This window comes from Macrotis lagotis, chromosome 1 (assembly GCF_037893015.1).
Source record: "Macrotis lagotis isolate mMagLag1 chromosome 1, bilby.v1.9.chrom.fasta, whole genome shotgun sequence".
NCBI classification, from domain to species: Eukaryota; Metazoa; Chordata; class Mammalia; order Peramelemorphia; family Peramelidae; genus Macrotis; species Macrotis lagotis.
This window is the reverse complement of record NC_133658.1, coordinates 389,769,480-389,841,568: the sequence shown is the minus strand read 5'-3', so window position 1 is coordinate 389,841,568 and position 72,089 is coordinate 389,769,480. Positions and strand designations below refer to the sequence as shown.

Below are 72,089 nucleotides of genomic sequence, written 5' to 3'. Positions count from 1 at the left end.
TAAATAGCAGAACATTAAAGGATTGCTATAGATTTCCTTATCTCAATCTAAGGTGTTGAATGATCTTCTTTCCTAATAGATAAGGCCTTTTATGAAAGCTCATCTAAATAGAGATAAAGATAAGGAACTTTTAAAGTTAACTCAATACCTCAAGGAAATAGCAAAATTAGATGATTTTTTGGAACTGAATCACAAACACTGGGAAAGGTAAGTACTCAGTTTCCATTTTTTCTCTTTAAAACCAACATGTTTACAGAATTAATTAGGAGACTCCTCATATGCTTGACAATTTAACTTCATATTTGTTTGAAATGGGTCAGTCTTTTAAGTTTTTTACAATTTAGAAACAAAAGAGAATGTTTTTTCCCTGACAAAACCTCACCTTTTTTTCAGAAACTCTTCTAATTATTTTGATGCACTAGCAGTATATGCTTTAAAAAACCTATAGAATTTGGAAATAGCTTGTCCTAAACTTCCTCTCTGAGGAATTTTTATTATTATGATTATGATCATCTTTATTTTTCCCATGAAGAAAATTAAATCTCAGAGAGATTAACTGAGTTTATTTAGTCAGTGGCAGAGCAAGAACTACAAACTGGCTTTTCTGGTTCCCAGGCTAGACTTCTTTCTACTCACCATAATATGCCATTTATAGTGGAAAATGTAAAAAAAGATTTGGAACTTTATACAGTAGTTTAATGTAATTTCATTATAACAGTAAAAAGCCTTGCCTCTTATTATCTGAGCATCTTTTTCCCTTTCACATTCATGATTATTTTCATTCTTTTTTTTTTTATTAAGGACAAAAAACTTTAATGTTTTACTGTGGCTAGCAGAAGCTAAGGGAGGAGAGAATAAGGGATTAGCAGCAGCAACAGCAGTAGGAGGAACAGGAGTCCACCATCAGGATATAGGCAATAAGGAGAGGTATAGGGACAAGAGAGTTTATTTGGGGGGAATCATGCTCCCCAAGAGTGGGATGACTTCCCAAAGGAAGACCACACCTCAACTGAGGAGAGGGTGAGCTTTTAAAAGGGCAGGAAGATCAGGTAATTCAGTATACCTTGATGGGGCTGTAATTTAGAGATCAGAGATAAGTAGATGAGGGGTTGAGATAATTAAGGACATGTGAATGAGGAGCCTTGGCATTCAGGCCAGGGCAGGAATGACCTTTTGACTCATTTGCTACAATGATTGTCAGCCACAATAAGGTTTTTAAAAGCATTTTGAAGTGTATGTATATATCATAGAAGATCAGGGGTTCTTAAGTCAGATAATTGTGAACTCATTCTAAAAAATATTTAGATAATTGAATTTTAATATAATTGGTTTCCTTGGAAATCATGTATACATATACATATATACATACATATATATATATATATATATATATATATAATATTTTATATATTTAAGAGATTTATTCTGAAAAGGAGTCCATCAAGTACCCTTGTAGTAGAGCTACATATTTATTTCTACTTAAGATGCAAATCCTTATTAATTTAAAGCAGGGCTAGGGAACCTTTTTTCCGCCAAGAGCTATTTGGATACTTAAAATGTCATTTACCTGCTATGTTTGGTCATGTAATGAATTCATCCCTAAAAAACTCCTAGATTTATTGAATTTTGAGTCCTGCATGTGGTTTGCCATGGCAGTGCCAAACCAAATGATCTGCAGTCTGGATGTTCCTTGCCCCTGGAGCAATACTTTAAGGTCATACTTTTTCTTAAATTTTTTTTTTAAAGGAAAGAAGTGTCAATTTTTTAGGAATTATATTTGAATTGTTTTGATAATCTTGGTGTGAGCTAACTTTTAAATCTTGATAATTTTATTTTTTGCAGGTATCTCTCAAAGAAGCAAGGACAATAGTTCTAAAATGCATTGGCATTTAACTGAAGATAATTGAGATCTATGGACCTTTCCTTGCTTTTATGCTAGATATTATGATCATAGTGCTGGACACTGAAGCAAATACCAGACTGACTGATTGCTTATACTTGGTCTTCCAGTTTTTATTTTATTTTATTTTGTATTTTTTTTGAAGATCACAGCAATAAGCTAAAAAGAAAAAAAATCCAGTTTCTTTTTGTTATATACACTTCAACATTACTATTTAAAAGTAATACCTATTTTTGCATTGCTATTAAGGTATTATTTGTAAATGTTATCTTCCCTACAACCCCTTCCCTCCCCCCCCTCAAAATTGAGGAAAGTATATTTACTAATTTTCCTGATGATGTCATTCAGTAACTTTGAAAACAACTTCAGACTTCAGCTTTTTGTTTTACTAAATCTCCAAAGACCACAACCCATCTTGAAACTGGAAAGTAAGATATTTTATATTTTAAGACCAAAAAATTCATGTAGGGAGCCAGTTTTGGTATTCTTTTAAATTACTAAGGTTCTCCATCCTTCTGTCTTAGACACAGTTTTCCTTCCCTGTTCCAATATTTAGGTTTCTAAATACAAACTATCTCAGTTTGGTTTGTATTTGTGTGTCAGTGTTTCTTTGTGTAAAATTGGAAAGCACCAGTCCTAAGGCAAATGTGCCATATTGGGAAGAGGTGGATTCCTGGAAAACTAATTACTGACAAACTAAATTTGAAGGGAAAAAAAAGTCCAGCTGTATTTGATGGCTAAGTAGAAACATTTCTGCCTAAAAACCATTGTCATAAGCTATTTTAAAGCACTAAATTTCAAATAGGACATGTCACAGATTCATCCCTAATAAAGCATGAACAAAAAGCCCTTGTTCTGTTCTAGTTAAAATCTTGTCCAAGTGCAAACACCTTGTCTCAATTGAAATACTTAGCCATACATTTTTCAAAAAGTCATTTACTTGCAATGCTTAAGCCTGCACTATAGAAGTGTGATGTGACTGCTGTTTTGCGTTATTGACAGTGTTACATTATACAGTTCTTGTATTTGAAAGAAGTCCGAGCCTTTCAAATAAACATGGTATATATTGTTCTTAAAGGGACTATAGCAGTGGTGTAAATAATAAATACCTTTTCTTAAAACATCGGATATCTGTTTTATGTGGTCATATGTGTTAATAATTAAATTTTTATGATTTGAAAAATGCATCAGTATCTTTTTATGTGTAGAGTAATGCAGAACAGGTTTTAGAAGCTAAAGGAAATACATTAAAGCCTTTCATTTTTATAAATGGATTAAAACCTTTTATTGTAGAATTCATTTTCATTTTGAATTTTTTAACCTGAGAAGTTACAGTGTTCAAGAACATGCTGTGCCTTCATTTTGAGATTAAAATATCATCAAAAGATAATGTAAATTCTTAAGCTACATTTAAACTGAAGATAAAAGTTTTTTCTTAATTGTTTTCCTCATCTTGGCATTTATATTTACTTGCAGACGATGTTATCACTATTCCAACCTTCGTTAGTGATTGATATGACTTGATAAAATTTAAAAACTGGTTATTTTACTGTTTTTTTCTTTTTGTTTTGCAAGGCAGTGGAGTTAAGTGACTTGCCCAAGGTCACACAGCTAAGTGTCTGAGGCTGGATTTGAACTCAGATCTTCCTGACTCCAGGGCCAATGCTGTATTCACTGTGCCACCTAGCTGTAAAACTGGTTATTTTAAAGAATTAAATTGCAACTATCTGGCATTTTATAAGTTGTTTCAAACGAAATAATGTCTAGTGAGAAATTGAAATTCATTAAAACAATTAAATTTTGTTTTCTGCCATTAGGTGGTGCCAAAACCCTAGTTAATCAAATAACAGAGGGGGAATTAGAATAACAAATTTAACTGTGTTAAGAGAATTTTCTGCTAAATACATTTGATGAAAATATATAGCTTATTGATATAAGGAAGTACAATTTCAAGATTTGAATCTTTTTTTCTCAAGAATTGACTGCCAAATAATAAAAACTCGGAGATCCAGAAAAATTTATTAAGGGAAAATGGTGGTCTAGTTAGTTGACTATAATAACAAATGAGTTATACTTTAAATTTTAAAGATACATGACTTTCCAATTTTCATCTAATTAAAATACAATTAAGTTTCTAACACTTAAGATTACTAGATACAATTAAAACTTTAATTTGGAAATAATTCAGGATTTTAATTACTAAGAGTCCTTATAAACATTAATTATACTGATTGAGTACCTAGGTGTCAATAAATTTTGGATAATTGAGTACCAGGAAAAATCTGTAACTCTAATGTGATTTTTAGATTTAGAACCTCTGATTTATGAATTTTTTTCATTCCATTTATTTCTTTAGGACGATTTTATTAATTTTGAGTTTTACAATTACCACCCCCATTCTTGCTTCCCTCCCCCATCCCCCACAGGAGGCATTCTGTTAGTCTTTACATTGTTTCCATGGTATACACTGATCTCAGTTGAATGTGATGACAGAGAAATCATAGCCTTAAGGAAGAAAAATAAAGTATAAGAGATAGCAAGATTACATAGTAAGATAGCAGTTATTTTCCCCCTAAATTAAAGGTAATAGTCCTTGGTCTTTGTTCAAACTCCACAATTCTTTCTCTGGATACAGAAGGTATTCTCCATTGCAGATAGCCCAAAATTGTACTCGGTTGTTGAACTGATGGAATGAGCAAGTCCATCAAGGTTGATCATCGCCCCCATGTTGTTTTCCTGGTTCTGCTCATCTCACTCAGCATCACTTCATGCAAATCTTTGCAGGCTTCCCTGAATTCCCATCCCTCCTGGTTTCTAATAGAACAATAGTGTTCTTTTACACACACACACACACACACACACACACACACAAACACACACACACATCACAGTTTGTTAAGCCATTCCCCAATTGAAGGACATTTAATTTCCAATTCTTTGCCACCACAAACAGGGCTGCTATGACTATTTTTGTATAAGTGATGTTTTTATTCTTTTTCATAATCTCTTCAGTAGTGGTATTGCTAGATCAAAGGGTATGTGCATTTCTGTTGCCCTTTGGGCATAGTTTCAGACTACTCTCCAGAAAGGTTGGATGAGTTCACAGCTTTACCAACAATGTATTAGTGTCACAGATTTCCCACATCCCTTCCAACATTGATCATTGTCCTTTATGGTCATATTGGCCAGTCTGAGAGATGTGAGGTGGTATCTCAGAGATACTTTAATTTGTATTTCTTTAATAAGTAATGATTTAGAGCAATTTTTCATATGACTATGGATCACTTTGATTTCCTCATCTGTAAATTGCCTTTGCATATCCTTTGACCATTTGTCAATTGGAGGATGGCTTATTGTTTTGAAAATTTGACTCAATTCTTTGTATATTTTAGAAATGAGTCCTTTGTCAGAAATACTAGTTGTAAAAATAGTTTCCCAATTTACTACATTTCTTTTGATCTTGGCTACAGTGGTTTTATCTGTGCAAAAGCTTTTTAATTTAATATAATCAAAATCATCTACTTTGTTTTTAATGATGTTCTCCATCTCTTCCTTGGTCATAAACTGCTTCCCTTTCCATAGATCTGACAGGTATACTACTCCTTGATCTTCAAGTTTGCTTATAATAATTTTTTTATGTCTAAATCCTATATCCATTTTGATCTTAATCATGGTATAGTGTGAGGTGTTGGGCTAATCTAAGTTTCTTCCATACTACCAATTTTTTGAACAGTTTTTATCAAAGAGTTTTTATCCCCAAAGCTGAATTCTCTGGGTTTATCAAACAGTAGATTACTATAATCATTTCCTGCTATTTCACTGATCCACCACTCTTTCTTAGCCAATACCAGAGTTTGATGACTGATGCTTTATAATATAATTTTAGCTCTGGTAAGGATAAGCCACCTTCTTTTGCACTTTCTTGACTTTTTATTGACTTGACTTTTTATTTCTCCATATGAATTTTCTTATAACTTGTTCTAATTCATTAAAGTAATTTTTTGAATTTTTATTGGTAGGGCACGAAACAGGTAATTTAGTTTTGGTAGAGTTGTCATTTTTATGAGCAGTTGCTGTTTGCCCAGTTATTTAAGTCTGATTTTATTTGTGTGAGAAGTGTTTTGTAATAGTTTTCAAAAAGTTTTTGAGTCTGCCTTGGAAGGTAGATTCCCAGGTATTTTATTTTGGCTGAGGTTACTTTGAATGGGATTTCTTTCTAGTTCTTTTTGCTGTATCTTGCTACTCACATATAGAAATGTCACAGATTTGTGAGGGTTTATGTTATATCCCATGACTTTTCTGTAGTTGCTAATTATGTCTAGTAGTTTTAAATGATTTTTTGGAATTCTCTAGGTATACCATCATGTCATCTGCAAAGAGTGAGAGTTTTGTCTCTTCCTTCCCAATTCTAATTCCTTTAATTTCTTTTTCTTCTCTTGTTGAGGTTAACATTTCTAATATGATATTGAATTGTAGTGGTAATAATGGGCAGCCTTAAACCCTGATCTTATTGGGAATGCTTCAAGCCTATCCCTACTGCATGTAATGCTTGATGGTTTCAGATAGATACTGCTTATTATTCTAAGGAATAAGCCATTTTTTCCTATACTCTATTGTTTTTAGTAGGAATGGATGCTGTATTTTGTCAAAAACTTTTTCAACATCTATTGATATATGATTTCTGATAGGTTTGTTATTGATATAGTCAATTATATTAAGTTTCCCTAATATTGAACCAACCCTGCATCCCTGGAATAAATCCTACTTGGTCATAAGTATTATCCTAGTGATAACTTGTAATTGATTTGCTAAGATTTTATTTAAGATTTTGGCATCTATATTCATTAGGGAGATAGGTCTCTAATTTTCTTTCTCTGTTTTAACTCTTCCTGGTTTAGGTATCAGCACCATATTGGCGTCATAGAAAGAGTTAGGCAGAGTTCCATCTTCACTTATTCTTCCAAAGAGTTTATATAGAATTGGAACCAATTGTTCCTTAAATGATAGAATTCACTTGTGAATCCATCTGGCCCTGGAGATTTTTTCTTAGGGAGTTCAATAGTGGCTTGTTGAATTTCTTTTTCTAAGATAGGTTTGTTTAGGATTTTAATTCTCTTCACTTAACCTGCACAACTTATATTTTTGTAAATATTTGCCCATTTCACTTAGATTGTCAAATTTATTGGCATAGAGTTGGGCGAAATAATTCCAAATTATTTCTTTAATTTCCTTCTCATTAGTAGTGAGTTCATCTTTTTCATTTATGATTCTAGTAATTTGGCTTTCTTCTTTTTTTAATCAAATTGACCAGAGGTTTATCAATTTTATTGGTTTTATTCATAAAACTAACTGTTGGTTTTATTTATTAATTAGCTCAATAGTTTTCTTGCTTTTGATTTTATTTTCTTTAATTTTTAGAATTTCTAATTTGGTATCTAATTGGGGTTTTTTAATTTGTTCTTTCTCTATTTTTTTTTAGTTACATGTTTAGTTCATTGATTTCCTCTTTCTCCAATTTATTCATGTAAGCATTTAAATCCCATAGGTTTTGGTATGTTGTTTCATTATTGCTATTATCTAGGATGAAATAATTCTTTCTATAATTTGTTGTTTGATCCACTCATTCTTTAAAATGAGGTTATTTAGTTTCCAGTTAGTTTGGGGTCTGTATCTCCCTGGTCCAGTATTGAATAATATTTTTAGATTTTTATTGTATTATGATCTGAGAAAGATGTATTTGCTAAAGATGTTTCTGCCTTTCTCCAGTTGATCATTAGGTTTTTATGCCCTAGTACATGGTCAGTTTTTGAGTAAGTGCCAAGTACTGCAGAATAAAAAGTATTTTCTCTTCTGTCCCTATTCAGTTTCCTCCATAAGTCTATCATATCTAGGTTTTCTAACAATTTATTTATCTCCTTAACTTCCTTCTTGTTTATTTTATGATTAGATTTGTCTAAATTTGAGAGTGGGAGGTTGATGTCTCCCACTAGTAGAGTTTTGCTGTCTATGTCTTCCTGTAGCTCTTTCAACTTCTCTAAGAATTTGGATGCTATCCCATTGGGTGCATACATATTCAGTATTGAAATTACTTTATTGTCTATGGTCCCTTTTGGAAGGATGTAGTTTCCTTCCTTATCTCTTTTAATGATATCTATTTTTGCAGCTGCTTTGTCTGAGATAAGGATTGCTACCCCCTTCTTTTTTCACTTCAGCTGAAGCAAAATATATTTTGCTCCAACCTTTTACCTTTACTCAAATGTGTCTCTGCTTCAAATTAGTTTCTTGTAAGCAGCATATTGTAGGATTCTAGTTTTTAATCCACACTGCTGTTTGCTTATGTTTTAAGGAAGAGTTCATCCCATTCACATTCAAAATTATAATCATTAACTCTTTATTGCCCTCCATGCTATCTTCCCTCCATTTGTATTATTCCCCTTTCCCCCCCTTTATCCATATTCCCCAGTATTTTGTTTTTGAATATTGCCCCTTTCGGTGTGTTTGCCCTCCTATATCAACCCCTCTTTCTTTCCCCTTTCCCTTTTCCCTTTCTTCCATCCCTTCCTTCTGTTCCCCTTTTTTCTCCCCTTCCCCATCCCCTCCCTCCCCTTTTCTCCTTTTAATACTTGAAAGGTAAGATAAGTTTCTTAACTGAGTGTTTGTGTAAGTTAACTTTAAACCTAGTCTACTGAGAGGAAGATTCAGGTGGTTCTCAGCTCCTCCCTTCTTCCCCTCTATTACAATAGATCTTTTGTGCCTGCTAATGTAATGAGATTTACCTTATTCAGTCTCCTCCATCCTCTTGTTTCCTTACTGTACCCCTTTTTAAGGAGGTAGTGTTTTTAAATCATTCTATCTGAGTCACAGAAAAGTTATGAATGTCCATCACTTCTGGCTAATAGAGTTACAATTCTCAAGAGTTATGAGAATCTTTCTCCCAGGAGAGGATATAGTCAATTTCATCTTACTGGATAGCAGGGTTTTTTTCCCCTTTATCTTTTCATGTGTCTCTTGAACCTCCTGTTTGATGTCCAAATTTTCTATTAAGCTCTGGTTTTTTCATCAGGAAATGTTGGAAGTCTTCCATTTTGTTAAATGTCCATCTTTTCCCCGGAAGAGAAGGCTCAGCTTTGCTGGGTGGCTTTTTATTTCTTTTTTTAATCTGATAGTTTATCTGATAGATTCTTTCTCTTTTATCTGATAGTTCTTGAATTTGACCACAATATTCCTTGGTGTTTTCATTTTAGGATTTCTTTCTGGAGGGGATAACTATATTCTTTCAATAACGAGTTTGCTCTTTGGTTTCATGATATCAGGGCAGTTTTCCATCACTAAATCCTGTAATATTAAATCCAGGCTTTTTTTTCTCTTCATTGTTTTCAGGAAGACCTATAATTCTCAGGTTGTCTCTTCTCATTCTATTTTCAAGGTCAGTGGTTTTGCTGATGAGGTATTTTATATTTTCTTCTATTTTTTTAATTTTGTTTAATGGACTATGAAGTCATTAGTTTCCACAGACTCCATTCTTTTTTTTTTTAGAGAATTCTCTTCATTTACCTTTTGCATCTCCTTTTTCAATTGGGCAATTCTGTTTTTAAAAGTTTTCCATTTGACCAATTGAGGTTTTGAATTACTTTCTTATTGCATTTGTCCAATTGTATTTTCCAATGATTTGTTTTCTTGTTTCAAGGTGTTGATTGTCTCTGCCAAATTTTCCAAATGATTTTTAAACTCCTTGATTTCTTCAAGGAAGTCTTTCTGTGCTGGAGATCAGATCATCTTCTCCTCAGAGGTTCTAGGTCTCTCTGAGTTAGGGTCTTTTCCTTCTAGGAATTTCTCTATGACCCCTGTTCTTTTTCCCTGACCTTTCTTCATCTTCCTAAGACCTTATGTTGGTGAAGGACTGGTTCACAGAGGTTTGGTGTTGAGAGTCCTAGAGGCATTACTCACTGGGTTTAGTAACTCCAAGTGGGCTGGCCAGTAGGCTGTGTTGGTTGCTTTCTCTGGAGTGTCTGTGACCTTAATTTGAGGCCCTCTCCCTTAGCCTGAAGGGAGTGGATGAAGCTGTTAAGTACTTTTCTTTCTCCAATGGTGGGTTTTACCCTAGGGCAAGGTATTGCTCTCCCTATTCAGAGCTGATGGAGGTCTGCTGCTCTTAGCTTGAGATAGAGGTGGGCTGTAATTGTGTTTGTTCTGGGAAGAGGTTTCAGCTGAAATGAAGGTATGGCTGCAGTTCTCCTGTACTGGAACTCACCCTCCAGCTCTGCAGGCAAGCTCCAGATTGTCATTGCCACAACCAATGCCTCTGCTCCCTAGTTGTCCCTGTGACCAATTAGGCTTGCCCTGCTTTTAGGCCTGCAGGATCTAGTCCACCCTACTGATTAGGCTAGTTGAGCTCTCAGGCTCTGACTCTGTCCTGTGCTCCCAGCAGAGTCCACCCTCTGCACCTGGACTCACCCATGATCCCAGAGGACAACTTGAGTAGATCTAGTTTCTCTTTCTGGGTTTTGTAGATCAAATTTCTGTTAAGAGGTTTGTTTCATATTACATAGAGGGAAGATTGGGAGAGAAGATCAGGAGACTAGCACTGTGCCTGTCTTCTCTCCACCATCTTGGCCAGAAGTCTGGAATTTTTATTCTTGAAACAACTATCCTTAAGCAAAAACATCTATTTTGTACAGTATTTTGGCAATATGTATGAGAGTGTGAGTCATGCAAAAGTAAATAGGAGGTCTAATATGGATCTGGTGGATAGGAAAACTGACCTTTATGATGTCACCAATAGGAATATATTCTTAATTCATATTTCACATTAGTGCAAAATTCCCCTTATTCTTAAAGCCTCATTTTGGGAAACTAGTAGAAAATAGGAAGTGGAAGGAAAAATAGGAATTAATGATTATTTGCATATTATTGAGTATTAACATTTATATAGTCCTCCTGCCAAGCATCATGCTAATCACTTTCAAGACATCTCATTCGATTCTCACAACAATCCTGGGAAATAGGGTTATTATCCCTATTTTACACTTGAAGAAACTCAGGCAAATAGGTTAAGTGAATTGCCCAGGTTCACACAGCTAAGATTGCATGTGAACTCAGATTTTCCTGACTCTAGCTGGGAGTCATAGATATTTTTACCTTCTGCCAGATGATAGTTGAACATCCTAGGCCAAGAATCATTTATGTTCACAATGTTATTTGGTATTTAAATCATGAAGTGATATATTAAAAAAGGACTAAAATATGAATATAGAATAAGGGCATTATGAATTTTTTTTATTTCAAATAATCAACACAGCTCTCTCCAGAGGCAGATTATTACAACTTCCTCTAAAGTGTTTACATACTTCATCTCATTAATCCAGGTTAACTTGAATATCAACCCAAGGGACCTTCTGAAAGGTATTAAACATTCATTAACACTGTATAGGGACTGGTCTTTTGGGGCTTGACTGGGGGAAGGTTATGTATTTGCCCTTAAAGTGCTAAGTGTGCAGAGCTGATTATAGGAGGTTAGTTTCTTAGCAAACAGAATTTCTGAAAAATGAGTATGAAATTTGAAAATTAGGCTGCAAATTCTAAGTCTAACATCTTGAAAATATATAAAGATTAATGGTTAGAAAAGCATTATTAAAAAAATATTTCACTGTAATAAGAAACTCTTTTGATTGATATATGTAAGATGGTGGTATCCATTACTATTTGCATAAGCTACTTAGAAATGATGAATAATATCAATGCCATTTTAAACTGCCTATAAGTATATAAAAATATTCATTACATTTTAATGTAGTAAACATAAGATTTATATATACATATTATTTTAAAATATTTTTTCTAATAGAAAATATTTGTTAAAATAGCTTTCAGAAAAACAATGTTTAATTTTTGCAGCTATAACCTGCAAAATTTTCTGAAAAAGGGAGAAACACAGAACTCAGAGACATAGATATTAAGATTTTTTTTTTAAATTTTCTAATCAGGGGCTGCTAGGTGGCATAGTGGATAAAGCACCGGCCTTGGAGTCAGGAGTACCTGGGTTCAAATCCGGTCTCAGATGCTTAATAATTACCTAGCTGTGTGGCCTTGGGCAAGTCACTTAACCCCATTTTCCTGGCAAAAACCTAAAAAAAAATTTCTAATCAGTGCTTCATTCACAAGATAGTGTTGGCATAATTTTAATGGAAATCAGTTTATAAAGAAATAAAAACTTAGATAATCAGGGAATAACTGCTAACAAAAATATTCACTATAGTATTCATTCTGATTTTTCATGGAAAAACTCCCTTCTTTCATTTAAAATAACATTTTTGGCAACTTGATTTATTTCATAAAGTGAGGCACACATATAAATTACAAAGCGCAAGCAATTCTTTAACTGTTAAAAGCATTTTACCTATAACATCTTGGGAAACTTCTGAGTGTATTATACAATTTATTTTTACTCATCTCAGCGAGTAAGGGAAACAACAGTTGTTTACTTCATAAAGTGGTATGAGGAGCAAAGCGTGTGGCAGGTGTTTTATGCATGTAACTTGGAGTTATGAATAACAATTACACTGTTGGAAAGGGAAATTGTGGCAATGAATATTATATATCTTTTGCAACTGCTAATATGATTTCTTAAGATCTAAACCCTGGTCCATAGCCTGCAAAGAGAAGAAACCACTCCAGGAATTAGTCACTTCCAGAATGAGTGCTGCTACTAGACCTGTCAAGGACTGTTTGGGACCCGGCACAAAGTAAGCCCTTCAAAAACCCTTGATGGCTGACTTACATCAAGAGACCTTGCTCATCCCAACTCATTTAGTCTTTAATTAAATTTTATTTCTTTCTATTATCAAATACATATATATATATATATATATTTTTTCTTTCTTTTGTTCCTCTCCCCCCACTGGAAGAAGGCAAACATACATGGTTAAGCAAAATCCATGTCTAAAAGTGTCCCATTCTGCACATATAAGTAGTATATCAATTGTCAGGAGGTGGCTAGCTTTCTTCATCAGTGATCCTCTGGAGTCAGTATGTTGATTGGAAGTCTTTCAAAATTTCATATTGACAATGTTGTTACTGTACAATTTGTTTTTCAGATTCTGCTCATTTCACTCTGCAAGTTTTCCCAGCTTTTTCTGAAACCTATTTCTTACAGCATAACAGTATCTATTACATTCATGGATGTCTAATTTGTTCAGCTCTTCCTTAACTGCTGACACCCCTTTAGTATGCAGGTTTTGGTCACTACATACAGAGCTGTTTTAAATATTTTTGCTTTATAAGACATTTTCTTCATTTTGCCCATCTTTTTGGAGGATTATAGGTCTAGTAGAGTATGTATTCAAGGTACACAAAGGTATACAAAACAGTTTAATGACTTTTTGGGAACAATACCAAATTGCTTTGCAGAATATGAAAACTGATTTACCACTCTACCAATAACATCAGTGTGCCTGTTTTCCTGCAGCCCTTCCAACATCTGTCATTTTTCATTTTTGTCATTTTTGCCAGTCTGCTGTATTTGAGGTGGAACTTTCACAGTTACTTTAATTGCAATTCTCTTATTAGTAATGTCTTGGAACATTTTTCCATATGTTACAAATTAGATTTCTTTCCTTAAGAAATGCGTATTTAAATCTTTTGGCTGTTTGTCATTTGGGGAATTGTTCTTTTTTATGAGAAAATATTTTAATCTATTGATACCTATTTAAAACAATTTATATTATGGTACTTACACAGCCTCCTTTTAAAATTGGCAATTACATTGTTTCTATTTGGATAGTAACCTCTCAGAGGTGAATAACTGAAGAATAATTAGAAAATTTACTCAGATATTAATTTTCTTTGAGAAAAATTCCTAAATTTGTAATTTTTTATTGCATCATTTAAAATAATGTATTCTATTTAACATTTTTAAGTAAACTTTATGGAAATTGTAATTTCTACCATGTACTTTTAGAATCTGCAAGTATTAAAAATATCATTTTTTAATACTTATTATTCCAAAGGAAAATTTAATTCTATTCACTTCAGTTTTTTCCTAATTCTCCTGCATGACTTTTTATTTTTTTTTCCTCCATTTTTCTTCTTCCTCTCCTCTTTGGTTTTTAAAATCCTTTTTGAACTCTTCTAAGAAGTCTTTTAGTTGAGACCAGTTCATCAACCCTTTAGAGGCTTCATATGTAGGCATTTTGTCATTGCTTTCCTTTTCTGAGATGGGTGTTTTATCATCCCTATCAGAATCAGAACAGTCAATGTGGTTATTGCTTTTTTGGGGGGTTTTGGTTATTTCATCAGTTGAACTTTGTTTCTGTGGTATAGGGTGTATAATCCCAAGCTTTTTTTCACCTGGGGCCCAGGGTTCTGTTTCCTAACTTTCTCTCTTGCCTATTCCTGGTTTGCTCCCTTTGCTAGAGTATCCCAAATGCCACACCAGCTTCCCAGGGCTCAAAATCTTGCTTTCTGAGCTGAGGTTGGAGACTCCACTGCTAATGGAGCTGCGCTTGGACTTTCGCTTGCACTGTGGCTAAAAGCTTCTCATTGATTTCCCAGCTCTCCTGCCTACTCTGGGCTATACTCCCTATTTAACCCAAACAACAGACCTTTTCCTAAAATTCCTCTAAGTTATCATTTTGAAAAATTGTTTTCATTGTTTTTGATAGGTTCTGGCACTTTAGGATCTGTTTAGAAGCTTTGTTCAAAATTGTTTCAGGGAAAAAAAGACTGATCGTTCCTGAAGTCCTTCCCAGATATCTTAATTTGGAAAATGCTCCATTCTTCCTTTGTCCATTTAGAGGCTTGATTAACATTGTTTCTGAGGGAAGCCTAGGAGAGCTTAGGTAAATTACTGGTTTCTCTCTACCATCTTGCCTCTACCTCTCAAATATAGTTGAAATGTATATTTTACTGAATAAATTTTTTTTGCTTTTTTTTCAACTAATGGAAACATGACACTTTTATTATTCATCAGAAACTTAATTTTTAGTGAGAAAATTGTTTTACTCTTACAAATTGGGATAATTTTTTTAGATACCTTGAAACTGAGACCCTTATTGGAGAAACTTGCTTCAAAGATTTTTTTCTGTTACCTGTTTTCCCTCTAATCTTAGTGGTATTAGATAATTTTATGAAAAACATTTTAATTTTGTGAAATCAAATTGTCTTTTATCTTCTTTAATCTTTTTGGGCCCTTGATTGGTCTTGGACTTTCCCCACATCCTTAGTGCAGAAAGATCATCTCTTGTTCCTGTAATTAGTTTATAATATGATCTTTTACAACTATATTATGTGTCCATTTGGAGTTTATCTAGGTGTGAAGTGTTGGGCTAACCCTAATTTCTGCCAAGCTGTTGTCCATTTTTTTCCCCAGGAATTTGTCACTAACCCAGTAACTGAGATTTTTTTATATATATATTTAAAATTAGGCTATTAGGTTCATTTTCTTCTATATATTGAGTACTTAATCTGTGCCAATGATCATCTCTCTTTTTAAAAAGTATCATGGGGGGGGTGGAGCCAAGATGGCGATAAGAAGGGCTCAAATCTTAGGCGCTCTCTGATAAAACGTGAAACTAAGGACTCTAACTAAACTTTCGAGAGACAGAACCCACAAAGGGACCCATTGAGGCAGTTCTCCTACTCAAGGTAACCTGGAAAAGAGCAGAAAGGCTCTGCTCCCCAGGGTCAGAGGGGCAACCTCCAGAGGGGTGGCCCGCCAGAGCGAAAGAACTTCAGCCTCCCAGAGGCAGCCCCAGGGAGCTGGGAGTCGCGGCTCACAGCAGGGGGGAGTCTCCTGAGCTGCACCCCGGGGAGCACTGAGCACATAGTGGGGGAACAGCGGGGGACCTCTGCCAGAGCAAGCACGTGGAACCCAGCCCTCAGGGCACACAGCTAGCAGCTTGGTCTTTCCCCAGCCCAGATCCAGAAACCGAAGCAGGCTGAGCCTGTAAGCAGGAGCCTCCAGGGCATGAGTCCATTGAGCTGAGGGAGGGGAGTGAAGAGAGAGACTGCAGAGCTCTTCTGTCCTCTGCCTCTGGAACAGGACTCTGGGGCTCTGACCACATTCAGATCCTGATAGCAGCCTAGGCCCCCCCATAGAACAGCAGGGCCGCCCCCCACCTCAGCCCCGTGGCAGAGGGGGGCACTTATGGTCATTCACAGACCAGGAGGGAGGACAGAGCCTCACACACTGAGACCCTTGTGGGAGTGTCCCAAAAGCTCAGGAAGCACCCCAAAACCAGGCTCAGGCTGGGAAAATGAGCAAGCAGAGAAATAAGAGGAAGACCATTGAGAAATATTTTGCTCATGAGCCCAAGAAGGATCAAAATACTCGGTCTGAAGATGAGGAGGTACAAGCTCCTGCATCTAAAGACTCCAAGCAAAACAGAAATTGGGTTCAGGCTATGACAGAGCTCAAAAAAGACTTTGAAAATCAAATGAAGGAGTTGGAAGAAAAACTGGGAAAAAAAAGGAGAGAGATGCAGGAAAAACATGAAAATGAAGTCAGCAGCTTAGTCAAGGAAATCCAAAAAAATGCTGAAGAAAATAGCATGCTAAAAACCAGCTTAGGTCAAATGGATAAAACAGTTCAAAAAGTTATTGAGGAGAAGAATGCCTTAAAAAGCAAAATTGGCCAGATGGAACAAGAGATAAGAAAACTCTCTGAGGAGAACAAATCCTTCAGACACAGAATAGAATTCAGGGAGATTGATGAATTTACCAGAAATCAGGAATCAATACTTCAAAACCAAAAAAACAAAAAATTAGAAGAAAATGTGAAATATCTCATTGAAAAAACAACTGATATGGAAAACAGACTTAGGAAAGATAATTTAAAAATTATTGGAATACCTGAAAGTCATGATCAGGAAAAGAGCCTTGACATCATTTTCAAAGAATTACTACAGGAAAATTGCCCTGATATTCTAGAAGCAGAGGGCAAAATAGAAATGGAGAGAATCCACCGATCCCCCCCGAGAAAGAGATCCCAAAAAACCAACCCCTAGGAATATTATAGCCAAGTTCCAGAACTCCGAAGTCAAAGAGAAAATATTGCAAGCAGCCAGAAGGACACAGTTCAAATATCATGGAGCTGCAGTCAGGATCACACAGGACTTAGCAGCAACCACATTGGAAGCTCGGAGGGCTTGGAATATAATATACTGGAAGGCAAAAGAGCTTAGAATGCAGCCAAGAATGAACTACCCAGCAAGGCTGAATGTCCTCTTCCAGAGAAAAAGATGGACTTTCAATGAACCAGGGGAATTTCAAATGTTCCTTTTGGAATGGCCAGAGCTGAGCAGAAGGTTTGATCTTCAGATACAGGACTCAGGTGAAGCATGGAGATTGGAGGAGAGGGGGAAAATATGAGGGACTTAATGAGGATGAACTGCATGTATTCCTGCATAGAAAAATGACACTGATAAAACTCATATGAACCTTCTCAGTTAATAGAGCAGGTAGAAGGAGCTTTTATAGTTGAAGCACAGGAGAAAGCTGAATTCGAAGATAAAATAAGGTGTAAAAATGGAGTCAATAGAAAAAAAGGGAAATGTAATGGGAGAAAGAAAAAGGAGAAGGGGAATAGGCCAAGATATTTCATATAATAAGATTTTTTTATTATTACAATGAGCTATTGCAATGATATGGAAGTGGGGAGGCAAGGGGGAATGAGGGAACCTTTGCTCTCATCAGAGATGGCTAGGAGAGGAAACAGCATATATACTCAAGGGGTATAGACATCTGGAGTAAGAAGGAGAGGGGGGGACAGGGGGAAGGGGTGGGGTTGTGAATAAAGGAGGAGAGGATGGACCATGGGGGGAGAGTGGTCAGATATAACACATTTTCTTTTTTACTTCTTGCAAGGGGCTGGGATTGGAAGGCTTGTCCAGGACCATAGGGCCAGGTGAATTCTTGGCCTAAGTGGTGGTATGGGGGCTCAGGGCCTCTTGGCCCCAGGACCAGGGATCTGTCTGCTGTGCCACTCAGTGACCCTACAGTAGAGTCACAGTGAAAGGAGAGAGAAAATATAGTACATGGTAGTGGAGAAATACGAAAGGAGGGAGTTGTGATCAGCAATGGCAACGTTGGAAAAATATGGAAGTAACTTTTGCAATGGACTTACCATAAAGAATGCGATCCACCCATGACAGAGTTGTTGGTGTTGGAACAAAGACTGAAGCACATTTTTTATTATTATTATTTTGGGGGAGGGTGCAGGGCAAATGGGGCTGGGTGGCCTGGCTGGGGCCACATAGCAGGGTGATCTTTGGGTATCTGAGGCCGGATTTGGAGCCGGGTGCTCCTGACTCAAAGGCCAATGCTCTGTCTGCCACCCAGCCACCCCTACTATTATTACTATTTTTTATTTTATTTTGGGTCTTTTTTTTTCTTCCTTTAGGTTTTTGCAGGGCAATTGGGATCAGGTGGCTTGCATGTCACACGGCTGGGTGATTGTTTGGTCTATGGGGCTGGATGTGGGCTTGAATGCTTGTGGCTCCAGGGCTGGTGCTTCGTCCATTGCTCCACCTGGCCATACCTACAATTATTACTATTATTCTTTTTTTTTAATTTTGATTTTTTTCTCCCCCCTTTACTTTATCGCCCAAGCAAGTCTATATTCATAGGGGGAGGGGTATTTTGTTTACTCTTAAACAAGAATATTTTATTAATGTAAAAAAAATTTGTACAAAATGAGAATTAAAAAATAAAATTTAAAAAAAGAATAAAAAAAGTATCATAGTTTTTTATGACTACTGCTTTGTAGTAGTCCTCCTACCTTTGTACCTGATTTTCCCCTTCATTATTTCCCTTGAGATTCTTGACTTTTTTCTTTTCTAGGTAAATGATTCTCTCCCCCATCCTCCCCTGACCTCCCCCCCCCCCAGTTCTATAAGTAATCTTTTGGTATTTTTATTGGAATGGTAGCAAATAAAAAATTCAGATAATTTCATTTTTTATTACGTTGATTCAATCTACCTATGAGCATTGCTATTTTTTTTAAAGATTTTCTTTGAGTTTTACAATTTTTCCCCCAATCTTACTTCCCTCCCCCCCCCCCCAGAAAGCAATCTGTCAGTCTTTACTTTGTTTCCATGTTGTACATTGATGCAAAGTGTGATGAGAGAGAAATCATATCCTTAAGGAAGAAACAAAAAGTCTAAGAGATAACAAGATCAGACAATAAGATATCTGGTTTTCTTTTCTAAATTAAAGGGAATAGTCCTTGAACTTTGTTCAAACTCCATGGCTCTTTATCTAGATACAGATGGTATTCTCCATTGCAAACAGCCCCAAATTGTCCCTGATTGTTGCACTGATGGAACGAGCAAGTTCATCAAGGTTAAACATCACTCCCATGTTGCTATTAGGGTGTACAGTGTTTTTCTGATTCTGCTCATCTCACTCAGCATCAATTCATACAAAATGCTCCAGGCTTCCCTGAATTCCCATTCCTCCTGGTTTCTAATAGAACAATAGTGTTCCATCACACACACACACACACACACACACACACACACATATATATATGTATATATATGTATATATATATACCACAGTTTGCTAAGCCATTCCCCAATTGAAGGACATTTACTTGATTTCCAATTCTTTGCCACTACAAACAGGGCTGCTGTGAATATTTTTGTACAAGTGATGTTTTTATCCTTTTTCATCATCTCTTCAGGGTGTAGACCCAGTAGTGGTATTGCTGGATCAAAGGGTAGAGCATTGATATTTCTCTAAATATTTAGATGTCTTTATTTGTATAAAGAGTATTTTGTAGTTACCTTATTATTCTTGTGTTTTGGCAGATAAATTCCCAAATGTAATATATATATATATATATATATATATATATACACATACATACATATATATGTAATGCTGACTTTTGGTTTAGATTACTATTTATCTTATGAAGGAAAGATTCATTTATACCTATGCTTTCTAGGGTTAAATTTTTTTATTGATATTTAATGTTTCTTCGATCATAGTTATCCTAAGTATTCCTCCCTCTCTTCTTCCCAGATAGCCATCCCCTATACAAATAGTACTACTTTGTTTCTAATTTGTAACTATCACAAAAAGTACTGCCACAAATATTTTCTACATATGAGTAATATGAGGATTTTCTTCATATCAGTCATTTCTTTGGTATATAAGCCCACGTGTTGGACAGTCTGGTTCAAAGGCTATGGACATTTTAGTTTCTTTATTTGACTAATTCCAAATTTAGTCACTTTATTAGCATAATTCCAAATTTCCAAAATGGTCATTCCATTTTACAACTCTACCACCAATGTGCTAGTATGCCTATCATTTTACAATTGCTCCAACATTGACTATTGCCATTTTTTGGCATTTTTGCCAATTGCAGAATATGGGGCAAAACTACAGAATTGTTTTGATTTGCTTTTTTCTCTTATTGTAATGATTCAGAGCATTCTTTCATGTGGTTTTGAATATTTTGTGATTTTTCTTGAGATCTGTTTATTCATCTCCTTTGATCATTTATCTATTATGTCTATTAGTTTTGTATCTATTTGCAGATAGATAGATAGCTCTCTCTATGTATATGTACATACACACATATATGTGTATATGATTGTTTTATATGTTTATATATATATATATGTATATATCTTGAGTACTAAATTCTTATTAGAGAAATTTGATACAAAGTTCTTATTTCTCATTTAGTCATTTTCCTTCTTATCCTAAGTGCATTAATTTTATCTGTATAGGAACTTTTCCATTTCAAGTAATCAAAAGTTGTCTATTTTATCTTTTGTAATTGCCTTTATTTCTTGTTTGGTTAAGAAATACATCTTCTGTCTGTAATTGTGAGAGGTATATGATCAGCTCTTTTTTTAAATGGCATGATCTTTAATATTAAGAACATATAGCCATTTAGAATATATTGTAGAATTTGGAATAATGTATTAGTCTAAGCCTATTTTCTGCCAGACTGCTTTTTAAAAAAATCAGATAAGGTGACTTTTTAAATAGGTAGTTTGTGTTTTCCACTTTATCAAATGCTGAATTACGTAATTCTATTGTTTCTGATTCTGGTTTGTCCATTCTATTCCAATAGTTTATCTCACTTATTTGTTAATTAATACAAAATAGTTTTGATGACTCCTGCTTTATAATATACTTTGAGGCCTGGAAACCTAGCATTTTTTTATTAATAAGAATATATATATAGTCATATATATATAGTCAAAAGCTTTTTCTGTGTCTAATAATATAAGGAAGATATTTTTCTTATTAATATAGTATATTATGTTGACTTTTTTCTCAAAATGAACAAACCCTGAATTCTTGTTATAATTCCAGCCTATAGTATATCATTTCTGTAATATGTTATGGAGTCTCTTTGTTGGTATTTTATTTAAGATTTTTGCATTGATATTCATTAGGGATATCAGTCTATAGTTTTTTGCCTTCATTTTGACTCTCCCTAGTTTAGGTATTAAAATGTTATGGGTGGTACAGTGGTCAGAGCACTGGCCCTGGAGTCAGGAGGATCTGAGTTCAAATTCAGTCTCAGACACAATATTTACCTAGCTATGTGACCTTGGGCAAGTCATTTAACCTCGTTGCCTTGCCAAAAAGGAAAAAGCTATTGGTATAGTTAGGATAAGAGATAATGAACCTGTGACCAAGGAAATGGAAAAAGTGTTATAGATGCAGATATATCATGCAGGAAAAAATGAAAAAGATGGCAAGAATATTAGTTATAAGTAAATTATATTTATATATAATATACATTACATATGTACATTTACATACATGTATTGAAAAGTGGAAATTTGAGGTTGACTCCAAGGTTCTATATATCTGGGTGATGGGGAGGATAGTGTAGCTCTCAATATAAAAAGTTAGCATGATATAGTAAAAACATGTTTGAAAACTGGCTCCAACATTTCCTATCTATGTAAAGTTGGTTGTCACTTTAGCTTATTTAGGTAATTTCCTCACCTGTAAAATGTGAATTGTATTCCTACCATTTTCATGATGATATTATGTCAACCTTGAAGTATTCTGAGTCATTACCATAAACCCTTTTTAAAGTGTAAGAATTTATACTTGTTCCAAATGACTTTTGTTGTCTTCAGAACTAAGGGAGAGCCTAATCTGCAAACAGGCAGAGGGTCAGACCTTGTGCAAGGAGCAGGAATATGTGTTAACTCTCAGCTCTGTTTATCATACCTGAAAGTAAGATATATAGTGTGCCCTGAGGTTCAACTATAGTTAGTAGAAGAAACAATATGAAAGTTTTTTAATTTAAATTATTTTTGCAAATGAAATAACACTGGAGGAAATAATTGAGAAAATAAAGAGGGATTTAAAAGGACTGAAAGGATTATAACCTCTGATGGGTTATGGGCCAAGGAAAGAAAATGAATAAGGGAGAAGAAAAAAATCAGACTATCAATAAATATTTATTCAAATCTTACTGTGTGTCAGATATACTAAAGCAGTGTCAATATAAAAAGAGGAAAGAACGTTCTTGCCCTCAAGGAGTTTACATTCTAATGAGGGAAAGAACATGCAAACATGTAGACAAAATAAGCTATATACAGATAAGTAGAAAATAAGTAGGAAGAAAGGCACTAGAAATAAGAGGGATGGGACAGTTTTCCAATAAAAGAAGAGATTTTAATTGGAGCTTCAAGGAAAACCAGGGGGATCAGTAGATGAAGAAGAGGAGATAGTACATTCCACACATGGGGGCAGAGAAAATTTCCAGAACCAAGAGGTGGAGAGTCTTGTTCATGGAACAGCTAGGAGGCCAGTGTCACTGGGTTAAGAGTACACATGTCAAGTGTAAAGTGTAAGAAAACTGGAAAGTAAGAAAGGGTTAGGGTATAAAGGGCTTTGACTCTGGAGGCCCTAGGAAACCACTAGAGCGTATTGGCTAAGAGGGTGCCTTGAATGGCTTGCAATTAAGGAAAATCCCTTTGGTGGCTGAAGGGAGGATGGATTGGAGTGGGAAGAATCCTGAGTCAGGCAGACTCGTCAGTGGTTATTGGCAATCCAGGTACGAGGTGATGAGGGCCTGAACTAAGTAAGAGTTATGTCAGTGTTAGAGGAGAGAAGGAGACGTGATGAAGAAATGTGAAGATGAAATCTGCAGGCCTTATCAAAATAGTGAGTGGTCTCCACACTACATAGTAAGTAGGGAGGAGTGAGAGACAGTATGGAGACAAGGATTACACCAAGTGTGCAAGCCTGAAGATCTGGGATGATGGGGATGTCCTCTGCTCTGTAGTATAGAATAAGTGTGCAGGGGCAGGGCAGGTTTAGGAGTAAGGGGAAAAGATATGCTTGATTTTGTACATAACCTTAAGATGTCTGCTGGACAGACAGCTTGAGATATCTAAAAAGCAGTTGGAGATAGAAAATTGTAAGTCAGAGAATGTGGGTCACAATAGGTAGATTTTGAAAATCATCAGCATAGAGATGGCAATTAAATCCATGGGAGCTTATGTGAGTGAAGTAGTATGGAGGTAGAAGAGAAGAGGGCTCAGGATAGAATCCTGAGGGGACATACATGATCTTGAAGAAGATCTGGCAAAGATGACAAAAAAATAGCAGTCAGGTAGTTAGGAGAAGAACCAGGAGAAAAGTGGTGTCCTGAAAACCAAGAAAGAATAAGAGTATCAAGAAAGAGAGTGGTCAACAATGTCAAAGGCTGTAGAGAGGTCAAGGAGAGCGAGAATAGAGAGAAGGCCCCTGGATTTGGTAACTCAAACACTGGTTCTGAATATGCTCCTTACTCACTAAGTATAGGAAAATAGGATTGGGGGGAAATAGGAAATAAATCATCATAATTGTCATTGTGAATGGTATAAGTTTACCTATAAAATGGAAAGGGATAGAATTGATTTGAAAGCAGAAATCATTAAATGTTTTTAAAATAAACACTTGAGCACAGATTCTACCAGAATTTAAAAATGGGGCTGGAGCAAAATCATTTATACTTTAGATAAAGTAAAAATGGGCTGGGGGTAGCAAACAAAAAGTCAGAAAAGGCAAGAGTAAAAATAGAATTTAATTAAGAGAAACAGAAACTATACTTTTAAAGGTACCACAGATGATATCAATATCAAACATTTATGCACAAAATGCACGAAAACATCTAAGTACTTAAAAGTTCATAGAAGCAACTAATAGTTTGACTAAGAATAATAATGAGACAACATAACAAAATTTGGGGGATGCAGCCAAAGAAGTATTTAAAATAGGTTAATAAATGAAACTAGGAACTTAAAAATTGATAAGCAATTATTAATGATTTTTTCAAAAAGAAGAAAGCCAAGTCATTTATGTATCAAAAATGAAAAATTTAATTCACAAATGAAGAAGAAATAAAACATACTATGATAAATTATTTTTCCCAATTACATGCCAATGACAATGATAATTTAAATAAAATGAATGAATCATTATAAAAATGCAAGTTAACAGAACAACTAATAGAAATCTTAAAGAACTCAATTTCAGAAATAATGGAAGTAAAAAATGAGCTCTAAAGAAAATAACTCTACAAATAAGAATAGCAAATTCTCTCCAACATTTAAAAATAATTAATTCCAATATTACATAAGTTGTTTGGGAAAAAAAGGAAAAGAAGGGGTTCTACTAGATTCCTTCTTTGTTTCAAATATGATCTTCTCCCTACTCTGAGTTTTTCTTCTCCATCCTCTTGGCAGCTACAAAATTGATATTTCCATAGCATAAGTGAAATCATGTTATTATCCTGCTCAAGAATATTTAATGGCTCCCTTTTGCTTAGAGGACAAAATTTTAAATATTATTTAAAGCTTTTTATAACCTGTTTGGAGTCATCTTTCTAAACCAAATTCTCATTATTTTCTTCCTACCAATCTATATTCCAATACATTGATCTACTTACTGATTTTCTGTATACAATATTCCACCAATCACCTCATGCTTTTGTATATACATTTTGACTAGAAGCCCCTCCTTTATTGTCTCTATCTCTTGCAATCCCTGGCTGTCATCAAGGCTTGATTCAGGTGCCATTTCATACGTGAGACTTTTCCTTTGAATTTATTTTTTAAAATCATCAATAACTTTTTTAATACTAATTTCAAAAAATATGAGTTCCAAATTCTCTTTTTTCTCCATACATTACAATATGATATCACACACACACACACACACACACACACATACATATATATATATATATGAAATCATGCAGCATATTCCATATTAACCATGTTGCAAAAAAAAGGTAGCAAGAAAAATAAAATGAAGAAGTTATACTTCAGTTTACACTCATTTCATCAATTCTTTCTCTGGAAGTGAATAGCATTTTCCATCATGAATCCTTTAGAATTGTCTTGGATTATTGTATTGATCAGAATCTCTAAGTACTTTACATTTGATCGTTGTTACTGTATTGATGTTTTGTGTGTAATGTTCTCCTGGTTCTGCTCACTTCACTTTGCACCAATTCATATAGAACTTCCCATGTTTTTCCAAAATCATCCTGCTTGTCATTTCTTACAACACAATAGTACTCCATTACATTCATATATCACAACTTGTTCTGTCATTCCCTAATTGATTGATATTCCCTCAACAGTTCTTTGACACCATAAAAAGCAGCTGCTTTTCCCTTTTTTTGTGATCTCCTCGGGATATAGCTCTAATAATTGTTATTGCTGGATCAAGGGGTATGCACAGTTTTATAGCCTTTTGTATAGATCCAAATTGTTCTGCAGAATAGTTGGATCAATGCACAACTCTGTCAATATTGCACGAGTGTCCCAATTTTCCCACATCTTCTCCAACCTTTATCATTTGCCTCTTCTGTCATGGTAGCCAATTCAGGGATATGCAGTGAGGGGAGACAGAGGAGGCAGAGTTATGCCTCACTTCAGATTGCACAATGTAACTGAACTAACTATTAGGCTCATACAGTACAAATGCTGATTGTGATACTGTTTGTGCTTCCTCGGTCATGAATCTCACCATATGTCACTGAATTTGATAGGTTTGAGGTGGCACCTCAGAGTTTTTTTTAACATGCATTTCTGTATCAATTATAATTTAGAACATTTTTTCACATGACTAAGTTTGGTTTCTTCATTTGAAAAATTCCTATTCATATCCTTTGATCATTTATCAATTGGGAAATTGCTCTTATTTTCATGACTGGCTCAGTTCCCCATATACTTCAGAAATGAGGACTTTATCAGAGAAACTTGCTAGTTTTCCCCAGTTTTCTGACTTCCTTCTAAATTTGACTGCTTTATTTTATCTGTGCAAAACTTTTTAGATGTCATGTATTAAAATTATCCATTATGCATCCTTTGGTCCTCTCTTTCTCTTGTTTGACCATAAAATTTCCCCTTATCCATAGATTTAAGTAAAATTTTTTATGTTCCCCTGATTTGCTTATGATATCATCCTTTATGGATAAATCATGTACCCATTTTGATTTTTTCTTGAATCAAGGTGTGAGGTGTTGGTTTCTGCATATTATCTAGTTTTCCCAGCAATTTTCGTCAAATAGTGAATTGTTGCTCCCAAAGCTTGAATCTCTGGATTTATCAAACATTAGATTGCTATGGTCACCTACATTTGTATACTGTATACCTGATTCATTGCTAGATGGTGCAGTGGATAGAGCACTGGACTTGGAATCAGGAGGACAGGAGGTAGACTCCAGTCTCAGACACTTAACACTTACTTGGACAAATCACTTAATCTTGATTTCCTCTAATCCAGGGCCATCTCTAGTCATCCTAATTAATAAATGGTCTTTGGACCCAGATGACTCTGAAGGAGAAAGTGAGGCTGGTAATTTACAGCACCCTGCCTCAAATCTAATTCATGTGCTTGTCATGGCATCACCTCCCCTAATGTCATAGTCTTCTTAAATGAAAGACAAACATCATTATCAACCTAATCTATTCCACTCCTCAACATTCTGTTTCTTAGCCAGTACCGGATTGTTTTAAATGATTACTGCTTTGTAATATAATTTGAAATCTGGTACTTGTTAGTCATCTTCCTTTTACTGCTTTTAACTTATTTCCTTGATATTCTTGATCTTTTGTTCTTCCAGATGAATTTTGATATCATTTTTTTCCTAGCTTTATACAATAATTCTTTTGTAGTTTAACATGGTACTGAATAAGTAAATTTACTCAGGTAGAATTGTCAATTCAATGCATAACAAATGCATTTTAAATAATATCTGTCTGGTTGTTTAGATCTTTTGGAAAATATATTTTAAAATGTGTTCATATAATCTCTAGGTTTGTCATGGCAGGGAGCTCCCTGGACTGAATTTGTTTTAAATGAATGTCTCTTTCTATCTCCTCCTGATGTGTTTTTTTAAGTAAATATATAGAAATGCTGATATGGGTTTATTTTATATCCTGTAATTTTGCTAAAGTTGTTAATTTTTTCAGGTAGTTCATGAAACCTTTCCTAACCTAAGGTTGTTAGTGCTTTCCTTGTCCCTGAATTATTTTGAACATGGTTTATAAAAGCTTTGTATTTACTTATCTTTATGCCAAAATTGTACCTTTTCCAACTCTCTGTACCCCAAGACCTCTCCCCAACTATGTTAGCTCTTTGAGGGCAGGAATTGTTTCTTTTGTTTGTTTGTTTTTGTATCTCCAGAGCTTAGAAGGGTGCTTTGCATTTAATAAATTCTTGTTGAATTGAATTGATTGGCTTCTGACTTAAATGTAATAGATTATATTTTGCTTAATATGAACCTGTTTTTTTAGCTTTTCAAAACCAATAGAGAAAAGTATATGTGCAAAGTAATTGTGCAAAAGATCACAACCACTTAAATTTTACTTTGAATAACCATCAATTTTTCTTTGCACTTGGACAGGATTTGTCTGATTATTTGCCAGGGAGTGAAATTTTAACTCTGGAGAGTCAAACTTATGCTTCTATTTTCTTTCTATTTTCATTATCAACAGAGAACTTGATATTATTTATACTTAATAAATGCTTGCTGAATTAATGTACATAAATGAATCAACCCTAATTATAAATGGGGCAATCAGATTTCCTTTGAGTCATAATATTTACACATGTGACTTTTAAAGTTACTCCTTTAAAGGTACCCAAATTAAATTCAGTTAAGAAAAGAATGTGTCCCTTTATCCTCTTTGGATTCTCATTTCATTCTCATTTTCACTTGACCTAAAGAGAAGGATACACTGAATTAAGGAAAATTATTTTTTAAAAATAGATCATTTAAAAAGAAAAAAATCCCTCCAGCCATTCTAGTTGCTCTTATCTTATTGGATAATCAACACAACGAACTATTTTGCTTTTATGTCTTTTAATTGTACTAAGGTTAGATGAGTTTGATGAACTTCACTTGCAGATCACTTCTTCATTCTGACATTTTACTCATTTTACTCATCCTTGTTTTTAATTGATAGGATGCCCATCAATTGGGGAATGGATGAACAAATTGTGGTATATGTATGTAATGGAACACTATCGTTCTATAAGAAATCATGAGGACAGGATTTCAGAAAAATCTGGAAAGACTTGCATGAATTGCTGCTATGTTAGGTGAGCAGAATCAGAACATTACACACACTAACAGCAGCACTGGGTGATAATCTGCTATGACAAATTTGTTCTTTTCATCAGTACAATAATAAAAGACAATTATAAGGGATTTGTGATGGAATCCAGAGAAGGAACTTTGGAGTTTAAATGAAAACTAAAGCATATAATCTGCAATTTTTAAAAATTGTCTTATGTATTTTGTAATTTTTTATCTCTAATATTTTCTTTCTTCTGTTTGGATCTGATTCTCCTCTCACAACACATTCAATTTCTCTCTCTCTCTCTCTCTCTCTCTCTCTCTCTCTCTCTCTCTATATATATATATATATATATATATATATATATATATACACACATATGTTTAGCATGGTTCCAAATTAACATCAGATTGCTTTCTTTCAGGAATGGGGGGAAGGGAAGGAGGAAAAATATTGTAAAACTCAAAACTTTGCAAAGAAATTATTGCAAAAAAATCAATTTCAACCCCCCCAAAATAAAGATATCCTTTTCTTTGAAATGAATACAATTGCAATCTATTTTTCCTAAATTAATGAATTTACTTAAGTCCCATACTAGCTTATTAAATATTAAATTTTCAATAATTGGAGAAATCTCCCTTCCCAATAATAGTTGCTCTTACTTTTTTAGTAAATAATTAAGTTTAAAATAATTAAATATATACCCTTTATTATTAAATGGAGTCAATGACAAAGACTTAGTAATGTATAATAATTTAACTGTGCAAAAGATAACAACCAGAATCCTTTCAAGATTTAATTATAATTGCAAGTTGACTTTTGTTCATTTGTGAAAATAAAATCTCATATAATTCAATAATGTCTTTTACCTTGAGGTTCATACAATCTGTATCTTGTTGTTGTCCTTCATAATTAAATAAGACCAGGACATCAAATGAATGATGCCATGATAAGCACATCATGCTGATTTTAGTGAGGGAAATGTTGTGCAAAGATATTTTGCACAACTAACTGCCTTTTCCAGAACAGTCATCACCATGTGACCTGAATAGTAGGAAACCAGACTTCTGGTAATAGTCTAGATGATGTAGGAGTCCTTGGTCTTTAGGATATCAAGGAGGTACCACAGCATAACATCAATATGGTGATTTTTTTAATGACAATATTTGCTACAACACAGTAGAGCTAACCTGTCACTTGATGTCGGTATGATGATCGAATTTTTCTACTCAGTTCTGTATCCATACTCCTCCTAGAACCCAAAATCTTTGTTTTTCCAGAAGCTGCCTGGCAAGTCACAGGAATGATGCCACCAGAGGACTAGCTGGCATCATGTATTATCAGAACTGCCATAGTATCTGATTGTCTTTAACCTCCGACTTTCATTCTTGATTATTGAGAACATTCTTGACAAATGCTTTCTCATTCTGGTCCATCTTGTGCCAGTCCAAGAATTTCACCTTTAGTGGTACAATATGAATGCCCCTAGTCATCTCTCTTCATCCTGGTCCCAGTTCTGAAAACCTATACAGTAGAATCGGGGTCCTATTCAATTATTCCCATTCTAAGAGTAGAGTAAGTTTGAAAACTTATTTTCTACTACTCAATCAAAATCCTGGTAGTTGTTATCCATGAACCTCCAGGACACCTCTTTTCTTGTGTCTCTATGAGTTCAATGCCTGGCTCACAGTCTTTCTCAATCTTCATCCTCCTTGACCTCTACAGTCTCTGATAACATTGATCACTCTCTTCTTTTTAGATTTTTGGGACCCTTCTCTCTTCTGCTTCCTTCTGCATGACTACTCCCCTTTGTTGAATCTTTTTTCCAAGTTTCATTTGCTAATTGTTGGTGTTCCACTGGGTTCTTTCCTGTGTCCTGTACATCACTCCAATTTCACTTGATCGTTGTTTGGGCCCTGACTGACTCAGAATGAATGTAAGTAACAACTGTTTCTGTTTTGGCCAGAATCCTTGAAGTTCTTCCCCTCCCAGGTTGAATTTTTTTTTGACTATGCAAAAGAGGCCATTTATGCTTCATTTTTTTCTTACTTGCCTTAATCAAGGAATGAGCTTTGCCTCAGTCAAACTGAGACCTAATAAAGATCTTAGCTTAAAAAGGCCAAGGACCTCCTTCCCCTCTGCATCTAGAGTCATCTCCAGGGAAGAGAGTGAGGGCTGGTGTCTCTGTACAACCCTCCCTCACTTAAACCCAGTTCACTTGCATGTCATGTCATCACATCCCTGGTGTCACAGTCTTCTTTGAGAAGGAAGGACAGGCAACAACAATATTTCCCCTTTTATTCTATTTCAATTGGTGATCTCACCATCTCTTATGGTTTCAGTTATCATCTCTATGCTGATGATTTTCAGGTCTACGTATCTAGCCCTTATCTCTTGACTGCTCTCCAGTCTTGCTACTCTAACAACTGTATCTCAGATCCTCTTTTTTTTTATTAGAATCTCAAATTGGATCATCTGTAGACATAGCAAATTCAACATGTCCAAAACTGAACTCATTAGCTTTTCCTCAGAAACTTTCTGCCCCTTTCAAACTTTTATATCATTGCTGTGGGTAGGACTGATCATCTTTTCAGTCTCTTAGCCTCAAACCTAGGTATTCTTCATACCTCATTACTTCTCATCCCTCATGTCCAATCTGTTGCCAAGGTCTGTTGATTTCACCTTTGCAACATCTCTCATCTTCTTCTTTGCTTATACTGCCACCATCTTGATGTAGGCCCTCATTTCCTCACTCCTGGGCTATTGCATTAGTCTGTTGGTTAGTCTGCCTGTCAAAAGCTTCTCCTCACTCTACTCTATCCATCATTCAGCAGTTAAAATCTTGCCAAAAGCACAGATCTAACCATCATCACCCTACTACTCAATAAATTCCCTAAACTTTCCAAGATCAAATACAAGATCTTCTGTTTGTTGTTCAAAGTCCTTCATAACTGAAGTCCCTCTTCCTGCCCCATCTTCCTATTCTTCTTACACCTTGTACTCCACCATGTACTCTCTGATCCTGTGACCTTGCCCTTGACATTTCTCAAATAAGACTCCATTTCTCGGGTCTGGGTATTTTTCCTAGCTACCCTCATTCCTGGGTTACTCTCTCTCTCCTCAGTTCTGCCTAATGGGTAATCTGCTTTCTTCAATACCAACTAAAATCCCATCTTTAACAGGAAGCTTTTCCCAATTCCTTTTAATTCTAGTGTTTTCTTTCTTTTAATTATTTCCTATTTATCCAGTATATAATTTAGTTGTATTCATGTTTGCTTGTTGTTTTTTCCATTCGATTATTATGAGCTCCTTGGGGGCAGAGGCAGTGATTTGCCTTTATTTTCATCTCTGGTGCTAGTCATATAGTAGACTCTTAATGTTGTTCATCATTTGAAGGGGATCAATGACATCGTGATGTGGTGAGTGATGTCTTGACTTGCACCTAAATTGGATTTAAGGTGGTGCAACCTCACTTTCTTTTCTGAAGTCATGGAAGTCCAGTGGCAGGACAAAAGTCATGGTACTCTCACTGGAAAGGCACAACCACCATATGAGAATTTTGCTATTACTAGACCTGGAAAGTCAGTCAGTCAATCAATAATCATTTACTTAGCTTCATGATTACTGATGGACTGATTGACTTTCCAGGACTAGTGGCAAAATCCTCATAATCAGGAACCCAGATAAATGCATACACTATATTGAATTTCACAGTGAGAGGACCCAGCAAGAAGGGAAGAACGTGGACCTTTAGACAAGTTATTGCCAGTGAATACTTTAGATTAAGAGTTCAGAGGAAGACCAGAGTGATACATTTGAGCAAGTGTCCTAATATCAGACCAGAACATCCTGAAATTTTATCACTGAATATCTCTAGCACCTAGCATAGTACCTCAAAGATAGAAGGTACTTAATAAATACTTGTTAATATGCTATGACTCATTAAATTAATATTCTCTGTTAATTAATCAATCAAGAATTATTTATTAAGTACCTGTGGTATTCTAAGCCCCATGGGAAGAGTAAGTAAATAAAATGAAACAATCCTTGTCCTCAAGGTATTCACATTCTAAGGATTAAATATTTGCCACAGAAAAATCAATATGTGCAGGAAGTGACCTGTAGTTCATTTTATATAAAAAAGCCTCTTAAAGAATTTTCAGGTTCATGTACATAATGTGTTGAGTGGTTTTACTTGATGGTAAAATATGAAATGATAATAATAAATTGAACTCCCGATTATCTCTAGAATCAAATAAAGTTCCTTAATAACCTGTTTCTTTGCTACCTCTTCAGTGTTTTTATACTTTATTCCTCTCTGCATTTTAGATGACACTGGCATTTTCACACATGAATGGGTAGGGAATACCTTTTTCCTGCTCAGCCACTGGGGAGGGACCATTCGTCACAATAGCTTCCTCTGCAGCTTAGAGTCACAGAGGAATGAGAATATCTCTAAATGATAGTCTCATGCATCAGTTCTGTTCAGTAAATGCCACAACTCCTTATTGTCTTCAACTACCTCATCAGCCACCATCAGTCATAGTCTCAATGAATGAATTAGGGGACCTAGGTACCAGTCTTCCCATGTGTTTTTTTTTTTTTAGTTTTTTGCAAGGCAAACGGGGTTAAGTGGCTTGCCCAAGGCCACACAGCTAGGTAATTATTAAGTGTCTGAGACTGGATTTGAAGCCAGGTACTCCTGACTCCAAGGCCGGTGCTTTGTCCACTATGCCACCTAGCCTCCCTTCCCATGTGTTTTCAAGATAGAAGTTGTACTCTCACAACTAATTTGCTACATTCTTTTCTCTTCCTCTGAGAATTTCTTACCAGAACATTTTTGGAAATCTTCACATAGTTCATGACCTAAGTAGCTAGTGGACCCAGAGAAAGTATCTGCATCTCTGTAATTACCTGGATATATACAGAGTTATATATCAATTTATTGTCACTGTTGTTGAAATACAAAGGGTGGGTTCATAGTATCTGAATATGGCTATTTAGTCTTCTTCCTTTTTCTTACAGATGAGGAAACTGACACTAGAGGTTATGTGATTTGTTCCACGTTACACAGCCAGGAAATGAGAAACAGGATGTGATCACAATTTATCTGATGCCAAATTTCACTGTTCTTTCTGTCATGCTGCCCTTTGTTATCTCATTGTATGCCTTTATTCCAATGATGCATTTTTCCTTTAGACCTGAAATTGCTCCAATTTGATTTTGTAATCTCATGCAAATAAAATTCTTCATTTTAGGAGGAAATGCCTTTGGAATGATCATGACCCTGAAAACTGATAGGGCTATTATGCTGGTGTTTGGACTTTAGAATCAGAAAATACTATATTAACCATTTGCCATTTGAAGTTCACAACAATCCTGCAAAGGTGTTATTTTCAACTTCATTCTAAAGATGAGGAAAAAAGAGGCTCAGAGTATTCAGTTAGGGTCAGAGAACTAGTGAGTTGTCAGAGGCAGGATTCTAACTCAGAACTTACTGATTCTATGTTTATGCCTATGAAGCTGTAGCAATTTAAAATATCCTTTTTTATTGATGGAAACAATGAGATGAGGAAAGGACCTTAATAGAAACTGTTAAACTCCAAATAGGCAGATGAGAGATTTTTATCTTTCCCCAACCCCCTTTCTTAGAGTTATCTAGTGATAAAGCTGAATTGTCAGACCAACCACTTCTAAGTCTTAGCTCTGACCTATTTCATATTTTAAAATTTTTGCCTGCTTTAATTCACCTCATTTGTTCTGAATCATTTCCTTGCAAAGCAGGAACAGCTGTGCTGAAAAGCCTTCCTAAGCCCATTGCACTTATGTTTTTAAAAGAAAGCACAAAGACAAATTGCTGGAACTTGGGTTTTAAACAGAACGATGTCTAGCCAAAATAATCTGAATTATGAAATCACCAAATCTCAGAGATGGAAGGGACTTCAGAGGTCACCTGGTCAAACCTGTATCTGACCAAGGAAGAGAGAATGAATACCTGAAAAAGCATTGATTAAATATCGCATGTAGTAGAATAACATGTCCTCTAAATGGTCATTTAGCCTTTGGCTAAAAGACCTCCAGGGAGGAAGGACTTATTATCTTTTAAAGAAGTCTGTTCCAATTTCGAATAGCTCAAGTTGTTAACACCCTATATCCTAGGATCTTTAATTACTTTATGGCTAATCAGTAAATTGGAAATCAGTTCCATGACTTATAAGAATATTTCCAGAAATAAATGAGAGAATGAACGTGAAAATATTTTAAAAGTTTTTTTCAATCAGTAAAAATACACTCTCTTTTCCTCCCACCTCTACCTCTCCTCCCATTGAGAATGAAATAAAAGTAAATATGTATAGTTAAGCAAAACAAATTAGCCCACTGGTTATATCTAAAAGAAAAAAATTACATGTACATACATACATAAATATATCTATATCTATTTATCTGTCTATCTATATATGTCTCATTCTGCATTCTGAGTCTCTGTGAAAATGCGTCTTAAATCATAATGTACTATATAAATAATAACAGATTCTTATCTGCTTTAAGCTTTATAAAAATACATGTCTCATACTAGGAAGATTGTGTAAGAATTTTTATCCTTATTTTATAAATGAGGAAGCTATGGATCTAAATATATAATGATTTCCTCATGGTAACATAACTGTCCAGCTAGAGGAGCTGGGATTTGTACCTTATTAATGATAATTATAATAATGAACATTTTTTAGTGCTTTAAGGTTTACAAAGTGCTTTACAAACATTATTTCATTTGACCTTTGCAGCATACCTGGGAAGTAAGTATTATTTATTATTATTATTATTATTATTATTATTATTATTATTACCATTTTATAGATGTAGAAATTGAGTCAAGCATAGATTAAGTGACTTGTGTAGATTAATAATTGTCTCAGGTCAAATTTGAATTCAGATTCTTTATTCCAGGTCCACTGCTCTATGAGTTATGTCAGTTCTGCTGATTCTATATGCTTGATTATGAGTCCAATTCTCTTCTATTATTTTTCACATTATTTCTCGAATGTTTCTCATCCTCACTTTTATCCTCCACATTATTGTTACTATTGTCATCAACAATTTACAGGACCACTGATTTAGAACTGAAAGGGAACTCAATGGTCATCTAAGAGTAATCTCTTTTACAAGTCACATTTATTAGGGAGAGCAGGGTTCCATAATTTCTCACCTGGCAAATTCATAATACTAAACCAACAAGTATCTCACCTGAATGGAAAAACCCAGTAGTATTCCCTTATTTACTAGACGCTATCATTATATACATTAACTTAGTTACTATTCCGAAAACAGATTATGAGGCTGAATCGGACAGTTTTAACTACACAAAAGAAGGATTTTATATATTTCATGAATATAGGCTAATTGTTTTTGAAAAGTCTGAATTAACAAATAGTTTAAAACAGGGTTTCTTAATCTTGTTTGTGTCAAGGACTCCTTTGGTAAAGGAAGCCTAAGGACCCCTTATCAGAATAATACATTGAAATAAATAAAATAAAGATGATTACAAAAGAAACTATGCTGAAATATAGTTATCAAAATTGAAAACAAAACAAATAAATGGATCTCAGGTTAAGAATCCCTTGTTAAAAACAATACAGTCATTTTCATATATGTTAAATAGCACCAAATTCAGTTCAAGAAACATTTATTAACTAGATTTACTAAATATCACCAACATATTTTTGGACCTACTTTTAAAAAAAAAAGTGTAATTCAGCTGTAGGAAGATTTGGCTCCAGATATGAAAGTCCAGGTTTCACAGGAGCTTTGCTAGATTTCTCACGTATTCTCTTTGGTTCATTGGTCTCCACTCAACTTAAGCCCTGGGAACTTCAGTGTCAACTTATTTTACCCTTTACAAATAGAATTTGGGAGCAATGAGTTATGGCATCTCTCCAAAAGAGTGCTATCAGCTTCTCTGCAAACACACAGACTAAAATTATGTAAAATATGGGTGGCAAGCAACCAAGACAATAAGGATTTATTAAGTACTTTCTTGTTAGAACTATGTTAAGTACTGGGATTATAAATACAAGCAAAAAGACGGTGCATATGCTCAAAAAGCTTACATTTTAGCAGAGGAAGACAGTGCTTACAAAGAAGCTGAAAAGTAGAGGTGGAAAGTAGAGTGTGGTGAAAGAGTCAGTACAGTGACATGGTATTGAAGACTGGAAAGAGAAAGATATAGTAGGGAAGCCAATAAAGTCTGACTGGTCATTCCTCCCCCCCCTCCCCAAAATGGAACAGATTTTAGTTAATGCTATGCAGAATATAGACCTGTATCCAAGACCATGAAAAGAATAACTTTCTTAGCCTTTTTTAGAGACCACCACCTACTCAGAGTTTTATGTAATCCTCTAAATTTGTAGTAACTAGGGGTTGCTCCACTACCTTTCCCATTGGGGAGGAAATACAGGCATAGAACTTGGGATCACCAATCAAGCAACCCTACTAATTATTCCAAATGTATTATTTTTAGGGATAATAAAAGCTAAACTTCAAGAAAACCTATGATCAATAATCACAAATTCTAAGTTAATAGAGTTTAAACTCATGAGGTTTTGTGTAGAATAGAAATATTCTCCTGCAGGACTAAACTAAGTTCAAAAGTGTGATCCTTGAACTCTCTAGCTTTATATTCTATCTTTGACAGAGACCAATGAAGATATTGCTATTCTTGATCAAAATTTTTTTAAACCAACTCTCTCATTCACTAGGAAATATTGGGGGCAATGTGTGATTTCATTATCCTTACTGACCTTAGAAATTACTTGCCTTGACAAAGCAAAGAGTGGTTGCAGAATAAGAAGACTTTTCAATTAACATGAAATAATTCATCAGTCTGCTTATATTTGGGTCAATTTCCTTTATGATCCACATATGTAACTGAATTTAAAAAAATCAACCACTCCCCACCACCCTAGTGGTATATTTTCTATGCCCTTTCCTAACTCTAAAACAGGGACTCCCTTTGTTATTGTTAACTCAAGTCTCCAAGCCCATTGATATGAGACTTTCTCCTCATTGATGGAGATCAATGCCCTACTCCCAGGATAGGGTGGAGTTGGAGAGAAAACAGAAGGACAAAAATCAGTTGTTACTTCTTTGGAGGGTCTTTTCAGTCTGAAGTTTATTGGAGCTTTGCAGTCATTTTGGGCATTTCTAGTATCCAGATTTGAGTAAGATGAATGATGCCAACAGAAGAAGCTGGCATGAGAGGAGCTGGTAGTCTATCTGTTCCTAGTTTGCTACACTAAAGACTTCAGGGAATTTCCCCTTTTAATGAGATCTGGGACTTTTTGGTTTCAGTTACCTTGATCCCTGTGGGAGAGCTCCATTCTGCACAATATGTTATATTTACTTCTTTGAATACTTTCTCAGATTTCTGTTTTATCACTGTCTTGAAAAAATGGCTTTCTTTGCTACTTAAGTATTTATTGTGGGATATGTGATATTTCAGGGCAGGGAACATGTGGGACTATAGAAAGCTCACAAAAATCATTTGATTTGGTGCTGCCACATCAACTGCAGATGAGATTTGAAATTCAATAAACCCAGGAGCTTTTCAGGAAGGCAGTTGGATAAACTTTACATTGTTTCCAAGTTATACATTGAAATTGAATATGTTGAGAGAGAAATCATATCCTTGAGGAGAAAATAAAATATTAGAGATAGCAAAATTATGTAGTATATAAGACACTTTTAAAAAATGAAGGTAATAGACTTTGGTCTTTGTTTAAACTCCACAGTTCTTTCTCTGGGTACAGATGGCATTCTCCGTCTCAGGCACTCTAAAATTGTCCCTGATTATTGCATTGATGGAATGAGCAAGTCCATTATGGTTGATCATCACCCCCCATGTTGCTGTTATGATATATGATGTTCTGGTTCTGTTCATCTTGCTCAACAACAGTTCATGCAAGTCTTTCCAGGCTTCTCTGAAATCCCATTCCTCTTGGTTTCTAATAGAACAATAGTGTTCATAACATACATACATATACCACAATTTGTTCAGCCATTTCCCAATTGATGGCCATTCACTTGATTTCCAATTCTTTGACACATTCTTTTACCACAAACAATCCCTGCTCTTCTAATTGACTTATGATATCATTCTTTATGTTTAAATCATGTACCCATTTTGACCTTATTTCATATAGGATATGAGATGTTGATCTATGCCTAGTTTCTGCCATATTATTTTCTAGTTTTCCCAACGGTTATTGTCAAAGAGTGAGTTCCTATCCCAGAAGCTGAAGTCTTTGGGTTTATCAAGCATTAGATTAGTATAGTCACTTATTGCTATGTCGTGTGAATCTAATCTACTCCATTGATTCACCAGTCTGTTTCTTAGCCAGTAATAAATAGTTTTGATAACTGATGATTTAATATAGTTTTAGATCTGGTTCACTTTGCCTAGTTTTTGTCATATTATTTTCTATCCAACTGGTATAATTTTCTGTTAGAGTTCAGGACAACCCAGTTCATGAAGGAGAAAACTAGTCATAGAGGTCCACATAGAGATGGCTTCCTCTGTCCTGATACCTTCAGAGTGTTGAGTCTCACAATAAAGTCTTGTTCTTAGCAGGAGGAGTTGAAGACTTTAAACCCATCTCCTCATTAAATGTCCACTAATTAGGGTTGATTTTCACTATTAAAGGGAGTCCCCTTTCAGAAAGAATTTAAGGCATTTAAGTCTTCCCTGGCATCTGTGGTTACTGAGAGAATCAATTTATTGATTGCTGGTTAACCCAATTAATAAATTAACTCTTAATTACCCAGAAACTTTATCTCTTGGGGTTTTCATTCATCATATCATCCAAGAAGAATATATAATATTGAAGTATGCAAAAGAATTATTTCTCTTGTCATTCTGATGTATCCTTGCCAACAAGAGAACTTGTAAGAGTCTTAACAGGGATCAGGTTTTCATCAAGGCCTAAACTTATGCTTGAGTACTATAATAAAACCTAAGGTTTTATCTTTATAATTCCACATTGTGGTAAATATATATTCAGCAGCAGTTATCCTACATGAACTCAGAGATGAGATATTCCTCCCATAATAATATTTGGCAGCTAGGTAATAATATCAGAGATGGAAAGTATTCCTATTGTATACCCTCTCTCCTTATGCCAAGAGAGCAATCATTGGACAAAGGTGAGATTCACCCTTCCTAGGTGGAAAGGAGTTTGAGGAGGATAACAAAAGAAAAGAAGAGTTACCAAGGACAATTTAAAATCCATTATTTGTCAAGAAGTGGACCTATCCAACAACCTATAAATCATTTTCTTACTGCACTGTTCAGTAATCTCACTCTGAGACTAATTCTTAAGATCATGGCTTTAGAACTAAAAGGACCACAGAGGATATCTAGTATACCGTCCTTATTTAACAGATGAAGAAACTGAGATGTGTGTGGGAGATCTGGGATTTGAAGTCAAGTCCTTTGACGCCAGACCCAGTGCTCTTTCCACTGAACCACACTGCCTTTCCTCTTTCTGCTAGAGTTTTAAGCTTTTGCAAGACAAGCCCATTCATTCTTTCTTCACCCTCCTATCTATAATAATTTTAGCATCCATTTACTAAGCTATCTTGCCTGTAAAAGAGATCTGATCATCTTTATCTATTCCATTTAAGCATGGTCTTTCTAGTGAGGCAGCATTTGTGAGCAAACTATATTTGGACATGTCTTTCTCTAGAGTGTTATATTTTAGAAGGGAAATTAATTCCCTCTCACCCTCATAAATGCTAAAATAAAATAAACATTCAGGGTGAGAGCAGGGGAAAACCCAGAATGCATACTGAATAACCTTATTATGCTTCCAGTCATTCTCTCTCTGGTCCTAATTTGCATTTACCTTCAGCCCAGGCTTGGTTTTTGGAGGAGTTTTGCCTCATCTGTATTCCTTTGTGCAGCTGCTTGCTAGCAGCCTCTTCAGGATGGTTTATGTCTATTGTAATGGGCTGTGAAGCTCCCTAGCTACCATTAATCTTTCTCTTCCCTTAGATGGGGAATGCTAACCATCTATCTCCTGTCTATCTCTTTCAGTCCACCTGGGCAAATTAGAAAGCTCCTGTGACTGGGTTTATAATCAGAGTCAAACTCACAAAGAAGAAAAGACGTCTCTGGTGTATGCTCTGTAATTTCAGGGGCATGGAAAGATCAGTCCAGAACTCTCCCAAAAGAGATGGAGGATGGTTTCTGGGCCATCTCTAGATAGGTGTAATGCCAGAGGCAAAACTTCCTTTGTGAGCTCCCTTTCCCTATTTCCAAAGGATTTGTATAGAAGGAGGTAGGGGAAGTACTTGCTACTTTACCTGGGGAATAGTGGAGAAATTATAGATTGATTCAATATATAAATTGTTTTATGCCATCTTACAAACCTATATCCTTCTCCACTGGAGGATTGGTGGAGCAGACATTTTATTCCTTAGTAAACAGCATTTAATATATTCCCCCAAACTCAAGAACCAAGGTGCAACACCCCAGTTTGATTACTGTGTTATAGTAGAGAAATAGTTCTGCTCCTCCCATGTCCAATATTAATACCTGGTTACCAAATTTATTATGACAGGAATATCTCTTCTCTGAGTTCATGTAGGTAGGTCTCCTGCCAAAAATATATTTAACACAATGCAGAAATAGCAGAAGAAAGACTTAGGTTTTATTATAATACTCAAGCATAGGTTCAGGCCTCAGAGAAAACCTGAGTTCTGTTATGACCCCTACAAGTCATCTTATAGACAAAATTGCATCAGAAAGACAAGAAAAATAATTCTTTTAATATATTACAGTCTTGTACATTTCTCTTGGGTTATATGATGAATTAAAAACCCCAAGAGACAATTTCTGGGTACTTAAAAAATCAATTTATCAATTGGCTAACTAGCAATTAATATTGATTATCAGCGGTTTCTCTCAGTAACCAAACATGCCAAGGGAGATTCTGAAATTCCTTAAATCCTTTTTGAAAAGGAACTCCCCTAATGAGTGAAAATCAATCCTGATTAATGGACATTTAATAAGGAAGTGACTTTAAAGCCTTCAGTGCCTCCTGCTGAGTATAAGACTTCATCATGAGACTCAATACTCTCAAGGCATTGGGCAGAAGAATTCATCTCCATGTTGATTCTCTAATTTTCTCTTTCATGAGCTGGAATGCCCTGAACTCTGATGGAGGGGTTCAAGGACAGGGGGTTCTTCCCTCAGGCAAAGTCTGGCCTTGACTAGAATCTATTTATACTATGAACAGAAATTAGGTCTTCCAGTTGGATGAGGTACCATCAGGCAAGCATATCCCTTCAGAACTGGAAGCTCGTCAGTCAGCCATGTCCCTAAGAGATTGACTGACCTTTTGGGAATAGGAAGAAATATGAAGAAAGGATCACAAGTTAATAATCAGTTATTATTAAAATAGTATAACATTAATTTTTTCAGATATAATAGTCAAAGAAAAAAACATTTCCATACTCCTTTCAGTGTCATAAAAATTAAACCACCTTAAACAAAGTCATAATTTTATATAGCCCCTAAGAAAGAAAACTTCACTGAACAAACTACAGGTAAATTAAGTCAGGTTTCAGAATAAACTGTATTTAGTGGATTCCCAAATAGGTGATTGAAGGAGGATTTATATGTCCACAAGGAGTTGAACACAGTAGAAATTCCTCCTCTGGCATCTTATCTAAGGAATATTTAAGGCTTTAAATAAAATTTCACATCCCATGATAGGATTTCAGGAATAGTTAATATTAAGGCAGAATTTTAGTTAATCAAAATTTGCAGTAAGATTTACCTTGAGACCCAAATAATAAAAGGAAATCAAAAATTCCCATTATAGGAGTCATAATCTCCATGAACCTCAGCTTTCCTATTTGTTAAATGAAGAGTGTATATGTGTATGTGGACTAAATGGCCTCCTTCCATCCTAAATCCATGATGGTGATGATAGTAACAACAATAACTAACATTTATGTAGTGTTTCAATGTTTGCAATATACTTAAAAATGTTATCTAATTTTATCCTCACATTGACTAGGAGTTATTATCCCCATTTCACTGATGAGGAAATGGAGGCAGACAGAAATGAAATAACTTTTCCAGGGTCACGAAGGTGGAGTCAGCTCATACTTGGAGAAGGAAAAAAATATCAAGTCAGACCGACCAGAATTAAAAAACAGAGTCTAAGGCTAATATTAGCAACTCCAGAAGCTTGATTGAGGGGGACCATCCCCACTTGGAGGGAAAAAATACACACTAGGAAATACTTGGAATTAAGAGAGATATTTTTTGTATACCTGTGGATTTTCATAAACATCTTTAGTTGTTTTCTGCCATGTTCAATTCATGATCTCATTTAAGATTTTCTTAGCAAAGATATTAAAGTGGTTTGCCATTTCCTTCTCTAGTTTATTTTTCAAGGGAGGAATAGCTAATGAGTGTCTAAGGCTGGATGGATTTAAACTAAGGAAGATGAGACATCTGACTTTAGACCCAGCACTGGGAAGAGACTGGGAAACAGGGAGACCAATAAAGAGGCCACTGGAATAATCTAGGTGAGAGAGTCTACCTAATGAAGAACCTCTGAGTGAAGAGAAAAGGATAGAGATGAGAGGTACTGTGTTGTAGAATTGGTGAGGATTAACAACTAATTGGATAGAAGAAGAAAGAGAGAGGAAAGTCAGGGATGTTTTCAAGTTTGTGAATCTGGGTGACTGAAAGTATGGTTGTGCCCTAAATTAAAAATGTGTCTTGTTCCACTCTTCTGACCACTCCCTTCTCCTAGTCAGTAGAGTAAGTTATGGGTAGCCAGTACAAAGGGGCAGTAGCAGGGAGTAAGACCGCAAAGGGGAACCAGGAAGTCAAGTGCAAAATGACTCAAAGATCAAGGGGCATATTTTGCAAATTGTGTTATATGTTGATCAAAATTCACATCCTGGTAATGTATGCAGAATCAGGAGAAAGCATCTAAGCATCACCTCTGAACCATTTTTCACCACTTGCTTCTGCCTTTGTGTATTTTTTTTTGCCCCTCTGTCCTGTTTTAATTAAAGTGTGATTGCTGCCAATCATAGTCTTTCCCAGTGAGTACTCAAAGAACTAGGTGTACCTGTTCCTGTTTCATAATTTCACAAATTAATGATCAACTCATTCCCTTAACAGAAATAGGAAAGTTTGAGGAGGGATGAGTTGGAAGTGAGGAAAGTAATAATAAGTGATGTTTTTTAAATTTATTTTTATTTTGGTTTTTTAAAGTATTGCAAAGGTATTTTTTCAATGTTTATTCATTTGTAAGCTTATGAATAGGAGATATATCTGTCATAGCAACACAGATGTAGAGTTAGAGGAGTGCCAGAGGTCATCTAAACTAACCCCTTCATCTTTTGTGAGTACCACTTCTATGACACCACCTTATGATAGACACAATAGACACTATTGAACTACCTTATGATAAACATATTTGAAAGGAACCTGGAGTCTACTTACATTAAAGATGGGTTTTTGAAAAGTTTTCCTGAATATAAAGAGTGCTACCACTAACTTCTATCATTACTCAAGCCTAGTTTTCCTAGACCAGATAGCTGGCAGGTTAATTAATAGACATTATATCCTTTTGTGTGTGTGTGTGTGTGCCACAAGTAATTTCTAAGGTAACCCTTGAAATTACATTTGAAGAGAATGGGGATACATTTATTGAGAGTTGGAATGGAACCAATTCAGCCTTGACCTAGATCACTTATGACATGGGACATGTACACAAGGCAGAGAGTCAAAGTAGATTGAATCCTGGACTTGGAATCAGGAGGACATGAGTTCAATTTATACTTTTGAAACTATGTGACCATGGGCACAGTTAACTTTAGAATCATGTATTTAAAGATGAAAGGACTCTTGTTCTTTAGTTACTTCACTTGTGTTTGACTTTTTCTGACCCCATTTTCTTGGGGTCACTAGAGTGGTTTGTCATTTCCTGCTTTAACTCATTTTACAGAGAAGGAAACTAAGGTCAACAAGCATAAGTGATTTGGATAGGGTCACACTGCTAGTGGTTTACCATTTCTTTCTCTAGCTCATTTTATAGAGGAGGAAACTGAGGCTAGGAAGTATCTGAGTCAGACTTGAGCTCAGGTTTCTTTTCTCCAGACCTGGTGCTCCATGCCCTGCACTATCTACCTGTCTAATAGAACCCTTGGAAGCTATTTAGCTCAATCATTTTAGAAATAAGGAACCTGTGAGGTCTAGAAGAGCTAAGTAATTTTTTTTTCCTCTTTGTATTTGTTTATAGATTTCATTTTCTTGATTATATTCAGTTTAACTCCATATTATGAACTGGCTTCTCTTCCCTTTTATTTGTACTATATATGCCTTGCTGATAAATTAAAAAATCATTGATGGAAGAAATTATGTTGTAATCTAGGTTTTAAAAAAATTCCCCAAATGAAACACATTTTTAGGTATGAAATAAGGCTAATAAGTCTAGATTTAAAACGACTTTAGAAGCATCCTCATTTTATAGATGAGGAAACTGAGACCCAGGATGATGAAGTAAGTGTAAGAGATAGATTTTGAACTTAGGTACAATGAACTATGAAATACTTAGAAAAGCAGTTTCTATAGTTAAAAAGACCTAGATCTGAAGAAAAATTTAGAGAGATTCTATAATCCTTTCACTTTACAGTTGAGGAAAGCAAGGTTTATAAAGGTGAAGTGACCTTTGAAGTGATCTTATTGATTGCAAATCAGGATCAGAAATCAGGTACTTGGCCTTTGAATATGTTGTTCTTAGGACATGTTTAAAATTAATTCTGGTAGGATTGAGAGATCACCCCTCTACCTAACTCCCAGTTGATGAATAAAAATGACAGAAAGATGATAAATTGTTGAAAGGGATAGAAGAAAAAACAGGAATATTAATGTTTTTTGGAGCTATGAATCGATCTCACCAATCTGGAAGGCAAACAATATTACTACTAGGCCTCTGTTCCAAAGAATTCAAACAAAGAGGAAGCATACCCATATGTGCAAAATCATTTATAGCAGCCCTTTTTTTGCAGAACTGGAAACTAAGAGGATGCACATCAATTACAGATCAACTAAACAAATTATGGTCAATGAATATAATGAAACATAATTGCACCAAAGGAAATAGTTTCAGAGAAATCTGGGAAGATTCTTTGGGCTGATGCAGAGTCAAGTGAATAATTTACACAATGCCAAATACTAACAACTTTGAAAACCACAAGAACTCTGATTAATGTGATGAATAACCCTGATTACAGATCATCACTGATGAAGCATATGACTAACTTCTTGTAAGGAGGCAATGAATTCAGGGGCAGAATGAGGAAAATTTTTGGCAAACAGTCAGTAGAGGAATTTCTTTTTGCTTTACAGTGTACTTGTTGCAAGCATTTGTTTGCTTGCTGCCTTCATTTCTTTCATTCCTTCCTTCCTTCCTATTTTTTCCTTCTCTTTGTTTCTTTTGTTATACAGGGGTAGTAGGGAGAAAAAAAATTAAATTTTTGTTATTGAAAGTTTAAAATCTAATTTTTTTAAAAAAAGAGATCATTCTTCAATAAAAAAAAGAATGACTGCTATCCTACTAGAAAGGGTTTTTATTATTTTCTGACAGATGAAACAATAGAGCAGTTTCCAAAGTGGAAAGTGAATAAGGAGGGGCATCAGAATTACAGAAATAAAACACAAATCCACCAGCCTTACTAAGATTTTTTTTTTTACTCCTACTAGGTGACAGGGACAGCTCATGAATTCATGGAGCAAGACCAGAAAGAATAAAGATAACTTTTTAAAGCTCCGATCAAATATACTTTATGAAAGGAAAGTTTCTGAAAAATAACACACACAAACACACACACACACACACACACACACACACACAAACACATACACACACACACACCTATTGGTACATGACTTTAGCCTAACAAAGCAATCCTCAGTCTGAAAGATTTTGCAAAAGAATTTTTTTATTAGTTTAGGCATATAACAAATAAACATAAATAAATAAATAAATTTAATTATTTTATTTTAAAAAAATATTCTTTGCACTTAAAAGTAGCAAATTGACATATTAAGTTCATATCTAAATATCAGATACATTGATGACAGTGGCCTGTTCCTTGAAGGACAAAACAGAATTTTCTCACAGATTTATTTGTGCATTTTCACATGAGAACCTGACAAATAGTTTCACATGGGAAGAGAGATGTCTAGTTTTCAGTTTACTTTTTTCTTTTCTCTGTGTCAATTTAATATCATTCTCTTTCTATATTTTTGTCCACATAGAATAGTTCTGATTTATGTTCATGTGTTGGGCCAAATTTCTTTTGAATCTTTCCAAAGGTGAGCTTGAGAATAATGTAGCCATATTTATTTTCTTTCTCTTTAGCCCAATTGGGAAGTCAGTTCTCATTTACTTTTTCATCAGACTGGATCATGCTGACTCCATAAATTTAATTACTAGTAATCATTGCCTTTGGTTTTGTGTTGTTAGCAAGAGAACATCTACTCACAGCATCTCTCCTCTCATTTGATTCAAAAACATCCTTTGTAGGCAATATAAGGACACTTTCTCTAAGACTTTTGTAGTCTTATATCCCACCCATGTCTAGGCCTTTACTGTTGGATGGGAATTACAAATAATCATTTGGGCACTGAAAGATTATACTTGGACATGTTAGACTACACTGAATTTCAGTGTCAGCATTCTTTGAAATACATGTATAAGAAATAAAATCTGATATTAGCAAATAGGGTAGAATATAGGAAACACATCCCTTTTTCCATAACTTCATTAGATATGTTGTCTTTATATCTATTTACTAATATTTAAATCTTTCCATCTCTCACAGATGTATTACTTCATTTGTCTTTTTTGTGACAAAGTTCAGAACATTATGCTCTTATTAATTATATAAAACTGATGCATTTTTAAAAATTTCAGTACAAACAAAATCTGGCACAAATAACACTCTAATTCGCATTTTGCATAAAAAGATACATTCTCAATGAATGTGACACACAGATATGAAAAATACATAAAATACATGGGCACTCCAAAAATGTTAAATACCCACTTCAATACTTTTTGGATATAGTTTTATGATCATAAATAATCTCTTCACTGATGCAAATTAAAACTCTTCTATGCCTTAATTGTAGACATTCATGAGTTATTGATTGCCTTGTCTAGCCTTCACTCCGGTGATAAGCTACTTTGAACTTAGGAAAATTAGCCCTTAGATAGACAAACATTCATAAATTTAGTATTAAATAAATATAATAAATTAATAAATATGGAAAATTATTTTAAATACAAAAGTTAGTGCCAAACAGATAGATAAAAGATATCAAGGACTACACATACAATCCTTGCTGCAGTGGGGACATTGAGGCAGACAGTTTCCTTGAGCTTGGTAGTTCTGAAGCTCAGGAAGTTTAATGAGGATTGACTGTCAGTACTAAGCCTGGCACTAGTCCCTCTGAGTTGGGGTGAGACAGTGTTAATACACATAGAAAGAGCATAGTCTAGACCAGTAAATTCTGAGCCCATCTATAATGGGTTCAAGTCCATGAGCAACTTACTGCCTTTCCAGCCTTGGGGGAGTTGGGGAAATTCAATTTCAAATAAATAAATGAATAAATAAATAAATAAATAAATAGCATATAGCAAGCAAAATACTTAATGATTTTTAGCTCAGATGAACTAGCTCAGATGTTTGGTTCATTGGACAACTAGGAATTAAAATATAAAAAAGAAATCATAACCAACAAAAATTAAAGTGAAAGAAAGTTGATAGATGACATTCACATTTCATTTCACTTGATTTTTTTCTTCCATTTTTGCTTCATCTCTTCTCTTCATCCAATGTGGTATCATGGGAGTTTAGCCTGTGGGGGAAGGCCAGAAATGCATATTGTACTGCTTACTGCAATACCATATTACTCTTATTTTCATACAAAATAACTTCCTGGAGCCTAGACCCTAAAACAATTCTTATTTAGCAAGCCATATTAGATTTTCCTTATGTGCCCTGGAATTTGTACTCTGTAATTGAGATTATGAGCCACAGCCATCTCTGGTTAGGTAATTGGGATAATCACCCTGGAGCCCTATATTTTGAGGGTCCCTTGCAAACCTTTTTGGGTTAAATAAAAGAAACTGCTTGACCAGGAGTAGGCAGTATCATCAGTTTGTGTTTAAAAATTGAAACTCAACTTGAATTCTTCTAAAATACAGATCTCTGTCTGGCATCAACAATTCTGAGCTGTTAACAGTGGGCTTATTAAGCCAAGCGAATGCCCACCCCTAAGTCTGGCACCATCCTAGTGAGTTCCCAGAATCAGAGGGCTTCTAGGCTGTTTAAGGAAGGGCAAACCAGCCTAGGATAAAAAATGGAGCTGATCAAGACTCCCAGGTGGATGGAACTGGTCTGTGAGTAGCTCTTCTAATTCTTGCTTAGTTGGGAGAGGGCCACCTGGTCTCCAAAACAAAACAAAAACCACTTAAATTGAATTTTAAAAATAAATTTAGTAAGGCCAAAGAAAAGCTATGGGGAATCTGGACTCACTATCTGGTGATAATGTTCCTCTCTTCCCTTCCATTTATAACTTAGGTTGGTTATTGTCTTTTTGCCACATCTCTTTTTCCCTTTTCTTCACTTACATGGGTGACCTAATGTGACTTTTTTCAGCATCTCACATTCCTCCCTAAGATGCTTCATAGTAACAGCTAAATACAGAGAGAGGCCAGCATGGAATTTGTATTTCTCTCTTTACACCCTTCTCCTTTTTCCATGGCTCTCTTTCCTCTAACCTCCCTCCTTTATCTTCTTCCTATTGTATTCTTCCCAAAGCCCTTTCTCTCCCCTCTCCTATGCCACCATTTCCTATGACTGTATGTCCTTGCTTCATTCTCTTTCCTTGCATTGTTGTTGTTTTTGGTGTAGACATTAACAGAGAATCTTGCTATCTCATTCATTACTCACAGTTCACAGATGCCCCTTTGCCCCAGAATGAATTATAATAGCGATCCTTTGCCTGCACCACAATCTTCTTTCCCTTGTGGCATTCAATTTGAGCAGAGGTTGTCTCTGTGATGAAGCAATTCTGGATCTAGCAAAGGAGAAAACAACTTGTTAACATTTAGGATTGAACAAACATTGGAAAGGAAACATTATTCTTCCAAACACAGTCTTCAACTCTCACTCATTTTTTAGTGTAAACCATACCTACAAATACATTCTAATGTCAAGTTGGCAAGCTTGGCAGTCAACCATTGAGAGATATGGCCAACTGTGGGGAGATGATGCCACCTGCTGGTTTTATATAACAATGTTGCTTTTTGGGCTATATGTTACAGAAACATAATTTTGCATGCGCTGGACCAATTTCTATTCTCTGTAACTCTTGGGGGAAATCTGAGTTGATAAGCTTGAATTCAGATTATGCCCCCAAACCAGATTATGACTGTATCAGAGACAGTAAACATAAAGATATTCATCTTTCCATATTTATTCTGGATTTTCAGAAATTCTTTTTTTAAGGATTGTATACTTGTCAAGACTTTAAATATTTTCTAGGAAAAGCCTATAGTTGCATAACTATCACTATTCAAATTCTTACTTTTTCAGTAAGGTAAATAAATCCATAATTATATATCAATGGCTATATACCAAGCTCTGTGGTAGACAATGCTTTCTTCTATCCAAGCTATGAAATATTTTGCCAAATGAGAAGAAAAAGACACTTACTATAAACAATAATATGATATTGGAACTTACATTTTCTTTGCTACATCAATCCTAAATGTATCATATAATTATGACACAAATATACATCCAAGGGACAGTGTTCTATAGTGATAAGATTGTTCGATTTAGAGTCAGAAAAGCTGTATTCAAATTTGAGTTCTGCCCCTTACTACTTGTGTGACTGGGGCAAATCATGGAACCAATCAGGGTCTTGGTTGTCTCATATATAAAATGAAGGAGTTGGAATAAATGACCCAAAGGTGCCTTTTCATTCTAACATTCTGGTTTTATAATGTAAGAATTCTGAAAGTTTCTCTTGGTGGAAATAGGATGAAATTGGTCACAGATCTGGAAAATTTTTTTCTTTGCCTCTGGAATGATAATTCGATAACTTCAGTTTCTTCTCACTTTTTCACCAAAGTTATGCAAAGTTAATTGGTTGTCCTTTGTTCTCAAAGAAGATCATGACATCCGGGAGGTGATGTCATGACAAGCAAATGAACTGGATTTGAGTGAGAAGTGGTGTGCTGAATCACCAGCCTCACTTTCTTCTCCAGAGCCATCAAGGTCCAGTGGTCAGATATGGATCAGGATGAATGGAGGTAGCCCTGGATGCAAAGCAATCAGGGTTAAGTGACTTGCTCAAGGTCACACAGTCAGTAATTGTCAATTGTCTGAGATCAAATTTGAACTCAGGTCCTCCTGACTCCAGGTCTGGTGCTCTATCCACTGTACCACCTAGCTTCCCATAAGGCAAAGTTATTTGTTGAACAGATCATAAGTATTTTTTAAGCACCTACAATGGGGCCAATGATCACAGCTACTTGTCACCTTGACAGCCTTGCTGAGGTATTCATAGTAAATGAACTGACTGATATGGGAGGAGCTTCAAGTTGCTAAATTTTCATCTACTCACCAAAGAATGACATTACACAAAAAACAATCAGAGCACACTATGAAGAGCAAACCAACTTACCTTGTCTTTCTTGCTTCTGCCATGAACTTGAACACAGAAATTAAGTGGGAAATAGGAATGTGGTGTGCTCCAGGTCTCAGGATACTCCCAACTTAATTCCACAATCCTTGAGTTCTTTAAGGATTTGACACGAAGGTTCCTGGGTGGGTCTGGTTTGACTAAAGAAGAGGAAAGAGATAGCATTAGAAGAGCTCAGAGAATAAACATGAAGCAAAAGCTTAGGAGATGCTCCTCTTCTGGCAAAAAATCTTCAGTGGCTCCCTATTGCTTGCCAAGCAAACTTTGAACTCCTTTGCTAAATGCTCAAGGCTCTTTGGCCATCTCACATCTTGCTAACTTTCTAATCTAATCTCATATTATACTTCTGTTTTGCCCTTTGTTATTTCTAACACTTAGCATAATACTTCAACAAGTATTCTAGGTGATGATCCCCTAAACATGCCCTGGGATTTTCTACCTCTGTATTTTTGCTCCTTCTGGCCCCTAGACTTGGAATGTTCTCTTCTTTCATCACTTGGTGAATTCCTAGTATCTTATTTAGAGCTAGAAGGGAAATTAGAGGACATTAAATTCGACCCCATCATTCTACAAATGAGGAAAATGAAATTAGGTGATTTACTTAGGGTCATATAGCTAGTAATCATTATCATTTATATAGCTACTACTGTGTGCCAGGCACTTTACAAACATTATCTCACTTGATTCTCACAACTCTTTAAGAGGGTGAAGCAGAATTTAAATCCATGTCTTCTTGAACTCAAGTCCAGTAATCTAATAATTACCCAATGCTGGTTAAATCATAAATCTAGTCCATGGCCTATTCCCACTCACCAATTCCTACCTTGGAAAAAAAAGTCATGGAAGGCAGTAAAAGAGGCAACAAAAATGGTACTTTGTTTCATTTCTTCTATGAACATGCTATGCTTCTTGGGTTCAGTTATCCCTGAAACTAGTGGTATATAAAAATGAATTGAAAACATACTGATATCTCTTATGAAGAAACTGCTGGTGTATTTTTCATATTTATGCTTCTGAATGGCATCTAGGACAACCTCAATTGGCTGGCTTTCTTCAGCATATGGGCAGGAGCTGACCTCTTGGCAGTCTGCTGTATATTTTTGGTAATCCTTGTTGTCTATTTTAACTTTTTCTTCAGAGAGGACAGCAGGCTTACATGTTACTCCTCGAGGATCTGAAGAGCTGAAATCAAACAAAGATTTACCACCTCTTTGATTAGGTTAGATGGTTATGTAAATTTGTCTCATAGAAAATAGAGGTAGCCTTTCCAATCTTCTTCCCTCTCTTTGCTCTACTGATTTTTTGGATTTTGCCACCATGTCTCAGTTGCTACCTCACCCTAGAAGCTCCCTCTGTGCTTAGTATCTCCCAAGCACCCTTCTCACCCTGAAACATCCCTCTGCCACATTGGCCCTCTTCTCCCATTAGGGAGTTCCTTCTGGGACCTAGATTGGTCAACTTTCATTCTCCTCCTGATTCTGCTTCTGATTTTCTATAGTTTAACAACATCCCCCAAGAATTATCTCTACCTCTACTTACTCCCTCCTTGCTTTTTTTTAGCTCCTTTTTGTGTTTGTCATCTTTTGTTAGCATATAAATTCTTTGCAGGGAAGGTGTCTTTCTTTCTGTTTGTATTTATACTCCCAGTATTTAACAAAGTTCCTGGTGGCTGGTAAGCACTTAATACATTTTTGTTACCTTGCCTTGTGACTTTGCCAATACTTTATGGGCATTGTTCTAGGGGTGGCTAGGTGGTGCAGTGGATAGAGCACCGGACCTGGAGTCAGGAGTACCTGGGTTCAAATGTGGCCCCAGACACTTAATAATTACCTAGCTGTGTGGCCTTTGGCAAGCCACTTAACCCCATTGCCTTGCAAAAAAAAAAAAAAACAACTAAAAAAAAGAAATCATTGTTCTATGACTTAGTGCTAAGATCCTAAGGGTCAGAGAACTTAAGTGACTTGTTCTTGGTCACTAGTTGGAGGGACTTGAACAAGGTCTCTGACTCTAAGACTAGCATGCTATTTTTATGTCATATTGCCTTTCTTGGGGAAAGGATGATGGGGAGAAATAACTGGTTAAAAATTCAAAGAAACTCTTTTAATTCCAGGAAAAATTTTTTATGGACTTTAGAGTTTTGGAAGCCTTCAGTATGATTAGCTGGAGTAGTAGTGTAGGAGTCTTAGGTTCTATTTCTGGCTTCATTGACTCAAGCTGCAACTTTCTGCAAGTTAGCCTTAATTTCCATTTCTTCTTTTATCACTCCTCAGGGTGCTGCTAGTCTTAATGAACTGAGCATGTCTCAAGAAACCATTTGTGTATCTTTCCATGGGGTTCATGTCTGCATAAGAATTGATATAGAGTCTGGATTTGGGTTCAAAGTCTGACTTTATCACTTAAATATTATTTGTCCTGAAGAAGCACTTAATATTTTTGGACATTTTTGTCCAAATATTTATATCCTAATCTATAAAATTAAACAGATTGAGTTGGAAAGAGATTAGATTAGATTATGAATTTTTGGAGGACAAGGATTATTTTTTTTACCTTTCTTTGAATCTCTAGAATTTAGCAAAGTGTGTGGCAGAGAGTAGACTCTTTTTAAAAAAAATTTATTTAAGGCAATGGGGTTAAGTGACTTGCCCAAGGTCACACAGCTAGGCAATTATTAAGTGCCTGAGGTCAGATCTGAACTCAAGTACTCGTCACTCTAGGACTGGTGCACTATTCACTGTGCCACCTAGCTGCCTCCCAGGGAGTAGACTCTTAAAAATGCTTACTGACTTGACTTGAATTTCCCTTCTGATTCTTAATCTATAATATTATGATTTGGGGTGGTTGAATTATAGATAATAACTTCTTTGAGTAGACAGATACCAGGCTTAAGTCTTCATGCTATTTTTGCTATGCAAAAGCAAAATGGTGCAGATTTTGGAAATACCATTTTCTGAGTTTTATTTATATGATTACAGATTTAGAGCTGGAAGAGACCTTCAAGATCAGCTACTCCAGTGGTTTCATTGCACAGTTTGAGGAAGTTGAGTTCCAGAGAGATGAAATGCTTGTGTAAGGTCACACAAGTAGGAACGGAACTGTCATTTGAGCTCAGGTTCTATCCTTTCAAACTAAACAAAGCAGCTAAGTTAAAATTATTTTATTTTCTGTTTTTTAATAGGATGAAAAACAACAGTTTTACTTACCCTTTGCTGCTTCTAATAGAAAATTTTAAGTCAGGATTGCTTTCGGTAAGCCAAGAACAGGTGAAAGTCCCAGAGTAATTCTTGGCCTCACACTTCAGGTAAGTCTTGGGTTTGGGTTCTGTATTTAAAGAGAACAAAAAATTAAAAATTTAAGGATTTTTCATTTTGGGAAAGAGTTTGATTTTGAAGGTTATAAGTTAGTAATACATACACATACATAAAATGGTTCTAGTTCCTTTCAGGGGAAAGGGATGCATGGAATTTGTTGAATTGGAACTTGGAAATATTTCAAAAGTTAAATTCAGCTGCCAGTCACTGAAATGCTAATTCAGTGGGATGTTTCTTTCTCTGTCACTATCTCTGTCTCTGTCTTTGTCTCTGTCTCTCATAAACACACACACACAAACACACACACACACACACACACACACACACACACACACACACACACACACTGCTTTAAAAAAGTTTTTGTTCTCAATGTTATCATTCCATCTAGGTGGCACAGTGGATTTCTGATGGACTTGGAATCAGGAGGACCTGAGTTCAAATGTGACCTCAGACATTTAATAATTATCTAGCTATGTGACCTTCAGCAAGTCACTTAATCCTGTTGGTTTAAATAAATGAATGAATAAATAAATAAAGTTTTTAAGAGTTAACATTCCAGTGAACTGTGCTTTAGCCAAGTATGAGGAACTTTCTATACCAAAGTGATCCTTTCTAATTTAACAGATCAATTTATCAATTAATCAATCAGTATTTAGTAAAAACTTCTATGTACAAAGGACTGGGTTGGACCTTGAAAGTATACAGTCAAAAGCAAACAATCCCTGCTCTCATTGAGCTTATCTTCTAATAGGGTTAGGGAGGAAGAGACCTTATAATTTACACATGTATAGATAGATAAAACCCACAACATAATAATCCTTTAGGGGAATTCCTGAACACCTGGTGGAACCTGGAAAGGCCAGATGAAAGATTAGGTAGTCCCTTGAGGCATAAAGAAATTAAATAATTTGCAGCAGCTAGATGATGCCATACTGCATACAGCACCAGACCTTGCTGAGCTTTGTGAACCTGGCCAAGCTGTAAACTGTGGCTTTGTGTGCCTCGGTGAGTCACTTAACCATGATTGTCTCAAGAAAAAAAAATCAGAGAAGTTAAATGATTTGCACAGCTAGTAAATATAACAGGCAGGATTTGTTTAAATCCACTTTTTTTTTACTGATTTATGTGATAAAGTTAGACATTATTAATATTTATTGCCTTAAGACCTTTTTGAGACATCTAAACTACAAACTTCTCAATACCAGTAAGAATTCATAGCTTTTCAATGGTTTCAGTGAAGAGTATGATATCAATTCATTTAACCCTACAGTTTCTTGGTGGGTTTTTTTTCCCTACCAAGGTTAAAAGTGGGATTTACACTGTACTTGAGGGAAAATAATTACCTTTCTGTTCTTTTACAATATCAGTGGACCAAATTCCATCTTCTAGTACTCGGATTAACAATAACTTGTGGCTCAGCACCTCTTCTCCTTTCTGACAAATGTAGGTGCCAGCATCTGTAAACTCCCTCACTTGGACAGTCAAGGTCTTGCCTTTTCCTAAGATCTGGCCATTCTCTTTTGAGGTCCAGGTAATGGTATTTTCTTCTTCAGATGAATCACAGGTGAGTATCACTGTTTCAGCTGGAGCATCAGGATGCCATTCCACCTCTACGACATAAACTGAAAAATCACAAGAAACAGAGAGAACTTACATAGTTGTTCCTTTTATAGGGTTGAAGGCTCTACACATTTTTTTCCTGAGGTTATAATCTCTTGTCAGTCTAAAGTTTTTCCATGTAGTCATCTGAATTACTTCCTGTTTATTCAATCATTTTATGGTATAGAGAATGAATGACTTGTGCTAATTTTTTTAGGTTTTTGGAAGGCAAATGGGGTTAAGTGGCTTGTCCAAGGCCACATAGCTAGGTAATTATTAAGTGTCTGAGACTGGATTTGAACCCAGGTACTCCTGACTCCAGGGTGGGTGCTTTATCCACTACACCACCTAGCTGCCCCTGACTTGTGCTATTTCTCATAAAACCCAGTTCATATAAACTTGAAGACAAAAATCAAGTACTGTTAATTCTCTCCACAGTGTCTTGTGTTTGATCTATCCTTTTCAGTCACACAGTAACCACTTTACTTCAGTCCTTGACTATCTCTCACTTGAATTGTTGAATAAGTGATTTCCAGAAATCATATTCCAATTTATTCTTCACATCTAACTTTCCACTTGATGAGCACCATCATTCTTCCAGTCATCCTTGCTTTTCCTATCCTCTCTCCCTTCTTTTTCATATCTAATCAGCTGCCTTTCTAAATCCACAATATTTCATATCATTTTTCTTTTTTCAATTCACATCATCAACATTCTAGTCAAGATACTTTGAGGCTAGACATAAGAAGATACAGTAAAAATTATGATCCCTGAAGGCAGAGAAAATTTTGTTTTTGTCATTTTTTTAATTCAACAAGAATCTGTTAAATCCCTAGGTGCAAGACATTGTGTTATGTTTTGGGATATAAAGTTAAAACTAAAACTTCCTCCAGAAGCTTTGTTGCTGAATTGAATCTCATTCTTGCTTTCACTGTCTTATCCTAGTATTTATCTAGACTGGGATAATAAATGAGTTTGCTTGAGCCAAATTTTCTTGATAGAAAATTTCATATTCCAAAGAAATATCTTTGGTAGGTTTATTATCAAGCCATGACTTATAATAATAGTAGAATTTTGGGCAGAAAACAGTAGGTCAGAGACCTGGAATGCACTAGTCCCATTACCATTTGATTCTATAAAAAATTAATATTGATAATTTTCAGTAATTCCACCAAAATTTCCAGACTTAATATCGTCTAATCCCACCATTTGCTAACTTGTTTGACTGATAGTGATGGCAAGAGGGGAAAGAAGACAGATGTATTCTCATTCTAGAGATGTCTCAAGCCCTGAAATCTCACTGGATGGTGAATTCCTTTACTATACTGTATGACTGTGATTTCTACCTCAGGTACTAGAAATACTCCAACTACAGTGGGTGGACCAACTAACAGAAGTAGGATCACTCAAGGCACTTCCCTAATAAATATCCATATATTCATCGTAAAATAAGAGGATAGCTACCATTTTTTTCCAGGTCCCATAAGGCCATGAGAGGAGTTGCCAACAAAAACAAAGAAAATAAGGAGAGGACCACTTGCTGATGACACATCTGTGGGTGAGAGAGAGAAAGAGACAAAGATTGGCTTTTAGTCATCTTTGGGTACCAGATCACACTTCCTAAATTCTTTCCCCACTCTCCCTGGACTGACAGCCAACTAATATTGATGTTCAAATAGTCTATTATGATACTATATGTCCATGTTCAAGTACATTATAATAACCTCTTGTAACAGGAGTTTGGACAAAATGAATGTGTCCAGTACTTAGCATAGTGATTGACAGAGAATAGACTCTTTATAAATGCTTTTTGATTATATTTAGAGAAAGTAACATTATGGAACTGAAGTGTCCCAAAACTTGATGAAGGTAATAGTAACATATAATTTATTTGAAGCTTCTCTTTAGAATGTAAAGCAGTTATTGCAAGTATTATTATCCTTGTTATAGATGAGAAAAGAGAAGTACTGAGATGCTCAGTAATTTCCTTTTAGTAAAATAATGATTACTTGAGGCAAAATTTGAACCCAGGACTCCAATTCATTTCAACTTCCACCTGTCACAGTGCTCTTTTGTAATTTTAAAGGCATTCTTAAAATTCCCATGTCAAATTCACACAAATCAGGGTTAATGGGGAATAAATTGAAAATGGAAGCCTAATATATGTCCCGAATCAGTAGTTTAAAAACTTCTCTGAATGGAGAAATGTATTTGTAGAGTGAGAGGGGATATTAGCATTCCAATTCTCTCATTTACAAAAGAAGAAATTGAAAACCAGATTGATGAAATGATTTGAACAAGACCACATAGCGAGACAGGACTAGACAACAGTTTTTCTAAAAAAATTGCCACTGAGATTCCCTTCCTATTCTAAGATTCTGATCTGTGATAATAGGAAGGCTGCCCCATGGTGTTCCAGATTCAGATACTATCTTTTCATTCACTTTTCTAGCTATTATTTATTACTTAACTCAACAATGTCAATAATAGGAAACAAAAGGGACAATAAAATTATAAGCTGGATATTTCATTTATGAAGTGATTTGCAAATTTCATTAAAATGCTTTCTTTTTAAGGGAGAATTGAAGAAAAGGGAAAAATAGTTCATATTCAGGTTTTAAAATAATTCTTCCAAAGGACTGTCTAAATTTTGAGCTATTATTTTTATTGCTATTAGTAGTAGTAGTATGGTAATAGTAGCAGTAGTAGTAGTAGTAGTAGTAGTAGTAGTAGTAGCAGCAGCAGCAGCAGTTTTTCAAACAATTGGTTGATAACAAATAACAGCTGGAAAGAAACTGGTTTGAAATAAGTGAGCCAACAGCTGGAATTTGATGATCTTTTTGTTTGTTTCAAGTTTATTATAGTGGTGTAAAAAGGTTTTCATCAGTACAAGCATATTTAGGTAAAAGTTTAACTTTTTTCTTTTAGATATCCATAAATTTAAGCAGCTTTTAAAAAATCATTAGATATCATTAAAAAAAAATTCCTTATACCTAAAGTGAAGTTGTTCAACTGAGTCAAATCATCTAAGATTCTTTCACAGTCTAGGCAGCCAGAAACTCTAGATAAAAGGATTTGTGGTAGATTCCATTATAATTTAGAGGTATGTCCCCTGCCAAATAAGAAAAATAAAAGCTTTAAAAGATTATCAAAAGACCTCTACATCATTAATAAACTGATTAAATAGGATGAAAGGCCTTGGGTGGTGATGGGGGTGTCACATTGTTCTTACATTAGTGCTGATAATAGGAAAAGTCTCAGGATTTAAATTAATTAAAATGTTAGAAAATAGATCACAGTGAAGGTAATTTATAGTATAAAGCAGATCTCTCTTAGTGTTAACTTGAGTTAAGGTATGTGAAAAATGAGATTTAGAATATATGGAAGATGAGATTTAGGAACTAAAACCAACAAACTGAGTCTTATTCAGTTTGTCATAAGTAAAGTAAAAATGATTTAAACAGTCCTTCTTCCTTTATCTTTGAATATAATTAACCTTCTACATAATACTATTTTATATATATATATATAAAATATATATATACACACATACATATGCTTAAAACCTCTCTACACATATGTAATATAAATCATAACAACATTAAATAACTAAAAAGTACATATTGATTTTAGCTCAGAGATACTCACCTTGTTGGCTCTTTTGGTCCTGAAGGTGCTGTGATTTCAGTTGCAGCTATTACTACAGTGCTGGCCCCCATGTTATTCATATACATACATATATATATATATATATACCCCAGCAACTTTCTATGAAACTAAGCCTCAAAATTGCAACATAGAAAAAAATACTCAAGAACCTTGAGGGAAATTCAAGTAGTTCCTTTTTTGTTTGTATCAATAATGCAAACAGAAAGCCAGTCTCTGAGTCCCAGGTAAGAGGAAATTACTCTCTGACCTTTGGGTGGGGGAAAAGGAAGAAAGGAGATATGACTTTGGTGATTTATACAGATATAATATTCATGTTGTTAGATTTAGAGGCAGAGAATACTGAGGAATCAGGCAAAGACAACATGGAAAAGACCAGAGAAGTCTTCTTCTCTCCTAAACAAACCAATCTTTAGATAATGTAACATAATAATGGAATAGAAACTGACCTTTTTGCACTTTAGTTTCCTGTGCTGGAAAATAAGGGGTTTGACTAGGTTAGGGGTAGCTAGTATAGAATCCATGGATACTCAAAAAGTCTATGGATAGATTTCAGGAGCTCTGTGAACTTGGATGAGAACAAATTTAACAATTTCTTTAATTATGAATGTAGTCAATGAAAATTATTCTGAGTAGGGGTAGGCTTTATCAGATTGGCAGGGGATCCATAATACAAAAAAGGTTAAGGATCCAGTATTCTAAAGTTCCTTTAACTCAGAGTTTAACTATTTAATAGCTAAGTCCAAATCCTATGATGTATTTCTTGGGAGGAGAGAAGGAAGGATTTTGAGATAGTCTTTTGACAGTTCCTTTCTCTAGACTACACATTTCAGATTCCCACTCTCTTTCAGTCATACATTTTTCAAAAATACAATTCAGTCATACAATTGCAAAAAGCCAAACTCACAATCAAACTTCGAATTCACTTGGTGTCTTCTCAAGCTCTCTTTTTCCCCCAGAAGAGCTGTATCACTCAGATATTTACATCTGCCGTGGCTTGGCAAACATAATTGAGAAAACACTTAAGTCATTCTGCTGATTAGCATTGATTCCTATGGCCTACAGTCTTTCTGGACAGCTACATGGAGCCACCTGATCCTAGAACTCAGCAGAAGATAGATATCAAGGAGAGCTAGCCTTCTTTACCTTCTGTCATGTATTTAGCACCTGCACATATTCAAACTCTTCCACATTTTGGTCTCTCTTTTACCCTCTTCTTCTTCATCCTATAACTGCTCTGTGATCACAAATACATTTAGGGGCTAGATAGCTCTCTGGCTCTCTCACATACATTATAGTCATTAAATTGTTACTCTTAATATTTTAAAACTAGTATGAAAGGAATGATGAATGATTGTGGCTAACTGTAGAGAAACTGTCTTCATACATTCTTTGCTTTCTGGGAGTCTTGATTTACCTACCAAAGTATTTTTTAAAATCTCCCATACTTCGAACCCATTCTATCAGATTAAATGCTCTTATTAAAGCTCTGAAATTCATTGATTCCATGATATCCTTCTATAGTTCAATATATACATGCATTTAAATATTTAGGCATGCAGATGGACAGAGCTATAATAATGATAATAAATCACATTTATATGGTGCTTTAAAGATCTGAAAGTGCTTTACATACATTATACTATCAAAACCAACATGGTGCATTGGACTGTAACCTTGGGTCTTTCACTTAAATTTTTAATGCCCCAAGCCAGAGTGTTAACCATTTGGGCTCAAGGACTCCCACAACACTCGTTTGATCTGAACCTGATTAAATTGTAATATTTCACAAAAATAAGAACACAGTGATATAATTAATATTACATAAAAAATTCAAGTATGTTACATTTATAATCTTGCAACTAAGTCAGTTGCAGGGATCCTTCAATTGGTGTCCCCACTTCCCTTTTTCTATTTGAATGAGACACCACTGTTCTAATTAACTCTCTAAGACTTCAAGTGGCAGAGAAAGTACCAACCTTTGTTGGTAGAGTGTTTTTTAACCAGGCTGTTCCCTCTAGTGGTGAAAACCACAGGTTCAGCCCCTATCTCACTCTCTCTCATATAATACAGATGGTATAAAGCCAGCTAGGATTTTACATAAATGCAGAGCTAAACACAAGTACATGTGTATAAACAGTGACAAAAGGCTATAGACACACATGTATTCATGCCACAATCCCACAGTGTTTCTAGGCAGCCTTACAAAGAGAGAAACTCAGTGCATTATAAACAAGAGATCCATAGAACACTAGATCCAGCTATGTACCCAGCATCACAGATTGATTGTTCAGAGGTCGTCTAGTTCAAATCTCACATTTTACAAATGAACAGAGGAAATTTCAGCGAGGTTATGCAACTTGCCCAAAGTCACACAAGTGGTAAATGGCAGAGCCTATAATCCCACCCAGATCTGTTGACTCTTAAATGCTGAAATGAGTGACATCAATGGCCAAGTTCTTACATGCATGTACACATGTTGGGGCGGGGCAAGCACAAATTCCTTTCCTCTTCTTCCTTTAGCGTCCCCCTCATTAGAGAACTACCTAAGAACTTGACGCAATCCCCACATTTTGCGTTTGTGGCCCAGAGGAACCCCCATCCTCCTTCTGCTCGCCTTTCCCCGAGAGGTCAAACTCTGAGGCTTCAGAGCCAGTCTCCTCCGCTGGTTGGAGCTGGAAGTTCCTGTGGGGAGGGATGACAGCCCGGGCAGAGCAGCAGTCCTGTTCAGAGTTTCCAGCGTTCTTTCCTCTCTTCCGATCTTGAGGTGGAGAAATGGGAAACTCAGAAAAGTGGGAGCTTCCCAGCCTGTCCAGTCCCACTTCCTCCCTCCCCGTCAGCTGGTCCGGGGAAGAAGGGAAAGTCCCAGCGGGTTTCTCTCTCTCTCTCTCTCTCTCTCTCTCTCTCTCTCTCTCTCTCTCTCTCTCTCTCTCTCTCTCTCTCTCTCTCTCTCCATGGGGCCATCGGACGCTGAGACACGGCGCTGATTGTTGGGAGGAGGCTATCCGGATGCATTTTGGTCCCCAAACATTCGCCCTTTTCCCCAAAGCCCTGACAGAAAGCTGCCTGTAATTTGTCAGCTGCGTCTACCTGGCAGTTCCACCTGATTCCTCCCTGGATGGGGCGGAGAATGCACTTACCACCCTTAAACTTTAACCCATGGCTCTCCGAGGTCCAATTTCTGATATTTCAGGGAGATTTGGGTCTGAGATTGGAAAAATGTGGAGGACAGAGATGAGTCTAGAGTTCTGAAATCAAGCAGTACTGAGTACCCCCACCAGAATGCTTCAAAAGAGCAAACTTTTAGTATTAGCATAGATGTTTAAAGCCCTGATTTGAATTCTGTTTTATTTATATATTGCCAGCTTCATTTGACAGAGAAGGACATACAGAAATGATAAGAGGGATGGCAGAGAGTAACCATCAGGGAGATGAATGGACTCAGTTTATAGCCACTGAAAACCTTTTTTGATGTACAAATAGTGAAGAGAATTTAATATCCCAAATCATGGGATAATGGACTAGCAAGAGTTTGAAAGGAACTCAGAGGTCAACTACAAGTCCAACCCATCATTAAACAGTAACTTTTTTAAAGGTTTTTTACAAGGCAATGAGGTTAAAAGTGGCTTGCCCAAGGTCACACAGCTAGGTAATTATTGAGTGTCCAAGGTAGGATTTGAATGAACTCAGGTGCTCCTGACTCCAGGGCTGGTGCTCTATCCACTGTGTCACCTAGCTGCCCCTAAACAGTAACTCTTTCTAAAAACACATTCAACCAATGGTCATCTAAGACTTTACCGGAAGAACTGTCGGGGGGAGGGGGGAATTCTTTGTGAGCCATCTTATTCAACTTTGGGATCATTCCAATTTTAATTTTTTTTTAACCAAGTTTAAATCTTCCTCTTTGCAATTTCCACTGATTACTCAGAGTTCTGTCCTCTGGAGCCAAATGTTTTTGAGTGGTGTCTGACTTTATGTGACCCAATATGGATTTTCTTGGTAGAGTGGTTTGCCATTTCCTTCTCCAGCTCACTTAATAGATAAAGAAACTAAGGTCAACAAGGTTATGTGACTTGGTCAGGGTCACAAAGTTAGTAAGTGTATTATGCCAGATTTTAACTCAGGAAAAGGACCATTCTCCTTGGAAAAGAAAACAGAAGCAAAATGAAAATTGAATAGCTTTGACTTCTTTTTCTCCTTCATATTCTTGAACACAGAGAATACACATTATCTAAGATTTGTGCTTTACCTGACTAGCATTTCTACCTTCTCCTCATTCTCTTATCTTCAAAATTCTGACTCCATTCATTGATTGACTCAGCTTTATACAACTATAGATCCTCAAGTAACTTGTTCTATTGTCCTATCTCCACTCATTTCCATTGCAAACCCAATTCCTCTAATCCATTTATTCCTGCTTCCATGCTTCCACTAGAGTGTGGAAGAAATGGATTTCACACAACTGTGCCTACTGGGCTCATTACAAATGCTTCTTACTTAATCTCAACTGGATACTTAATGCTGCATGCCAATCCTTTTGTTGTTGTTATTCATTTTTTTTCACTTATGTCCATCTCTTTGTGACCCCATTTTGAGTTTCTTGGCAAAGATCCTGGAGTGGTTTACAATTTCCTTCTTCAATTCATTTTATAGATGTGGAAACAGGCAAACCGGATGAAGTGACTTTGGTTCACACCACTAGAACTTCCTCTAAAGTTGATTAGAAGGGAGTTCTAGTGGAATGAACCAGTCACTTCATCCTGTTTGCCTCAGTTTTCTCATCTGTAAAGTGAATTAATTACTAAACTTTGGGACCAGTCATTCAAATATCTTTGAATCTACCATACTCTACTATTTTTCTAAATCACATCTATTCATTTTTCCATGAATATCATGAGCTTTCAAATGCTATACTAAAATCTAGGAAGGCTATGTCATCATCATCCTAATGATCTGACCGTCTAGTAATACTGTCAAAAAAATGAACTTAATCTGGTATGATCTACCTTGGCAAAGTCAGACTCACACTGTGAGATTATTGCTTCTTTTCCCAAATAATCACTCCAACAATCCACTCTGGAAGTTTTCAAAGAATCAAAGTCAAGCTTACTGAGGTATGGTTTGTGTATTTCACCTTCTCTTTTTTTGAGAAGAGGTAAAACATTTGACTTTCTGTATTCCTGTTGCACATGAGTCTCCCATGAGTCTTTTAAAAATTAATGACAGTGCCTCAACAATAATATTTACCATCTGTTTTAGTAAACAAAGGTCATATGACTTGAACTCATCAAGGATAATTCTTCACTGTTTCTTTTTTTATATTGGGTGGCAACTTCCCTATTCAATAATTTTTTTCCTGTCCTTTTTTAAGCCAAAGACCATTCTCCTTGGAAAAGAAAACAGAAGCAAAATGAAAATTGAGCAACTTTGACTTCTTTCTATCAACTGTATTATTATCCCACTCATTTTGAGCAATGGTTCTATTGCTTCTTTGAGCACCCTATTTCCCTCAAAATCATGAGGAAAGAAAGGCTGAGCCATTTTATTGTCCTTAGCATTTTTTGCCAGTCATATTCTATTCTGAACTTTGGTGCTAGAAACACTCTTTTTACTGTACTGTTCCATACTTTTCTAGTCTTCTTTCATCACCTGCTCATTCTTTCTATTTCTTTTCAAAAATATAAATTGGTCACTGAACCACATTAGTCTCTTTAGATAACTTTCCCTTTTTCTTCTCTTTGGATATATTTTTTTTGGTGTTTACAGTTTCATTCTGAAAAGTTTTCCATCTATTCAGGGCTTACTTTCCCTATAGAATTTCAGACTCCTATCATGGAATCCTTTTCATGGACTCCTCTTCATCCTTTATCTGAATTCATTGAAATTCCCTAAAGCCTATGCTTGTCATATTGCCCAGTTTTCCTCTCTATTATCAGTTCTAAGCCAGAATCAACATACATTCTTCACCCACCTGTGCCCTCCCACAATTCCAGAATTTCCTCATGTGGCTATACCTCTTGAATATATAATGTTTCTCTGCTCCTCTTTTTATCTCTCTGACCCAATATAACAAGCATTCAATGAACACATGATGCTTTTGGGACACTATACTAAGTGCTAGGAAAACAAAGCTAAGATAAAAAACTATTCTTGGTTTTTAAGGAGCTTATGTTTTACTGGGAGGGGATTCAACATGTAAACAAATAGGTATACATGATAATTTAAGGAGGAAGTAAAGAAAGTAAGCATTAACCATTAAGAAGATTAGGAAAAAAACCTCTCATAAGAGAAGACACATGATCTAAGATTTGAAGGATGATAGAAATGCTAAGAGATGGAAGTGAGAAAATATCACATTCTAGGAATGGTGGATAACTGAGTGTCTTACTCAGAGAATAACAAGTTAGTCTATTTGACCTAAAATACAGTAATGTATAAAAAGACTATAAAGATAGATTGTATCCAAATAATAAAAGGACTTGAAATGAAAAACTGAGGAGTTTGTAATTTACCATAGAGGCTAATTATTAAACTATTATTAAATTACAGACACAAAGGAAGAATTCCATATTTGAAGAATTATTATATGTTCTTGGTTAGATCAAGCCAATGTAGTAGAATTGTCAAAACTATGCAAATTCATTTGTAGATTTAATGATTTTCCTATTTTAAAAAAACCCAGTAGGACATTTCATAGAATTAGATAAGTGGAAACAGATTTTGTATAGAAGAACAAAGGGATATGAATGCCAAGGGGGGGGGGGAGGAGAAAAGAGGACATGTACTATTAAATCTCAAATTATGTAAATAATTTGAAAAAATCTAATAAAAAAGATAGACAATGTCACATAGGAAATAGAGAGCCAGGTTCAAGTTTAATTTTTCATGCACACTTTGGAAAATTAATTTAACCAAACTCTCAGTGTTCTAGGCAACCCTCTGACTCTAAATTGCAGGGAAGATGCTGGCCTACAGAATAAGTAGAAAGAATTTCCTCATCTGGTCTTAAAGTGGTAGGGAAGGATGTCTAGGGGGGCTGGTGAGTAAGCAATTAGCCAGCACAGCTGATGCAATCCTCCTCACGGAAGAGGCTATGGCACCTGCCTCTGAAGAGGCATTAGGATATTTAATAGAAGTGTCTTGGAGATATTTGAAGCATATCCATTCATTTTGCAACTAGTTTCAGTCTGCTATTTATATGATGAAGAGGAGACTTTTTTATTGATCATGAAGTTGGAATTGCGGTGGATCCATAAGGCCAAAGCCAGAACTTTTGATCCAACTCCTTCCTTCCTGGAAATATTCTGGCACATGATAATCTGGTATTTCATAAATCCAAGATTTCAAAATACTGTAGAAGGAATTCATTTTTCAAAAAAAATTGCATAGTATTATAGTAAAAAAATGGGATTAGGATTACATCCCATAACACCTATTACAAAAAAATTCAAAATGTAACATGGCCACTACATATTAAAAAAATCAAAATAAATTAGAAGATGATAGATTACTATACTTGTAGTTATGGAGGAGATAATTCTTAATTAGTCAAAAAAGAGAAGAAATTATAAGAGATATAATAGATTGATGTTCTTGTATACAAAAAAAAGTTTTAAAATTACAACAATGAATACAGAATTAAAAAAAAAGACTAGAAAAAACTTGGTTGAAACATTTCTGATAAAAATTTAATATCCAAAATTTATAAAGAATTAGCACAAATATAAAACTGTAAGATTAAATATATAGTCATAAATAGAAACAAATGATCACTAAACCATATATAAAATGTTTAATGCCTTGAAAAGCCAGAGAAATGCAAGTTTTAAAATTCCTATATACAGCCTTAGATACATTAATTTGACCCAGAGAGTCAAAAAGAATAAAATTTGATGGTCATGAGGTTCTAGAAAAATAAGCATGTTATTATAATAATAACATGCTTATATATATATATATATATGTAGCTGGTAGAATTATCAAATGGTAAAATCATTTAAATGAAATATAGCATTATATAATAATAATAACTATGAAATTTTTTATATTTCTTTTTGCCCATAGACCCATTTCTAGGCCAATACACTAAGGTTATTATTGACAGTTGGAAAGAACAATTTTGTACTGAAAAATTCCAACTCTTTGTGACTCCATTTGGGGTTTTCTTGGTAAAGACACTGGAGTGGTTTGCAATCAATTTCCTCCTCCAATGCCAAGTGACTTGGTCAGGGTTATACAACTTGTTAACATCTAAGTCACATTTGAACTCCGGAAGACAAGTCTTCCTTACTCCAGTCCTGTCACTCTAACCAATGTGCTACCTCAGTGTCCTTCAAGAAAAAAAAATCATTAACAGTATTATTTTTAATAGTGAAAAACCAGAAATAACTCATGTCAATAAGTAAGGGATAGCTGAATTAATTTTGATATATGAATATAATGGAACATTGTCATACCACAACAAATAACATATAATGTATATTGAAAAAATATAAATGATAACAATGATAATAAAATCTAGAAATATATGTTGAAAAAAGTTTCATAGTTATCTCAAGAACAAATGTCTTACCATCTCATTTAAGCATATACCTTAAAATGTTGTAGACAAATTGTTATATTCATATATTTGCTTCAAAAACAAAATTAAAAAGTCATGATTTACAATTTTAATTATTTTTGGACTATATATATATATATATCTTTAAAAATAAATCTTTGTTGATATTATTCAGGAACTTATTGAACAGTTATTTCTGTGTTGCAAATGTTATAGAAATTTGTGTGATTTTTTTTTAGTTAGGTTTTTGCAAGGCAATGGGGTTAAGTGGCTTGCCCAAAGCCACACAGTAAGGTAATTATTAAGTGTCTGAGGTCAGATTTGAATTCAGGTACTCCTGACTCCAGGGTGGGTACTCTATCCACTGTGCCACCTAGCTGCCCCAATTTGTATGATTTTTTTTATATTGTAATGCCCCTAAGAAGTGCCTAGTTGGAGGAGAGTTTTTAAGGTGACTTTTTCTTTTTACCACCCCCCCACTTTTTACAATCAACTAAACAATAGAGATAGAGAGATATTTACTCCTTTCAGTCTGTGGAGTATTAGGAAGAAGGAGCAAATACGATTTCCCAGGGGAATTCAATTCCAACAATCTGGAGGTTTCACATAGAGAAAAGATAACAATGACCTCTGAGGGCACTAGCCACTTTGATCTATGGTTCTGAGCTATGAGCTAAGCGTCTCCAGTTGAGGAGATGAGAGGCTTCTTAGCCAAGATATTATAGAGAAAAGGGGCGGCTAGGTGGCATAGTGGATAAAGCACTGGCCTTGGAATCAGGAGTACCTGGGTTCAAGTCCGGTCTCAGACACTTAATAATTACCTAGCTGTGTGGCCTTGGGCAAGCCACTCAACCCCGGTTGCTTTGCAAAAACCTAAAAAAAAGAAAGATACTATAGAGCATAATAATGCAGCTTACTACTGAGGAATAAAAGAAGAAAAGGTTATTCTGCCACTCCATGTGCCTTCATTTGCATTACTCCCTGCTCCTTACCCTCACTCCAAATCATTCAAAGATCCGAAGCACAGATATGTAGCAAGTAACAAAGGAGATCTGCCCAGAGACCCCCAAACACCCAAGAAAACTAGAATTGCACCAAGAGAAACTACAATAAAATCAAAGAGAAGCTTCTATAAGTTCCTCCTTTCAAGTCTAGGTCTGCACAAAAAGATTGCCAGAATCTTTTAGAAGTGGAGGACAAGCTCAGGCAGGCAAAAGCCAAAGAGACAATCTAGGTAATTTAGCATCCTTACAGTTTAACACCTAGACAGCCTTTCAAAGGTATAGCAGTAGGCAGAGCTAAATCAGCCAGGACACAGACTGCAGGCACAATACCCTGGCAATAGAGCCTGCAGGCCCTGAACAGCAGCAGAGCCTGTAGGACTTGAACAGGTCAGTGGCCAATCGGTTAAGCACTCAAGTAGTTAAGCGCCTAGGCAACTTTGCCAAGATATATCAAAGAACAAGTCAGTACCAATACTCTATTATCGTGGGGCTTAGAGTGAGCAGTGTTCAGATAGTACTGTGCCCAGGAAAAATATTACCCAGGCAGTCCACACTGCATCCATATGGAACCAGAGTAGTACCTGAGAAGAAAAGCCCCCAGGATCTCCCAGGAGACCGTGTTCCAGGATCATCAATATCCAGTTGGGACTTGTCAGACTCACTACAAGGGGCAAAACATAATCTGGCTCAGAATTGTGAAGGAAGGAAACAAAACCAAACTCTAAGGTGAGCCACTAGAAAAATGACCTCAGACCTATTGAGTCCTATAGAATATACAGTCAACACATCCAAGCCCAAGCAGGACCTACCTATAGCATACAAAAATACAGATAGGAGCAGAATCTGATTCAGATGCAAAAACTCTAACTCAGAAACTGAGGAGGGAGAGTTGAGTAAGTGAAGAAAATGCCAAATAAAAGAAGAAATGAGACAAATTGAGAGGATTGTCCCAGAAAAGAAATACAGCTTGACAACTAGTTCAAATAGAGTCCTGGAGAAAAGAAAATCCTGACTACAAGAACTATATGAGAACTAGAAAAACTGGAACAAGAGATACAAAATGGAATTTTTTGTTTTAATAAATTTTTTTCTATTTCTTACATCACCACACTATCCCATTTTACTTTTCTCTCTTCCCTTCCAAAGGTCCAAACTATCATATGACAAAGAGTATCTTTTTGGAGTAGAAAAAAAATCAGCAAAATTAATTGATACATTGAAAAAGTCTGTAAACATATATATTATGTAATACTTGTGGACCTTCCATCTCCACAAACATGTCTGATTTCTCACATTTCTCCATTTAAGTCTCACTGGAGCTTTAGAACTTTGTAATATTTCCTTTTGATTTTTTTGGCGCCTTCCTGTTCTTTCTACTTAAGTTATAGTTCCTGTGTATGTTGTTTTCTTGGCTCTGCTTGCTTTGCCTAACACTAGTTCATATAGATAATCCCATGATTCTATATATTAATCATATACATTATTTTTTATGGCATTGTAACATTCCAGTACATTTATGTATCACAATTTGTTTAGCCATTTCCAGTTATTGGGTGTCTATTTTATTTCCAAATTTTAGCTGTCACAAAAATCATTGCGATAAATGTCTTTTTCTTACCAGTGGCTTCTTTGGGGTAAAAGCTCAGAATGGAGCCTTGGGTTCAAAGGATCTGACCATTTTAGTCACTTTATTTGCATAATTCCAAATTGCTTTCTAAAATTGCAGCTTCATTTCAACAATTTAGGATGTCTGTCTGTCTATAGTGTTTAATATTAATAAAACCATATTGATTAGTGATAAGGTCATAATCCTGGAGAAATGTGCTGAACACTTCCATAGTGCTCTCAACAGACTGTCACCAATCAATACCAATTTAATTGACTATTTGCTTCAGGTAGTCACCTCCTCTCTAGGCAAATTTCCAACTACAGAAGTTTTGAATATCATTGGCTTCTCTCATGTGCCAAAGTGCCTGATGCTGATTCTATTTCAGTTGAGACTTATAAGGTTCATAAAAATTCAACCTATTAAACCAACCCATAAAAAAACTGACCAAAATTTTCTAGGTTATATGGCAAAGGGAGGTTATCCCCCAGGAGTTCAAGGATGTTTCCAAAGTCCATCTTTATAAAGCTCAAGGAGATAGATTCTTTATAAAGCTCAAGGAAATAGATTGTCCTGTGATATCATAGCAGGGGGATCATTGCTGGCAAGATTTTCACCAGTGACCCTCCTTAATAGATTGATTTCACCTGGAAGAAGCCAATGGGGGCTTCAGAAAGGGCTAAGGAGTGGTCAATGTTTGTCAATCTGACCAAGGCCTTTAATACTGTCAGTTTTAGCAGATTTTCTTTCAACAAGGATGAAAATGATGCCAACCTCAGCTTATTGAACTGATGCTAAATTATTTAACTTGAAAAGATTACAAGTCAAGATTAAAGTGGAGAGAGTTGGTACATGATTTTTTTGTTTGAAGATGATTGTGCACTGAAAATAGCCTCTAAGACTGGGATATAACAATTCTCTGCTGCTTCTGCTAATTTTGGTCTAACAATTAACACTGAGAAAACAAACCTTCTCCACCAGCCAGCATCACACTATCCGTATGTGGAGCCATTATTTATAATAAATTGAGAAATTTTGAATGCTATGAATAAGTTACTTGGCAGTA

The 72,089-nt window shown here is 35.4% G+C and overlaps 2 protein-coding genes across 4 annotated transcripts in view; one reads left to right on the top strand and one right to left on the bottom strand.

The window, feature by feature from the left end:
• The window catches only part of UBLCP1 (ubiquitin like domain containing CTD phosphatase 1), a 20,591-nt gene extending 17,463 nt beyond the window's left edge, over positions 1–3,128 (top strand). Inside the window, exons 10-11 of one of the 2 annotated variants that reach the window (XM_074212509.1) lie at positions 80–207; positions 1,843–3,128. In XM_074212509.1, coding sequence (XP_074068610.1) covers positions 80–207; positions 1,843–1,870 — 156 coding nt within the window. In that variant the 3' untranslated portion in view covers positions 1,871–3,128. The remainder of the gene's footprint in view (positions 1–79; positions 208–1,842) is intronic. The other variant, XM_074212508.1, reaches the window with a different exon arrangement.
• Positions 3,129–46,512: 43,384 nt separating this feature from the next.
• Positions 46,513–62,924, bottom strand: IL12B (interleukin 12B). 2 transcript variants are annotated; one of them, XM_074212507.1, is made up of 8 exons: positions 59,836–62,924; positions 57,652–57,739; positions 55,932–56,210; positions 54,478–54,595; positions 52,242–52,459; positions 51,260–51,417; positions 49,519–49,645; positions 46,513–48,421 (listed from the first exon to the last, which is right to left on the bottom strand). In XM_074212507.1, the coding sequence occupies exons 2-8, from the start codon at positions 57,737–57,739 to the stop codon at positions 48,417–48,419; spliced, it is 993 nt and encodes a 330-aa protein (XP_074068608.1). In that variant the 5' UTR covers positions 59,836–62,924; the 3' UTR covers positions 46,513–48,416. The 2 variants fall into 2 exon arrangements, with proteins under 2 accessions (XP_074068608.1, XP_074068607.1); XM_074212506.1 differs by lacking the exon at positions 59,836–62,924 and having other exon boundaries at positions 57,652–59,829.
• Positions 62,925–72,089: the final 9,165 nt, after the last annotated feature.

Bases quoted from the DNA above. Each gene is read 5' to 3' on its own strand.
- IL12B (XM_074212506.1), bottom strand. From the start codon at position 57,784: ATGACTAAAAGCCAATCTTTGTCTCTTTCTCTCTCTCACCCACAGATG. The intron at 52,460-54,477 runs GTAAGTAAAACT...GTTTGATTTCAG, and splicing joins TCTATTAGAAGCAGCAAAGG to CTCTTCAGATCCTCGAGGAG. The intron at 49,646-51,259 runs GTAAGTTGGTTT...CTCCTTTGCTAG, and splicing joins GCAGAAGCAAGAAAGACAAG to ATCCAGAATTGCTTCATCAC.